Source organism: Tursiops truncatus, chromosome 7, assembly GCF_011762595.2.
Source record: "Tursiops truncatus isolate mTurTru1 chromosome 7, mTurTru1.mat.Y, whole genome shotgun sequence".
In the NCBI taxonomy this organism is placed as follows: Eukaryota; Metazoa; Chordata; class Mammalia; order Artiodactyla; family Delphinidae; genus Tursiops; species Tursiops truncatus.
The window spans coordinates 95,517,780-95,589,868 of NC_047040.1; the positions used below are offsets into that span (position 1 = coordinate 95,517,780).

A 72,089-nucleotide genomic window follows, 5' to 3' on the forward strand; every position below is an offset into this window, starting at 1 on the left:
GTGCCACAACTACTGAAGCCCACGCACCTAGAGTCTGTGCTCTTCAACAAGAGAAGTCATCCAATAAGAAGCCGGTGCACCACAACGAAGAGTAGCCCCTGCTTGCCGCAACTAGAGAAAGCCCAGGCGAAGCAACAAAGACCCAACGCAGTAAAAAAATAAATTAAAAAAATTCTTAAAAAATTTTTTGAAAGGATTTTAGTCATTCAATATATGTCTCTGAACACAATGGAAATAAATTAGAAATTAACAAATAGGGAAAAGCTCCAAATATTTGGAAACTAAACAATACACTTCTGAGTAACTTTGTGGTCAAAGAAGAAATGAAAATGGAAATCAGAAACTATTTTGAACTCACTGAAACTGAAAACATAATATGTCAACATGTGGGATATTGCTAACGCTGTACTCAGCTTCCTCAACTTCCACCTTAATTTGGAAAAACGAGAGCAAATTAATCACAGAGTAAGAGAAGAAAGAACACAATAAAGATCAAAGTAGAAATAAATAAAATGGAAAACAGAAAAATACTATAGATATGAAAAGGATAATAAGAGAATATATAGAATACTTTATACTAATAAATTCAAGATGAAATGGACAAATTCCTTGAAAGACAAGCACTACTAAAGTTTATTCAAGAATACAGATATTAAAGAAATTGGATGTGCAGTTTAAAACCTTCCAACAAAGAAAGCTTCAAGTCCAGGTGGCTTTACTGATAAATTCTACCAAACATTTAAGGAATAAAATAATGCCAATTCCACACAAACTCTACCAGAAAGTTGAAGAGAAGGGAATACTTCCCAACTTATTTATAAGGCCAACTTTCACCATATCAAGATTAGACAATGACATTACAAGAAAACTACAGACCAATATCTCTCATGAACACAGAGTGAAAAATTCTTAACAAAATTTTAGCATATCAAATTCAATAATATATAAAAAGATGACACATCATGACCAAGTGAGGTATATCTGAAGAATGAAGGTTGGTTTAATATTTGAAAATCAATGTACCCAAATTAGTACACTAAAAAAGAAAAATCAGGACATCTCTGGTGGGGCAGTGGTTAAGAATCCACCTGCCAGTGCAGGGGACATGGGTTTCAGCCCTGGTCCAGGAAGATCCCACATGCCACGGAGCAACTAAGCCCGTGCACCACAACAACTGAGCCTGCGCTCTAGAGCCTGTGAGCCACAACTACTGAACCCATGTGCCACAACTAGTGAAGCCTGTTCACCCAGAACCTGTGCTCTGCAACAAGAGAAGCCACGGTAATGAGAAGCCTGCATACTACAACGAAGTTTAGTCCCTGCTCGCCACAACTAGAGAAAGCCTGCATGCAGCAATGAAGACCCAATGCAGCCAAAAATAAATAAACAAATTAAGAAAAGAAAAGAAGGGAAATATCACATAATCATTGCAATAGATGCAAGAAAACAGTAAAAGAATCTAACATCCATTCCTGATTAAAGAAAAAACAGCCCTCAGTAGACTAGGAATGGAAGGAGACGTCCTCAACTTGATAAATGACTTCTACAAAACAACTAACATCATCTTTAATGGTGAAGGACAAAGTACTTTCTCTCCAGGATAAGGACAAAAGCAAGGATGTCTACTCTCATTACTTCTATTTGACATTGCACTGAAGGTTCTAGCCAGTGCAATAGAGCAATAGAAAGAAAAGAGATATTCAGAATGGAAAGGAAGAAGTAAAACTATCTTTGCAGATAACATGATTATGTAGAAAACCTGATAGAAACTACAAAAATTCTACTGGAACTAATAAATGAGTTTATCAAGTTTGCAGGATACAATATCAACATACAAAAAGATTAATTAATCTCAACGAACAATCAGAGATCAAAGTTTTAAAATACTAGTTATAATAGAATCAAACATATAAAATACTTAGAATAAATCTGACAAAAGATGTAGAAGACTTGCACACTGAAAACTGTAAAATATTGCTGGGGGAAATTAAGGAAGACCTAAATAAATGGAGAGATATAATGCATTCATGGATCAGAAGATTCAATATTGTTAAGACATCAATTCTCCCCAAATTGATTTATAGATCAAAATCCCAGTAGGCTTTTCTATAGAAATTGACAAGCTAATTCTAAAATTCATATGGAAATAAAATTTAGAATAACTAAAACAACGTTGAAAAAGAACAAATTTGAAGAACAGAAACTGATTTCAAGCGTTATGAAGCTACACTTTCAAGACATTGTGATAGTAGTGTAAAGATAGACAAAAACATCAAAGGAACAGAAGAGAAAGTTCAGAAGTAGAGAGATGTGGACAACTGACTTTCAGGTTCAAAGGCATTTAAGTGGAGAAACGATAGTTTTTTCATCAAATGATGCTGGAACAATTGAATATCCAGGTGCAAAAAAAAAAACAAAAGAACTTCCATCCAAACGATATACAGAAATGAATTCAAATTGGTTCAAAGATCTAAATGTAAAACATAAAACTATTAAACTTCTAAAAGAAAACAGGTGAAAAATTTTATGACCTTCAGTTCAGCAAGATCTCATAGATACAACACCAAAAGCATAATCCATAAAAGAAAAAAATAGATAAACTAGACACCATCAAAATTAAGAATTTCTGCCCTGCAAAAAACACACCTGAGAGAATGAAAAGATGAGTCCCACAATGGGAGAAATACTTAGCAACTTACATATTGGATAAAGGACTAATTTCCAGAATATATAAAGAACTCTCAAAACTCCAGAAAAATATAGATAAAAGATTCAAAGATATACAGATGGAAAATAAGCATATGAAAAGATTTTGACATGATTAATCATTAGGGATACTACAGTGAGATAAAATTACACACCTATTAAACTTTCTAAAATTAAAAATACTGGGCATAGCAAGTGTTGGATGCAACATAAAGAAGATGCAACTCTCATACACTGCTGGTAGAGATGTAAAATGATCAAACCACTATGGAAAATAGGTATTTTTTAAAAACTAAAACATACACTTACCAATGATCCAGCCACTCTACTTGCAGGTATTTACCCAAGAGAAATGGATGTATACATCCATACAAAGACTGGTACACAAATATTCATAGCAACTTTATCTGTAATAGACAAAGACTGAAACTACTCAAATGTCCATCAATGTGAATAGATAAATTGGGGTACATCCATATAATGGAATACTGTTCAGCAATAAACAGAAATGAATTACTGATATATACAACAATATGAAGATTAAAATAATCATGCTGAGTTAGAAGCCAGTTAGAAAAAAGTATACACTGTATGATTCCATCTACATACAATTCTAGAAAATGCAAACAGAAAGCAGAGCAATGTTTGCATGGCGATTGGGAAGGGCAAGGAACGATGGGAAGGAAAAATTATAAAGAGACATTAAGAAACGTTCTGAGGTGATGGACATTTTGATTTTGGTGATGTCTTCATGGTGTTTATGTACGTGTGTGTGTGAATACAGATTACTGTATGTCAATTATACCTCAAAAAGCTGTTAAAAGAAATGATATTATATGAGAGAGACAATTGGGGAAATTTGAATAGCAACTCTTTATTAGGTAATATTATTGTGTAGGAATTTAATTTCTTCAATACTGTGTGTTAACAGTATTGTAGTTACATAGGGAAATAATTTTTAATATCCAGAGAGGAGGGCATCTAGCTGACAAGAGAGGGATTGCAATTGGGGCAGATGCTTTTGGAGGCTGAGGAAGATGAGGTTAGAGAAGTGAGCCATGTGTGACAGCGTGGTGAAGACAGTCATTTGTCAGCTGACCTGACAAAGACGGTTGGAACAGAGTGCTAAATGCAGGACCCTTTCCGCATACTAATCTCATGTAATCCCTCAAGTAGCCTTGGCATAACAGAAAGTTTCTACTAGCTTGCCATATTGGAGGGGGGATGGCACAGTGTAAGGTGCAGTAAGTTTTGTAATAAACTGTCACAATACGGTCCTACAGAAATAGTTTTTTAAATGAAAAAATGAAACTTGACCCATCCCTCAAAACATATATGAAAATTAACTCAAAATGAACCACAGACCTATATGTAACTATACAACTTCCGGAAGAAAACATAGGAGAAAATCTTTGTGATTTTGGGTTAGACAATGGGGTCTCAGACAAAGATTTCTTAGATAAGACACAAAACAGCACAAACCACCTAAGAAAAATTGCTAAGGGACTTCCCTGGATGTTAACACTCCGCGTTCCCAATGTAGGGGACACAGGTTTGATCCCTGGTCAGGGAACTAGATCCCACATGCATGATGCAACTAAGAGTTTGCATGCCACAACTAAGAAGCCCATGAGCTGCAACTAAGGAGTCCACCTGCTGCAACTAAGACCCAGCACAAGCAAATAAATTAATTAAATAAATATGAAGAAAAATTGCTAAATTAGAGTTCATCAAAAATTTCAAATTTCTCATCTTCAGAGACACTTTAATACAATGAAGATAAGTCACAATCTGGAAGAAGATATTTACTAAATACATATCTTAGAGAAAGGACTTTTTCCATTGCTTTTTATATAAAGCACTCTTAAAACTCAATATAAATATCCAATTAAAAAATGGATTTGAACAGACACTTCATTTAAAAAGATATTTCCACATGAATAGACACTCAACATCATCAGCTATTACAGAAATGCAAAATGTGGCAAAAAACATGAGATGCAACTACACACCTACTAGAAAGGCTAAATTTTTTTAAAAAACAAATATAAGGATCAGCTGAAGAGGTGGAGCAACTGAAACTCCACTGCTAGTGGGAAAGCAAAAAGACACAGGCACTTTAGAAAACAGTTTAGCAGTTTCTTAAAAAGTTAAAAATGCACTTAGCATATGATGAAGCAATCCCACCCTTAGGTATTTTACCCGAAAGAAACGAAAACATATGCTCACATAAAATATATGTTCACACACACATGTGAGTGTTTTCAGAGGCTTTGTTCATAATAGCCAAAGAACTAGAAAAAACTCAAATGTTCATCACACGACAAATGTGTACACAAAATGTGTATCCACACAACTAGAATACTACTCAGCAATAAAGAAGAATGAACTACTGACAGGTGCAACAAAACAGATGAAGCTCCAAAGAGACTGGTAAGTGAAAGAAGCCAAAAACAAAAGGCTACATACCACATGATTTCAGACATTATGGAAAAGGCAACATTATACGGACAAAAATCAGATCGGTGGTTGCCAGGGGCTGGTAGTGGGAGGAGGATGGATTGACTACAAAGGGACATGAGGGGTCTTTAGGGAGGGCAAAAGTTTTCTTTACCTCAAATGTGGTGGTGGCTACAGAACTATACATTTGTCAAAACACATCACACTGTATATTTAAAAATAGTGAATCTTGTGAAATGAAAATTATACATAAATAAACCTGACTTAAGAAAATAATAAAACAAACCTAAAAAAACAACTGAGTGAAAATACATGTCAGAAAAATCAACTTACACTTTTTCCAATTCAAGGGTCATCATGAGGATGCTTTCAATTGTTGTAAGTGACACTTGTGTTGTTCCCATGTCTCTGAAGGAGAAGCCCAAACATGCATGATATAAAACCCAGACAAAAATTCTAAACTTAAAAAGATACTTAACATGTGATTACTTCAGTTCTGGCTTCTTACTTGCCATGGATGATAATTCTAAAGGGCTCATACTGAAGAAATTTAAATTTGCATCATCAAATTAATGACCTTGGTGCTGAACAGCACCATCATTTTTTATTATCCTAACTTCTCATTATCAATTGCATCTACCTCTTTGATCACTCATTAAAAAAAAATGTACCCCTTATTCCTTTTTGCTTTCTGAGTTAAATAACATTCCTACATGCATCTACATCTTCCATAACTATATGTGTTCTACAACACTGTTCTCATTCTCTGCTGGCTGTCTTACCCATATATATTCTTTCTTAATCCTTTTCTTTGCCAGTAACTCTTATTTTCAATAACCCAGTTAAAATCTAAATTATGACTTTTTAGCCAAAGTACTCAATCTTTGACGAAAGTAAAAAAGAGCAGAAATTATCTCATGAGCCATGAAACTGTTGCAATACTTACAAATATTTTAATGCTGGCAATTTATAAAGATAAGAATCTTCAACTGTTGTCAAAGGATTACGATTGAGAATTCTGAAAAATGGAATGGAATTAAAATGATCTGCATTTTCAATTACTTCCATGAAAGCTTATATTCATTTTTTTGGTATGGAACTTGAAGGTTAAAAAAAATCATTTTCTGTCTTTACCTAGAAATCACCCTTAGAATCTGTAAAACACTCTTTCATTGGGAAAGACCCAGGTCTCTAGATGATAAAGTGGAAAAGAGAAACAAACAAAACAAACAAAAAAATAGAAAAAAAGTGGCTAGCATAGAAAAAATATGCCAAAGAACTTTTCAGGTTAAAAACCCTCAAAGTGACTATACTGGTAGGAAGCCCTTGCTCTGTAAGAAAGTACTATTTCTAGTGTCCTCCATAATTCAAGGTGTTTTTCTTTCATCTCTGCAAATATTTTAAAATTTAATAATTTATACTACCCAGTTAAAGACAAAAATCGGGCTAATTCCTTGGTTCTGGAGCCAAAGTAGAAGACATAAATCCAAGAGGAATTGGTGAAAGCCATACTCCCATCACATAGTCCCATATGTATTCTTGTACCATAGCCTTTGTTACTGTGTATGTAATCACCTGTTTACTTGTCAGTCTCCTAGATTGTCAGCAACTTGAGAGCAGGAACCACACTTTATTATCATTACTATTTCTGTGCCTGACACAGTGCCTAATATTTACTAGGTATTTAATATATGTTTGCTAAATAAATAAATAACATTTTGTTTATATATCAACAAAATAAACAAATTAATTTTGGGGACAAAATTTTATTCCAAAATGCTGGAATAGGTTTTCTTCTTAGTTCTTTCTTTTTTTTTTTTTTATTAGTTGTTTAAAACAAATAAGGGGAAAAACAAAAACCAACAGAAACAGGAAGAAAGAAAAGAATATCTGACTTTAGGTAAACTCTACTCAAGAATTATTAGCATATTTTTGCAGAATAATATAAAGATAATTATCAAAACTAAGATCTTTTGTGTTGCCAGGCATCTGTGTTCAGCATTTAACAGTTAATCCTCACAGTAACCTTATGTGATAGATATATTACACCACTGTACAAATGAGGAAACTGAGGCACAGAGAAGTTACATAACTTGTCCTAAGTCATCAAGCTAGTAAGAAGCAGAGCTGGATTTTGATCTCAGCTCTGACGGTAAAGCCTGTGTTTAAACTGAATGAAAAAAAATGGGGGGGAGGGTTTAAAACATGTTACTTTAACCTTAATTTTGAGAACACTAAATATAGAAATACCTTTTCAAACTTCATCTACCCATCTGGGAAAGCCTCTATGAGAATTATATTTTCTCATTTATTTATTTATGTATTTCTCTTTTTATTTATTTTTTCCTTAATCATCTCCCATGATAAATATTTAATTAGTCTATGGTCATTGAGACTTTAGAGATTTTAAAAAATATTACAGGGGTCTTCACTGGTGGCGCAGTGGTTGAGAGTCTGCCTGCCGATGCACGGGATACAGGTTCGTGCCCCGGTCCGGGAAGATCCAACATGCCGCGGAGCGGCTGGGCCCGTGAGCCATGGCCACTGAGCCTGCGCACCCGAAGCCTGTGCTCCACAATGGGAGAGGCCACAACAGTGAGATGCCTGTGTACCGCAAAAAAAAAAAAAAAAATTTATTTATATATATATATATATATATATATATATATATATATATATATATATATAGCAGGAAAATCAGTAAAAATGATGGAGGAAGGACATCTGAAAGTGCATCCCCCCCACAGAAGCAACAATAACAAGAACAACAAAACTGGCAAAAATGGTCAGAATCAGCTTCTTCTGAACTCTGGAAATTTAACCAACAGGCTTGCAGCACATTGGGGAGCAATTTATTAAAGGAAAACAAATTCATTTCTGTAAGAACAATGAGATCTGTGTTGCTTGAACTTGTCCTTGATCCTTGCTCTCCATGCCAGTGGTAGCCTTGAAAAACAGCCCACATCCCTGGTACCAGAAGGAGCAGCATGGACTGGGAGGGCCTTCAAAGCCTCATTCCCAAAGAACTGTCATTGTTTTACATGTCTGGTGGTCCCTGGAATACCTCACTTGAAAGGCTTGCCTTTGACCTGACTGAGAGCTGTCTAGTGAGAAAAGCCGCTTCTCAGGTGGCATTACTGGAAAACATTTTCAAGCAAATATTTTAACATGGCGGTTGCATGAGGCAATGGATAACAGTTTGGGGCAAAAAACAGCCCAACCGAGAAGCTTAAAGAGAAAAGCTGAGAAATGAGATGTCCACAGAGACTTTGAAATGTTCCAATGTATTCCTGGGAAACTGGAAGACCACAAGACATATTCCTGGGAATCTAGGAAAATAACTGTTAGCATTAATAAATGAATTCAGCAAGGTTGTAGGATATATGTTCAATATTATTTCTACACACCAGCAATGAGTAATCCAAAAATGAAATTAAGAAAACAATTCCATGTGTAACAGCATCAAAACAAGTAAAATACTTAAGGAAAAATTTAACCAAGTAAGGGCAAGATTCACTCTGAAAAGTACAAAACTGTTGAAAGAAATTGAAGAAGATCTAAACAAATACAAAGACATGCTGGATTCATAGGATGGAAGATAATCATATTAAAATGTCACTACTTCCCAAACCGACCCATGGTTACCTTGCAAATCCTATCAAAATCCCAGTTGACCTCTTTCCAGAAATTGCCAAGCTAATTCTAAAATTCATATGGCAATTCAAGGAAACAGAATAACCAAAACAATGTTGGTAAAGAACAAAGCGGGAGGACTCACACATCCTGGTTTCAAAACTCCGTTCATACCTACTGCAATCACAGTGTGGTACTGGAATAAAAACAGACATGTAAATCAATGGAACAGAATTGACAGTATAAAAATAAACCCTCATATATATGGTCTATTGATTTTCAACAAGCATGCCAAAACAATCCCATGTGGAAAGAACAGTCTTTTCAAATGATGCTGGACCAACTGTACATCCACACACAAAATAATGAAGCTGGACTCCTACACTTCACACCATATATGAAAATTAACTCCAAATGGATCAAATATCCAAACGTAAGAGCTAAAGCTATAAAACTCTTAGAAGAATACACAGGAGTAAATCTTTATGACCTTGCATTAGACAACACTTTCCTAGACATTATACCAGAAGCACAAAGAACCAAAGGAAAAATATATGAATGGGATTTTATAAAATTTAAAAAGTTTGTGCTTCAAAGGACACTATCAAGAAAGTGAAAAAACATATAGAATGGGACAAAATACTACAGGTGGGAGAATAAGATGCAGTTGGAAGAAGAAAAGTATAGTAGTTGCTAGGTGTGACAATCTCAAAATTTTGAACTATTACAAATAAAACAGCCACCCTGAATCATCCCAAAGGGCAGACCCAAGTTTTTTTTGTTTTTAGCGTTTATGCCTTTCTAAATCTGAGAAGCTGCCAGGATTCTAGTACATAGCAAAAAGTGATGACGGCACCCTGAAGTGTGTAAGCTTTTGTGCGTACATAGCTATCTAAAGGAAACCACTAATAGTTGACTGGGGGAGCATTAGGGTTGCTCTGTGATGACAGCGCAATTTGCCTTCATAGTGTGGCCACACCTCCCTCATTGATATTCTCAACAATGGGGTAAATAATTCAATATGGATAAGGCTTTGATTTTCCTCTTATTCTCTCTTAGTCCTTATGTTCTTGGTACAATATTGATGTACCACAGACAAGGCAGCATGTGAATGTTCTCTGTCTCGTTAAGTTATGTAGCCTTTGTACATTGTAGAGTCCTTCAGTTTCTAAAATCTAGGAGCTTGTATTGTTAGAACCAATGAAGTGACTAAAAGAATTTTAAAAATAAGCCATCAGTCTGGACCTGCATAGGTGAATGAAGGACAAACACTTTAAGGTCAGAAAAAAAAGTATACTTAACATTTAGGATTATCAACCACTGCTGGTTTTCCATAATATATTTCACTCCTGATTTTATCTGAAAGAGATATGATTACTACCAACATTCAAAAAGTGGTACTTTATTAATTAATAAGCTCTTGGCTCATTTTTGAAGTAGATTTCGGATTTAAAATAGACTACCACACTTCTAACTACTTCACCTGATATTTGTCAATAACATAGAGGCTTCATTCAAGAAACCTGCTGACTTATAATTACCTGAAACCCAGTGATGACTCAAGGTTTTGTGGGACCTGAAGCTCATCTACTTTGGGAAATCCTATCTAATAAAAACATGCAACGTTATGAATACAAAAATCGCTAGGACCCTTCTCAAGACCTTGGAAGGGACCTATGCAAGTGAGGAGCCCTGAACCCTAAGCTTCACTGAATTCATGATAAATCCACCTAAGCTGGGGCCCTTTTCCAAACTTACTTAATGCAGGCAAATTATAAACACCCCAGTAATATGTCATTATAGGTAGTAAAATGACTTAACTTGAGGGTGGTGTCTTCCCTTGGTGGCTTGCCTTTGGAAAGAGATGCAATAAAGCTTATGTCTCACCATGGCCAATGTTTCCTGAAGCAAATTAGCTTTGTCTATTAGAAAGACTTAGCCCAAAACAAAGACTTACTATACTGTGACAATCTTTTGAAAGTAACTGTGAATGAGTTTTAGGAGTCCAGTACTGATTTATTTCCAACACCAGATAGTTCTGATTCTTTCAGTAACATTTTCTGTCATTTAAGAGGAACACAAATTCAAAAGGAACGAGTTGGTGCCTCTTCCATTACAAATCTTATCTAAATTACCACCCATTTTCTACTTCATCACCCCACTCCCTCACCTTGTTACCCTGCTGCATAGATGCTAGAATGGCTCTCATATATGTTTTCACATCAACATCCATCTTTCTCCTTCCAGTATGAAAGCTTCTTGGGGACAAAGTCCCTGCCCTATGCGTCTTTGTATCCCCAGCATTTAGTACAGTGCTGACACACAGTGGGCATGGCACTCAGTGAATGTTTTGGAATGAATTCATTAATTTTTACACTGCGATTTCTTTATCTATCTATTTCCACAATGTATTGTCCTGTGTTGCCTACATAACTATAGTGAAACTCTGATTCTTATAAGGAACTCTTGCCGTTTTAGGATGTTTAGGAAAGGTGGTGAGTTTAAGACGTTGTATTGACGGTACTAAAACCTGCTGGTGAAGGGACCTCATGAGCCTGCTCTCCGGTGTGCTGGCAAAAGAACAACTGACCCTTGGTGCTCTCTACCAAAGGTAGGCATCGGCAAACTAACAAGGGAAAGGAAGGAGGCCGCTAAAGATAGGCATCTGCAGGAATTGCTAATCCAGTTTCAGACACAGCCTCAACACTTTCATTAACCCAAAATGTGTGAACTGTGTGAAACTGGATTTCTGACCCACAAGACAGGTAAGAGTCTTTTCCAAAGCCAGGTGTAGGAGAGCTCTTTTCCTTGAGTCTGAAATCACCTTCAGGCCATTGAATGTACCATCTATCATTTCCTTGTGTCATGAGAAGTCACAGAATTTTTGAGCTGAAGGGGTGTAAAACCCACACTTCTTATTGAAGAGTAGTAGCAAAGGAAGTATATTGAATTAGGCTACAGCAATGTATTTTCTATATATTTTTCACACTACAGCTGAACACAAACAACGTCTTTTTCCATACCTCAAAGGTTCCTATTGGCCACAGATAATTCACTTCAGAGATATATGCTTTTTGAAAAATAATGTTCTGGGTGGATGGGGAGAGCCCTGTGGTGTATGTTCAGGAATTTTTTCTGCTTTACCATTTAAAAGAGCTAATAATGGTTGGGGAAGCATCTACACCTTTTGCTCCCTGAAGAATTCGGTGCTAAACTTAGTTCTTTGCAGCTCTGTGTTGCATACATTTTAAGCAGTTAGGAACTTTGCACATGAGCAGGAATCAAAGTAAAATTCAAAAGTGGAACTTCATGGACCATTTGCATATTGGAGAGGCATCAGTGGGTTTCCATGACACTGCTAATTTGAGTGTTTTTGCTTGGTGCCTTTTATTGCCCGTGCCAAAGATAAGTACTATGGAAAGCAGAGCGTTTCATATATATGAGTTAAACAAGTCTCATGGCCTCTTTGTTCCTTAGTTTCCTCATTTGAAAAAAAAATAAATGGCTCTCAAGACATACTTTCCAGAGTTCACACTGGGCTTACACCGAGCTAACCAATAACTGCATGATGTTTTTACACACAGTTTTTTACATTTATTCATCTTATGTTTCACTTACTACTTGTGTAAGAACTGCATTCCATGCTGGGCCTGAAACGTTCCAAAGATCAGTTCTGTGAGTAAATTACAACCAAGATTTCTATAAAAACAGACACAAGCAAAAGCAGAAGAAAAAAATATATTCTTTCAGAACATTTATCCTTTGGCAATAATTCTAATTTATATATGATGAAACATAACATCACTACTCCCTCCATACACTAAAGAAATCTCACTGTGGAAGATATTATGATTTATCCTTTCATGATTATATATGTGGTGCATTAGATACAAAATAGTAAATGCTTATTAAATACTTGTGTTAAGTGATTTTTATTTCTCTAGAAAGGCAGCACTATTGACATTTTAGGCTGGATAATTCTTTGCTGTGGGAGGCTCTCCTGTACAGTGTTGGATGTTTTGTAGCATCTCTGGCCTCTGTCCACTAGATGCCAGTAGCATATACAGTTCTGACAAACAAAAATATCTCCAGACACTACCAAATGTCACCTGTGTGCAAAAATCACCCTGGGTGAGAACCACTGCTCTACAATGATTCACTCTGATCTGTGTAATAATTCTCACACTAATCTTTGCTAGAGACAAAAAGGATTTGCTACATAATTTTAGTAGTAATTTTCATATTTCAAAATGAGCAACAAATTAATTTTATAAAAAATTAAGCTTTATAAAATTTGCAAACATAATGAATTATATTTGTAACTTACATAAACTGCAAAAAAGGTAGTGGTTCAAATGTACGTCTTTCGATAGACGGTATTTTATTGCAGGATAAATCTCTAGGAGAAGTAAAAGGAAAATATTTCCTCAATTAGCTATTAGATATCTAATTAGTAGGAATAACTAGTAGAGGTTAGAATGATAATAATAAATAAGAAGCTTTGGTCTAATCTCCAAACTTTAGAAATTACTATTTGAACCTTCCAGAGCCCCTAACCCTGCCTTCACCTCTCTTAAGAGTCTCACCTTCAGGATCTTCATAAATTAAATATACAACTATAGATCAATAGATTTTGGAGGTAACCTTTTCTGAGGGCAGAAGCATTGATTAGATTCTACCTTTTGTGGTCTCATCAAATTCTAGATTATGAGCTCAAAGTTTTTACCTCTATATATCATTACAATTTCTAATATTAAAAGGAATATTCTTATATTTACACACTCCCCAGTATAGATCTGTTTTTCTAGGCCAATTCATTACTAGAAGAAATAAAAGATAACCTTTCACACAACTTGAAAGGAAGTCACTCCTATCATTAATATGTAATGTTAATTCAGGATTACACTTTCTATCACATTGACTTTTATTCGAAAATACCTACTCTTGACTATAGCTGACTATATTATTTCCATTGATTCCAGCTTAGTCTCTCATTTCACCTGGATGGGTATAACTGTCTTCTGACTGGTGTTTCCATCTCCACCCTCTCCCTTTTTAAGCCATCCTCCACGCGATCACCAGATTAATTCTTTGGAAGCGGTTCTCAAATACCAGCATCACTTGTGAGCTTATTGAATATACAAATATTCAGCCTACTCCGGACCTCTTGAGTCAGTAACTATGGGGCTGGATCTTGTGTTTTCACAAACCCTCCAAGTGGTTGGTTCTGTTGCAGGCCAAAGCTTTTTCTCAAGCACTGCTGTGGTAACATGGTAGCTTCGCATGTTATCCTTGGCTTGGCCTCCAAAGCCCTAGATGATCTGGCTCTAAACTCCTACTCTTCCCACTTGTATTCTACAGGTACTCAGAGTATTTTTCCTGTGTTTTGCCTTTCTCCCACTTTCCTTTTGCAAGCTTATTCTTCCCAAGATGTCTGTCATTGATACCCAATGGCCCTTCGTGCTCCCATTTAAACAGCATTGCTCTAATAACATCTTCCCTGATCCAATTTGAAGTCTATTTTTCCCTCTTTTGTGTTCCAATACCAACTTATAGCTCTCCTTCCCCATATTCACTTCTTTCTTTAAATATAGCTATTTTTGCAACGCATTTCCTCTGAGCATAAACTCCTTCAAAGTATGGACTAGATCCTGCTTATGTGCATCGTCTATCATGTTTAAAGCCAACGCATGGACATGAAGCAAACTCAAATATTTATAAAATCAACAAATAACTGGGGAGTGAATAGGAGGAGGAAAGGACTGTTTTAAAAGAAATGTAGATTTATTACTTCATGGTGCCTCCACAGCACTTTGTCATTATGGTTTGAGCTCATTATATGTTTATTTTCCCTGTGAGATCATGAGTTGCTAAAAGGAGTCCTGTATTATCCATCTTCATATTTACAACACTAGGCATAGTGCGTATTAGCATATTCTTTTTTCGCTTTTTTACTGATTGGCATTTTTTTTAAAGAATGAGAATACTTATGCTAACATAAAATAATCAGATTATAAAGTATTTCATAGTAGAAGTAATGAAGGGCCTAGTCCACTGAGCAGTTATCTTATTTGTTTTTCTACAAACTGTGTTTGTAAGGTTTGGAGCCCAGATGGCAGAGAAGAGACTATTATAAAGGTGATTGCCCCTTAAGGCTCGGAAGGTTTGATAATTAAAAGAATTATTTTTCGGGTCATGTGAGGCTCTTTATACCCACTTCCCTTAAGCCTTTTATATTTGCAAGAAGAATCTATTTGCTAAAGAGGATCATTAATTGGCCTAATAAGGAATAATGACATACACAGCTTTGGATGCAATTGACAAAGGACAAAAACTGAGCTTTTACAGCAAAAAACACAGTTATCTCCTTATCCCTAAATAAAAAGAAATACTAGGCAAGCATTTCCTCTTTGATAAGGAAGCTGGAGAGGGAATTCCCTGGCGATACAGGGGTTAGGACTCGGCGCTTCCACTGCTGGGGACCTGGGTTCAATCCCTGGTCAGGGAACTAAGATCCCGCAAGTCGTGTGGTGCGGCCCTAAAAACAAAACAAACAAACAAAATAAAAAACAGAAAACAAAAGGCTGGAGAGATTTTTGTTAGGGGCATTTCTGATATGCTTATTTAGTGTGAACATTTCTAAATATACCACTTAACCATCATCTTAAACATTCTTAATATCAGTATCACAGTTCATGCATTGAAATCCTTAACAACAGTTTGTTCTTGTGGTAACTTAATGTGTTCTTGACCGTACTGATTTTTTTTTTAAGGATTTTTTTTTTGATGTGGACCATTTTTAAAGTCTTTATTGAAGTTGTTACAATATTACTTCTTCTTTTTCATGTTTTGGTTTTTTGGCCATGAGGCATGTGAGATCTTAGCTCCCTGGCCACGGATCGAACCTGCACCCCCTGCATTGGAAGGCAAAGTCTTAACCAGTAGGCCACCAGGGAAGTCCCTTTACAATACTGTTTACATAATTCATCTGCTTAAATATTTAATACTTAAATGTTAATTTAATTTAGATTAAATTATCAAAGCTATGAGTTAATGGCATTCATATTAATATAAGTGTTCTATATTTTCTTGCCTGTAGGTGACAATTTGAGGTTAACTTTAATTCCTCTCATTTCACTAAACCAACTTTTTCAATCCTTTTCTGTAAAGGCCAGAGAAGTAAATATTTTAGGCTTTGCAGGCCACATACAGTCTCTGTCACATATTTTTCTTTTCTTTTTTTTTTTCATTTACAGCCCTTTAAAAATCACTTTTAACTTATGGGCTGTATGAAAACGGACTGTGGGCCAGATTTGATCCATAGGTCATTAACAAAATGTAAATACAGATGGAGACTATATGAACAGTTATATAACAAGGTTCATATGGGAGTCTATAATTGCTGAGACCTCATTACCACTTTTCCTCTACAACTAAAGGGTATTTTTCTATCCTTACCTTGTCTATATAGTTAAAAAATTAAAAATGAATAGGAGATATTTAGTGCTAGTGATGGGCTGGGGCCCTACACAGACTTACAGAATTGTAGAATTTAATTGCTAGAAGAAATTGAAGACATTATCTCAATTGAACCCCTTAATTACTGTATAGATAATCTACTTTATAGATAAGAACTCAAATAAATATGATTAACTTACAAATATTAGAGGGATAGCAAACCTTCAAATGAGTTCTTATGTAATTCAGTCAAATAATTTTCACTGAGAATTCTGAAAAATGAAAAGGTTATTTCTGGATCAAAATGCAAAATAACTACAACTATATACTACATAGGACTAACTCCTATATGTGGAGGAAAGCTGGGTAATGGTGCCATCTAAGCAACCTAATTCTTATTTAATTTACGGATGGTGATTTCTGCTCTGTTTCCATTTAAACCTTCTTTTCACGTCCTCCTTTGTGTCCATCTCTCTCCATCATGCATGTGCTTATGCACGCGTGCGCGCACACACACACACACACACCACCCACTCTTCCCACCAAATCATATAGTTAATGCCTACTCTCTAGATCAGGAAGTCTCAGTTAGAACCCTGCTCTTGGTTGCACCAACGTTGCAGTGCTTCCCTTCCCTACTCTATTTCCCCAAACTTTATTGGGAAGTCCCACACAGAACTGTATCAGGGCAAATGAAGCCATCTGATTTTTCCCCCCATTACAAACTTTTTGAAAACTAAAATGTGCATAAAATATACATAACTGTTCAATAATTCAATTGAACAACTGTTCAACTATTTAATAATTACAAAACATATGCCCAAGTAACACAATTCATGTCAAGAAAGATTCCTGCCAGCAACCCAGAAGCCCCCCGTGTGCCCTTTTCCAATCACAACACTCTCTCTGACTTCCTAGAGGGAACAACTATCCTGACTTTAGTAATAATTTCCTTGCTTTTTAAATGTGGTCTTGCCTTTTCGCTATCAGCCATAAACAACACAGTTTAGTCTTGCTTCTTCTTGAACTTTATATAAGTGGAATCATATTACATGTATTATTTTCCACATGGCTCTTTTCATTCAACATTATTTTGTAAAATTATTTTATTTTTGCCTGTAATATGTAGTGCTGCATGTCCAACTACATGAGGCTTCTGAGTATTTGAAAGTGGCTAATGTGACTAAGGAGTTGAATTTTTAATTTAATTAATTTCAATTATTTTAAAATTAAAATTAAAACTGATACTCAATGTAATTATTGGAAAATGTTTATGTTAGCAAAATTTTCATATGTGATACTACATTTTCGACTGTAAATTTTATGAAATCTAAATACCAATCAAGTATTTGTAATAAAATTTAGCAACCAAATTGTGATTTCAAAGAGTTATTTAGTATGGAAAAAAATGTAGATCCTCCCATTAGTTTTTATGTTGATTACATGTAGATTTGATAATACCTTGGATATTTTTAAATACTTAGTATGAAAACAACATAGAATATCTTATTAATAATGTATATAATGATTACATGTTAAAATGATAATATTTTGGATATTAGGGTTAAGTAACAGATATTAACATATATTTCATCTGTTTCATTTTACTTTTATTTTTAAGTGGCTACCAGAAAACTTAAGATTACTTGTGTGGCTTGCATTATGTTTCTGATGAAGTGTATGACTTCTAAGTATGATTATACCACACTTTACTCATTCAACTGTTGGTGTATCCTGAGATTTTTCTAGTTTTTATTTATTAAAGACAATACTGCTTTGAAACTTCTTGTATTTGTATCCTGATACATATTTGCCTGAGTTTGTCTAGGATGTAATAGGGATACAAAATTGTTTCCTAAGAAGTTGTGCTATTTCAAGTTGGCAGATTGAAGCATGTCAAGTCTCCACCCCTTCAACTTCCATCAAAATCCTTAAGAATGATAGAAAAGATAAAACTTAAAAATCACAACCTTAGCTCAATGTGTGGGAGCAGCTCCCCTACCAGAAACGTCCCGGAGCTGCCTACAGGGTGATCAGTTGGAATAGTGCGGTAGGAGCAGCCTACAGCACACACCAACCCCACATCTTCCCTCCTTGATCAAGGCAGCAAAAGGTGTTTTCTTCTAGGCAGAGCAATTGGTGTGAGAAAGTGGGCAAGGTCCCAGAACCCTGGAAGAAAGGTATGCACTCCCTGACTAGCCACCAGAAGGCACCTTCCACCTCTGCCTTATTCTCAGGGGAACCCATTGGGAGTAATAAGCCTCAACAGCTCATTTCACTTCTCCCCTAAAGCTAGGAAAGAAACGCAGTAGAATCTCAACTACAAAGATGAATTACACTCAGGAATGACCAAACAATGTGAGAAAGCCAACTCCATTAAGGACAGAAAACAAAAACAAACATAAGAGCTTATAGCCAACGAATCAGAGTTAACAAAGCACAAGAGGACCTTAGGATAGCACAATTATTACCCTCAGACAGATGTAAGCAGATAATGCATCCATTAATCAACTCAAGAATATACGAATGAAAAGTGTTAGCAATAATAAAAAAAAAAAAACTCAGTATATGAGCAGCAGAAATGACAGTTAAAGAATAAATTAGGAAACTGACAGATGCAGCCAATGACTTCTCCAGAATGCAGAATGAAGGGAGCAGGAACGATTCACAGTCAAGCCTGACGCCTGGGTCTGCATGAAGAATGTTAAGCCCTTTGTTTCTGCTGGTCTCACAATAAAGTCTAGTAACATGCTGTGAGGAGGAGGGCGTGGTGTTTTGCACCTGTTTCTTATATCTGATAAGCAAGAAGGAACATAGCCAGTATCCCAAGAGTGGAGTGAGGGAGTGGTAGAGAGAGCCAGTACAGAAGAAAGTATATAAGGTGTCAAAGGTAGGTTTCTCTTGCCTGGAAGAATCCCCTTCCTTGCAGGTAATATTAACAGTGGTACATCCTTCAGGAGCCTTGGGGATCTGAGCACAGGCAATGTTGCCTTGTGAATCTATTTCCACTGAGTTCTGCATTTAAAACGTTCTGCTTTTCACTCACAGTGTCTCTTGGTCACATATTTATATTAATTCCATCTCATAGCTTAATTCCAGCTCATAAATTAATTCTTTACTCATAGCTTATGAGAATTAAAATATTACTACCTGGAAATTCTGCAACTCAGTTATTAAGGTGGTTCATATTATACAGAATACAGTCACACACATTTTTATAAGATCACTAAAACAAAAACACAAAAGACTTCAATTCCCACAAAGAACTCTTGGAGCCCTGAGCACGCTTCAAAGACCCTGACCTCAATTTTAAATTCACCATTTTAGAAGGAATCGCAGTGATTGTCAGAATACATGTTAGGGGGAATGGTCAACAGATGGTGCTAAGATTGATTGTTTTCTCACCTCTAAATAGTGGTTTCATATTTCCATGGAAATGATCCAAAAAGAAAAAAAAAACAAAGCAATATGTCCAACGACATTTATGGTAACCCTTTCCATACCTTCAAAGGTAGGAAAAAACTCTACCTCCCCATATCGCATAACAAAACTGTATGTATACACCATACATGATATACAAACATCACAGGAAGTGATGGTATATGAAAAAAAGCTACATAAAAGTAGCTTTTAATTATAACTTTGAACGTTGACAAGAACGTTGACAAGAATTCAGTAAGTACAGCAAAGAGATCATCCTCAACTCTTTACGGCACTGTCTTCTCTGACTGGCTGATGCCCATATCAGACTGGTTACAGTTTGAATATCATGGTAGGACAGGGGGTAACCAAACAGTATGTATTTCAAATTAATGGGGTTTCTTTCTCTGAAGTTGTTTGGATGACAGGATAGTAGAGATTTTTAAAATAACAACGGTAAATTCAGCCTAGAAGTAAAGTTTAGACTGAGAATGAGTTAGTCACCAAAAATTTACCCAAAAAGGAGCTTCAAATAAGCAATAACTGAATAACCGAAACAAAATACATTAATCTGTAAAATTCCAAATATTCATTTTGACTGAAGAAAAAAAATTTTAAACTATGGGGAATCAGAGTTAAAGCCAGATCTAAAACTTTCTCACACCATGAAAATATGAAAACCAGGCATGAAGTAACATTTAAGAAAGATCCATGTCTAACTTTTGACCAGGATTCTGGTCTAAGGCAATCTTCTGAATTTCACATTCATTCTTGATTCTGTATTACTGACAATTATCCTTCTTTCCACCTCTGTAACGTCTAGGAAATTGAGAGGTCTCAGGGTTTGTTTGTTTTATTGATTTAACTATATATATAATGCAAACAATAGGCCTTTCTGGAACTGATCTACTCTCCTTCCCCTGCTTTCTTTCTCCACAAAGTACTTAGCAATGCTTGAAATTATATCTATCTATTTATTATACTTATATACTTATTTCTATATATTTGTAAACCCCCTGAGAACCGAGATACTTGGTCTGTTTCATTCTTGGGCCTGTAACCCTAGCATGGAAAAGAGTTCCTGGCATATAGTAGATACTCGAAAAATATTTTTTGAATGAATTCAGAAAGTGACAAGTTATCAACTATCAGATACCTTTATTTAAAACAAATTATCCATTTATCGTCACTCATGAGGATAAGTACAGGAAAAGAAATGTCTTTCTTCTCCCCTACACTTGTGACTCAATCTTTTGAGACAAGAATCCTTTGAGAATTTCATAAAAGCAATGGTTCTTTTCCCTAAAAAACTGCACTTTCTTGAACACACGCAAAAGTGTGCATGCAATTTCGACTTGTGGATCATCCTTTTAGGGCAGAGGTCTGTGAATAGAGAGGACTGAATCCAGAGTGCCAAACTTGGATGGGAAATAAAAGTACATCTCAGTTTTCACAAATCTCTAACTAAAATCAGCACTTCCTTCCATTATAAATGTAGGCAACAAACCACAGTAGATCAGCAGTATAGTTAATTTGGGCCCAACAGAAATCACAGGTCATTTCATATCACGTATATGCTGCAGATACCTCGAAATATCATTTATTCTCATCACTACCCTGGAGTTATAATATTTATTAGACCTACCACTGTATCTTGTTTTTTAATGTGTTAAGAGAAGCATGTTTATTACTATTTCACTAATTTTAAAAATATTCTGAAAACTATTTCAATATAACTGATTTCCTTTGTTTTTCTATATAGTTGGGCTTATTATACATTTTAAAACATTATCCCAAGAACATAAGCTTCTGCAGCTTGCCAAAGAGGTATACACTGGGGAGCAGGAGGGAGGTTAAGGAATTCTGCTTTGGGGAACCACTGACCTCCAGTTAGGAACCTCTGCTTATAAGGTATAAACTTCAAGCTGACTTAGAAATCTTCAAACCTTACCAGACTCATGTTATTGTGTATCGCCTCCCAAACACATGCTTTTTAAAAATTAATTTTTTAATTTCAATTTATTTTTTAAAAATATGTAATATATATTCACATCTCAAAATTCCAAAAATATGTAGCACACAATTCAAACTTTTTCTCTTACCTCTGTCCCTCAGTCTACCACTCCCCTCCACTCCCAGAGGAAATTAAGTTATCTATTTCTTGTGCCAAACAATTTTCACTTTTTTTACAAGTTTGGGAAATAAAATCTCCAATTGTATGCCAATGTGGAATGTTCAACAAATCAATGGAATAATACTTGAGGTCCAAAATGCAGAAGGGAAAAAGCAACTTCTGTCAGATGGCTACTTTGCTTTCATTTCATTTTACTTCTAATATTTCCAGCTTTACTTGGGGAAACATCCAAAGCTTCTGACTGTGTGAAGGTAATGTGTACCATTGTGTAGCTGGGCTTCTCTTCCAAAAGGATTAAAAGTATTTTTCGTGAGAGTCAAAGGAGGAGGGAAGGGTCATGAGAAAGGAGGATCATGGGGTTGCAGAGAGCCCCAAACTGGGGAGAGGAGATCGGAGCACTAGGGTCATAGCACTTAACACCTCTGATCTTGTTTCTCCTCACCTGTAAAAGGAAATTAAAGATGCCTTTTCCGCCTACTTCTGGGGGAGAAGGGAGTAATACAACTAGCAAAAAAAATTGTTTGGGGGAGTTCCCTGGTGGTCTAGTGGTTAGGACCCGGCACTTTCCCTGCTGTGGCCCGGGTTCAGTCCCTGGTTGTGGAGTTAAGATCCCACAAGCTGTGTGTCGTGGACCAAAAAAAAAAAATTTTGTTGAAAAATCAGCAATATTGTCTTTATATAAGTAGCAAAGTGTTATTATTTATGATGTGCTCTAGATCAGTGATAGAGACCTGTATTCAAGCTACGTGGGCATGAAAGCACATTTTGGAAGTCATCAAGTTAGTGCCAATAAATCTAATATATAGAAAAATAGTTGAAAGCCCCTCGGTGTTTTGTGGATAACAAAGCTTGAGATTCAGAGCAAGTTCAGAGCTGGACAGTCTAAGAATAAACTAGCTCTCCCATCCATTAAAAGGGCTAGGTAGCAGCTTCTGCTTATGGAACCAGAAATTCTCAGGCTCCAAATAGGACAGCATCACTTGTACTCTTTATACAATTGCAGAAACAAACAAAATAAACAAAAATATATTTACACCTGCCGTATAAGACAAAGGGTACTTGAGACCTAATGTATATAAAATCAGTTTACAAACTGTGATGCACTATATCAATAAGTTCTCATTTGCAGAGAGCACAGCATAAGATATGTGGCCATTAATGTTAATTCCCTTCCCCCAACCATTCCTTTCTCTTGTCCCTTTATGTATGTGGATCAGTTACATTATTAAGCTAACAATGTAACTGAGCAACTATTAGCTTAATAATGTAAGCAAGACTATGATTCTTACCAAGGGGGTAGTTCTTAGAAACTTAGGGAGCTGGAACTCTGAATGAATTAATTAAAATAATGAAATTACATCATTAATTTTAATTTTAAATTAATTGTAAAAATCATCATCACTGATTAAAAATAAAATAAAATTAAATTAAAAATTTATTATCCCGCAATGGAGACTCACCACACCGTGTGACTTCTGTCAGGCATCCACTGTCAGAACACAGCTTGACTCTCTTACAGACAACCTCAATAGTATTTTTAAATTGGCAGAGGCAGCACGCCATACGGCTAGGTAAGATCCTATAAATGGAAACACAGGTAATTAAATTCGTGGTAAAAGAGTTACTTGAGTAGGTAGAAGAGGTAGGCCAAGGCCACCACAGACCAGTGCAAAAAGAAGTTCTTGGGGCATATGGACTGGAGAACTGGATAGGGGCCGGTTGGACAATTGCTGCTCTTGAATGTTGTAAATAAATATAGAGGAGGAGAGAGGTGCCCAACAGAAGGATTAGGATGGCAGTAGGTATGGTATGCCTAGAAAAAAGGGAATAGGGATTAGAATTGGGTGACACTGATCTGTGGTTTAATTCAGAAGTATCTCCTTCCAACCCGAAATCCTCACTTTGGGTTGAGAGTACACAGGAAGAAGGCAGACTTCTAAGAAGAGTCTGAATAAGACCGCACCTTCTGGAGTCCCTTTCTCAGGTCCTATTTGTGAGTAGTAATATATTAGAAATTATTCTAGTAATAAAAAAGCATTGTGTGGTTAAACAATAACAGAGATCACATTGGCCAAATCTAGACAAAAGGACCATTCCAAAGAATAACATTATCATTATAATAAGGTATAACATAGTTAATTTTTTAAAAAGCACATGAGTTCATAATGATACTCAAAATGAAAAGTGGGGGAGCTCTTCGTTATAGAATAATGTCAGCTAATAAATGCAAAATGTATGATAGAATAGGAAAGTGTCATTTTGCAACTATCAATGTAATAATCGACTCAGACAAAGATTATCATTGATGCACAGCTGGGTGAAGAGTTGTTTGGAAGTAGGATCTTCACTGATCCCAAAGTATCACCCCACAGATTATTTAGCAATTACCAAGGGGAAAAATGACTTTACAATGGAGAGATATGGAAGATACCACCTTAATCAAGTGATCAAACTTAACAGTGGGCCATCCTGCTGGGAAGCAGAAATTTCAGCTTCCTCAGGGGGCTTTGGAGGTTCATCTGGGCTCCCCAAAAAATCCCTAGGTAGGCTCTCCTCAGGGGAAATGGCATCCATACTGGCAACTAAATAGTCACCCTGCAACTGTCGTTCTAGACCCTGAGTGTTTTTTTTCAAATTGGCCTGTAGATCCAACAACAACTTCGGCAAGCCATCGATGCTGAACTAGATCTTTCTTCAGGTTTGGGGGTGAAACAATAAACTTCATTGGTTTTGAGCTCTTACTACCTAGAGGTGGAACAAGTATTTCAAATGATTGGTGACCTTCACCCTGATCTAGACCTATGTGTATAGTCTTACTTTTGTGTCGAGAAGGCACAACCAAGGGCTGATTCTGATCCCAGTCTGGCACTGGAACCGCCTCTGGGAGCTTTTGATGTTGGGTTTGCTTGTTATTCAGATCCTGATGTGGAACAGCAAACTGATCTGGCCCTGTAGGCAGCTCTCCAACCGAATGCGTGTCCGGGTATGGAACCTCAGTCTCAGTCAACTCCTGATGAGGCGGGGCCAACATCTGCACTGGAGACGAGGACGTTAAGTAGTTAAAGCCCACGGCTTCTGCCAGGGGTGTAAGAGCATGGGACAATTTGGGAGGGGTTCTGAGGCTTGTGAAGACCAAGCTTCTGTCAGCCGCGCGGGGTTGGGGGTCACCTGCACGGGGCCCAGGGCCCACTCCGGAGGCTGAACTGCCTGCACTAGAAGCCACAGTTGTTCCCACGTGAGGAAGAGCCGTGGCAACCAAAGGCGCAGCCGGGACATAACATGCGGCGGCTCCAGGGGCAGTGACCCAGGCCACTGAGGAGCCGGAGCCACATCCTGCTTCCGAGCTGAACTGCTATGCCAGCGCTGATGCGACAGCTCACGTTAGCAACCTCGCGCCCCGCCCCCGCCTAACGTTCCACCCGTTATGACGTCTTTAGTTACGCCACCGTTATTAGCTTTGTGCGTAGATCCAATCCGCGCCACCAGAGTGGGACTTTTTCCCAGATTCCCCAGGGCGCAAGCCATCCTTCCCCTTGCAAAGGTGACAATTACCTCCTGCCGGGCCCTCTTCCAAACCCCGCCCTGCGCTCCCTGGCCCCAAACAATGAGGCAGGATTGGGCTGCAGAACAGAGTGGCCCCAAACTCCAGCATCCCAGGGGTGCAGGCGGGGTGGGAAGGATTCAGACCTTCCCGAGGAAACCACAGGACCTGGCATTCTGGGAAATTAAAAAGTGCTAGTCCAGTCCTGGCAATCTGAACTCTTCCTCCTCAAAGCTGAAGTCTGAGAGACATTCTTCCTCCCTTTGGCCACACGGCTGACAAGAAAAGTAGCTGACCTGCAAAACGAGCACCAGTAAGGGTGGCGGGAGGGGAACACACCTTATAATTATTCGAAAATGTTGCCATTTCCTCCAAACTCTCAGGATTCACGTCTCATTATTCATTCCCCACTCTGTTTTTAGGGGTCACTACTGAATCAGGGATGACTCCAGAACTTCTGTAGGAGGGGTTTGGGGCAGGTGAGCAATTCATTCTGGGAAACAGAGTCTAAAACCAAGTGAATGGCCCTTTACATTAGCATGGGAAAACTTCCCCCATCCCACCTTGTCTCAACAGAGCCATTAATCTAGAAAAAACTACAGTGTCACTTTTCAGAGGTCTACCCTGTGTGCATATATGGAGAAGACACTTAGGATGTTAAAGTCAGCATGTTAAGCAATTTTCTTGAAATACTGGAACTAGCACCCAGTTTACTTTCTTCACAGTTCTTTTTAAAATCTATTTAATTTTAGTCCTTTTTAATTGTCTGCTATACCTTTAACACCTAAACTCCAAGAGAAGGAGCTTCATCCTATTTCCAGTGCCTAGCACTAAATGGAACTGATTCCAAGATTGGCCTCATTAAGAATGGATCTGTTGTTATAATCAGGTTTCCGAAATCTTTAGTATCAATACGGAATCCTTTCCTCTCACATTTCACAGGAAGCTAGACTTCTCAAAGCCCAAACGTGGATACGTTTGAAGTTTCCTTGACTGATTTAAATTGAATTAAAATAATTATTTTGTAAAGGAAAAACTTTCAAATATTTTTCATTTTTCAGAACAAAACCACCTTTTCTTTCTCTACTTTCTTCTCTTGAAAACAAACTTTGCAACATTGGGGTGAGTTAAATAATCAGAAATCTAGCCCCAAATTAAGCTCTCAATGACATAAAACACATTTTTTGCTCCTTTTTAATAAAAATCCTATATGCAGTACATTAATGTTTTCTTTTCAAAATAACGTTGACAACTTAATCCCTAATTCGAGGCATTCATATAATTGAGTTACAGAAAGGTTCTTCGGCAAAATATTTAACACAAGATATATATGTGATGCTCAGATCTGGGTAATATACCTCACTGGAAAGGCATGAATAGTTTTTAAACACTGTAGCATAATCACAATTAAGGCTATAGTTACTTTGTTCCCAAATCCCTGCAATTCTATTTGAGGGGAGTTGTAAAAGGCCTGTGTCTTCTCCTGTGTCCACAACTGTAGACGTACACTGGTGGCCCTCAATCCTGCTCTCCAAACTTCAAATAAGGGGCCAGAGACAAGGATCGGGACTTGGAAAAGTCCTAGAAATTCCCTGTCTCAAAAGCACTTTCAGAGTTTCACATTTCCCTAAGGACGACAGGGCTGAGTAGACATGCCAAAGTCTTCCAAATCCTGCTGGTTGTTTTGAATTATGGCTCCACTGGCTGTGTACCCCTTGAGCTTTTATCTCCACATACTTGAATTAAATCCTGTAGTTCCTCTTCGATTCTAGCATCTGTGACCTCTTCACAGGGTCTAGATGCCACAGCTGTTTTACCACTTTCTGAAATCAAGTTAACAACGATCAATTCAGAAGTTTTCTTGTTCTAAAACTTCCTTTATACAATGGTAGCACCCAATAATTAAACATTCTTTTGATTTCTAAAAGCAGAAAATAAGAGCATTTTCCTAAAAGTTCCCTCATCTGACACTTCAGTTTTTGTCATAATTATTTGTGAAAAAATATATAAGATGTAACAACTTCGGTTCAAAAACCTTTATGATCTTAGAAATAAGAACTAAGGAATAATGACAGAGGAATTAAAAGCTGTGGAAACAAAAATGTTCAATCACAATACAATTAAATAGGAAGGCATTAGGTGCAGGTCAAAGTGAGCTCAAACCTGGGATAGATACCACTGGGCTATAATAGATACTTCCTATTAGAAGCAAGGCAAGTGCCTACTCCTTGGGACCAAAATTCTACCAGATACAATGAACAAAACTTTGGAGGTAGAGACAGAGACAGAGGGCATTTGAACACTCTACTGGCAGAAACCGGCCCATGTACCTTTTGGACAATACAGCTTTCCTCAAGGCAAGCTAGAACCACCAGGCTTTTTGGTCTAAGGAGTTTTGGGTACATATAAGGAGTACCTTGGCATATTAGGCACAAACAACCCAGGCATTTAGTTTGGTTCTTAAATGTTGTTACCCAGAGTTGACAGCTGATGGAGCTTCTGCCTGATGACCAGGGAAGTCAAACTTCACTTGGAAGGACTGCCCAGGCTGGAAGGCCAAGATCAATCCAGGGTCAACTCTTACAAGCAAATAAGGTCTCTGACAACTTAGCTAGGATTTCTCAGTCTCTCAGCCTGCAGGGCTGTGAAGCAGGGGAGCAATTCTGTTCTGGGAATCTACTAATCATAAAGTTTCCTTTGGGCACAGCCTGTGACATTCTCACCGCTGTATAACCCAATAGGGAACACAATCAACGCTCTTCAGTAGCATGACCAGTTTCAAGGCTCACAAAAACGTAGCCGATTATTATATAAGAATCATACTCACCCAATATATCAGAAATGAAGACTGAAATTAAATTGATTCCAAAAACATAATCTAATAAACTTTTCAACAAGAAAATAACAATGATAATAATAATAGTCAATATATTTTGTCTGCTTACTATGTTTCAGGCATAGTTCTAAGCTTTTCACATTCATCATCTCATTTACTCTTACAATATCTCCCATTAGGTGGTAAGCTGAATTACTAACCCTATTTGCAGATAAAGAAATTGCAGCTTAGAGATATTAAATACTTTCAAATGTCTCTGGCTACAAAAACCTAAAATTGCAACAACAACAACAAAAAAAAACAAAATGTAAGAGACAAAGTTAGGCCCCAAACACAGGTGTCCAAGGCTTATAATGACTACACTATTCTGTATGATAAGCAAGCAATTGAGGAAGAAGTGGATCAAAAACTTTCTGTATGAATTGAGGCAAGTCATTCTACATCTAAACACTGGGGACAATAATATTTGCTGTCGTTTTTCTCATAAATGACACAAAGAACAAATTTAAGATGGCTGCTGTGAAAGCATCTGGTGATTGAAAGAATATGTAATGTTGTAGATAAACATTATTTTCATCCAATTAACTTTTCAAATAAGTTTATTTCCTCACTGAAACTGAAGTACTTCAAGGACAATCAAAAAGGTCTTACCGGGGCTTCCCTGGTGGCGCAGAGGTTGAGAGTCCGCCTGCCGATGCAGGGGATGCGTGTTCGTGCTCCGGTCCGGGAAGATCCCACATTCCGCGGAGCGGCTGGACCCGTGAGCCATGGCCGCTGAGCCTGCGCGTCCGGAGCCTGTGCTCCGCAACGGGAGAGGCCACAACAGGGAGAGGCTCACGTACCGCAAAAAAAAAAAAAAAAGGTCTTACCTAAAACCACAATCAGCAGTTTCTGGATGCATCTGTCATAGCTTTCTGAATAGCAAGCTTCTGAGTTACCTTCCTTTTCATAAGGAATGATAACGACCCTAAATACAACCAAAAGAGTTGAATTTAAAATGTCTATCTGAAAAACTGATTTCTAGGTAGTATGTTTAAAACTAAAAATGCATCTGTGATTCTTAGAACGTTATCTTAGTGATTAAGGGCAGGAACAACACTGGGGTACGGGTGAATGTCTCTGTTGCAGGTATACCCTGGCATGGCACATTTTTACTGCTCAGATCTATTCTGGAAGTTCCTAAAATACTCCATGGCAAATGCAAACCAAAACGTGGCACAAATCTCATATTACTCACAGATTTCAAATGGACAAGCTGAGGCTACACTGCTAAAGACACTGCTCTCCTGTGCGTAAAGGGCTGGGTTCATACAGTGAGATAGATTTGGTGGTAGTGCAGATGATCTGGCCTCTCCTCAACCATCACCCACTCAGGTGGATGGTGGAGCCTCCTCCACTCCATTCGCTAACAGCCCTGCCTCTGACTTAACACCCTAAGCCCAAGTGCCATGGATTCTAGGAATAAACTCAGTACCAATCGGAATCCCCTTTCTAGGGATCTACATTTACTCTTTATGCTCAGGCCCTTCTATAGGAGGCAAAGGACTGAACATTTACACATGAGTTTATTTCAATCTTCAGACAATGATTTTGTTGGGATAACTGAAGGCCAGAAGACATCTGTATATGAAGGACTATTTTAGCACAAAACAAATTATTAACCAAAAAAACCACTAATTTTCCCTCCTCCTAAGCTTCTTGGCAGGCAGTCAGTTCTAAAATTCTAAAGTTTAAGGTGCTGTCAGGTATTGCCTAAGATAAAAACCTATACTGTCGGGCAGAAAAATTCTGCCCAGGGCTATAGTTGCTTAGCAAAGGTGATGATGTATCTGAAAAGTTGAGTTTCAGAAAGAAAGGAAAAAAGAGAAATCCCACTGCCTCACCTCCCCACACACACACACATACTGGAAAACAGACCTTCCTCCAACTTATCCAAAGGTTCCTCAGCCATGACAACTCCAGGACTCCTGCACTCGTGGAAGGGAAACACCACCTCTAAAGCACAGAAGAACTTCAGGCTTTGCTTCTGAAGTGGTGGCACAGTATCTTCATTTTCCCTTTCTTCAAGGTTAGAAAGATCCTGAAGCTGTTAGGATTTTGAAGTAAAGGCTAGACTTCAACATATTCTGTTGTTAGAAATAAATACTAAACTCCAGCAATCCCAGGTAATAGTTTAGGTATGCTATAGCTTCAAAATCAACTGAGACTTGCAAATGAATGACTAGATATGGACAACTATTTTTTATTATATACCAAAAAAATACTGGAGAAAATTATGGACACCACCATCCAAGTCATTGAGATTATCACTAATTCTAGGTGGCAGGCCAATACTCAGATACTTCCATGTGGAAGTATCTCACATCTCCTCCCCAAAGCCCTGTTCTATTCTTCTATCTAAAGTCTAGGAGTTCAATGTTGGAAGGAGTCTGGTTAGTCAAAGAAAATCTACAGAGTTTACCTTGATGATTCTTTTTGACCACCCATGGAAACCAAAGTATTAATTTGCCAATTCTTGGCATCTGGAGCTGTTTAGGGCAAGCGTATTATGATGAACCGCCTTCTGTCTGGTGCCGAGATGAACCTAAAGACATAAAAGACCTAAAAATATCACTACCCTACATAGACATTTATTTTGGATACACCTGAGATTTATCAATACCAATTTCATAGAGTGTTTGTGAAGATTAAGTAGGACGTTTTAAGCAATGAGTTCACAGTGAACCCTAAATAAATGTTATTTATTATTTTTAAGTCAGTACTTTTCTGCATCATTTCCAGGGCCCCTGACTAACCGGAAAGTTCCCTGACCTCTGGTGGTGAAAGTGATGATGAAAGCAACCAAGGAAGCCCAGCAGAAGCCTATTATGGGGCTGGGGGTAAGGAAAGGAAGTGAACTCTTTTAGTCGTCTCATCCTGTAGTTCCTGCTTGAGAATATCACCGGAAGAGGAGGTAAGAAGGACCTGCCACTGAATTAGGACCTTAATCTGTAGCACCCCCTCCCCAAATTACTAATCCTGTTAGAAGAGGGAATACGAATACCTCTATAAATGTAAATAAAGCAACCAAATGAATTAGAGGTTCATCTGAATTAACAAGCTTCTTTGAGAGTGCAAATATTTCCAGTCTTAACTCTCTAAAGAACTTACATATTACTGTGGATTTTTTACATCACTAGTTCTTTCTTAAATGTCTATTTCCATTTTGAACAGGATGTAGTATATTAATATAGTCATAAAAATTCAAATAACACAAATAAAGTCAAAGCATTGTTAATTCTTTATTGATTTCTTTCTGCATCTTCCCCTGTCACTAATTTATGAGCTCCTTAAGTGCTTGAAGGAACCATATATTATTCTTTCCTTGTTACCAGAAAAAAGCATAGATCTTGGCATATAATAGAGTGATGGTCTGCTGACTGAGTGAATGAATGAGTACATAAGAAATTGAAATTACTTTCTACAACTGAAGCTGCATGCTGGGAAGGAGAAATGAAGATTAATTTTTAAATGTTGAGTGTCGCATGGGAGGCTAGGCCATGTACAGTGAGTCAAATGGAGCTGTCCTGAACAATTAGGCAGCTTCAAAAGGGCTCTGAGCCCCTGGGTAGTAGAGACAGTTGACATCCGGGATAACCTTGCCACAGTTCTTGTTGGCAAACATTTCCCTTCATGATACTGAGAAAAATTCAGATACTTTTGGCCTTTCCTTCATTTTATTTTAAGATGTTATTCTCTTTTCTCTATTTATAAGAAATACAGGGGAAAAAGATAAGAAGTATGTATAACTGCCAATAAATAAAAGAACACATAATTGGATCTTCACTGCTGGTGCAGTGGTTAAGACTCCATGCTCCCAATGCAGGGGGCCCTGGTTCAATCCCTGGTCAGGGGACTAGGTCTCACATGCATGCTGCAACCAAGAGTTCGCACACCACAGTTAAGGAGCCTGCAAGCCACAACTAAAGGAGCCTGCCTGCTGCAACTGGGGAGCCCACGTGCCCCAACTGGGAAGCCCTTGAGCCACAACTAAGGAGGCCGCCTGCTGCAACTGAGACCCGGTGCAACCAAATAAATAAATAAATAAAATTTTAAAAGAATGCATAATTAAAGTAGGTAACAATTTCAGGGTTGTGGGCATTAAACTAAGGCTCTGCATTAACACAGAAATCTAATACGAATGCCCTTTCCTCTGAACTCTATAGTGACTTGTAGAACATTCTATCAGTGACGGGCTTTATGCTGTGAAAATCTCAGAACCTAAGCTTATGGAATGGTCTTAATGTCCAATATAAGAAAAGAACTCATTACTCACAACTGATACCAAGTAACTGTTTCATAATCTTTCCAGGACCATCTGTAATATCTGAGTGGTTATGTGAAATGGTCGCAGGGTCTGCAAAAAAAAGAATGCCTGAAACAAAATCATTTCAATCCCAGGGAGTACAGCCAGGATTGAAGAGGGTGTTAAACAGGGTACAGAAGTGGGAGGCAGTGTACATGGAGTCCCATCTGAGGAGAGTTCTCAGATTCAATAAAGGTGAAATCAGTGAGTAAAGAAATATGGGTGAGAAGAGGCAGCAAGGTCAGTAGGAAGTAGCCAGAGCAAGAAGCCAATCAGAGAAGACACACAATTATAAAGGGAAAGGTCTGGGAAATCTAAGCCTCACTCACGTATTCAGAGGAACTGAAAAGGTCCTTAACATAATGAAATGTTAATTCTGGGAAAGTAAAATTGGATGGCATGTTGATATGGAATAAGGTTTCTACAATGCATTAAAGAATATTTTAACCATTTTCTGGAATCTGAAGGGAGTTCTGATTAGGCAGTTTGAGAGTGATGATGATGATGAATCCTCCTTTATCTTACATCTGACAAAAGTTCGTCAAGCTCCGTACATCCCTGGTGGCACAGTGGTTAAGAGTCCGCCTGCCAATGCAGGGCACACGGGTTCGATCCCTTGTCCGGGAAGATCCCACATGCCGCAGAGCAACTAAGCCCGTGTGCCACAACTACTGAAGCCCGCGTGCCTAGAACCCGTGCTCCGCAACAAGAGAAGCCATTGCGATGAGAAGCCCACGCACCACAAGGAAGAGGAACCCCCGCTCTCCACAACTAGAGAAAGCCAGCGCTCAGCAACAAGACCCAACGCAGCCAAAAATAAATTAATTAATTAATTAACCAAAAAAAATTTTGTCAACCTCACATATTTAAAATCCACATAAAAGTAAATATAAGGAAAACTCTTGTGAAGATTTCTTAAATTAAGGGGCAGCATAAAATGACATTCGGTTTAACATCAGTTAAGTTTGGGTTTGCCCTCTAGTTTCCACATTTACTGTCATGAACCTTACGTAAGTCACTTAACCATCCTGAGTTCAAGTTTCTTCATCTAAAAAAAAGAAAGAACTGGGGAACTGGGGGATCAGTGGAGCAGTGCATTTGAGAGCATTCTGTACACCACAGTGCTGTACAAACGCTGGCCTTCCCCCCCCTCGCCCCCCGGGATCTTAGTTCCCCGACCAGGGATTGAACCCAGGCCCTCAGCAGTGGAAGTGCAGAGTCCTAACCACTGGACCGCAAGGGAATTCCCGATGGCCTATTAGTTTTAAATTCAGCACTTCATCCCAGTAGAGCGAGGAATTCCACATTTGGACCCACCTTCACTGGAGATGTGTGAAAAAGCTGCTTCTGGTCGCACGCCTTTTGGGCGCTGTGGGCATCCCTTGCTGAATAAAACTTGATGATGGCATAGAACCCAGGACCAGCCACTGCTGTGTTTGGGAAGACTCGGACCGAATACAGAAGGCCAAACTGGGAGAACACTGTGAACAGAGAATGCTGTAGGGTGGTCCCACGCTAAATAAGTGCAGTAAATTTCAGGCCCAGGAAACCAAACCGCCCATTCCCTTATACTCCCCCAGCCTTTCGCCACAGGCAACTGTGGTGAGTTTGCAACTCCAAACACTTCTCATTTCATGAACAAGGTTCCCTCTGAAATCCTAAGCTTCGAGAAGCGTTAAGAGGCAATGCACCACCACTTCCCTGGTGGTGCAGTGGTTGAGAGTCCGCCTGCCGATACAGGGTATACGGGTTCGTGCCCCGGTCCGGGAAGATCCCACATGCCGCGGAGCGGTTAGGCCCGTGAGCCGTGGCCGCTGAGCCTGCGCTCCGCAATGGGAGAGGCCACAACAGTGAGAGGCCCGCGTACCGCAGAAAAAAAAAAAAAGAGGCAATGCCGTCTGTTGGGAACTGTCTCTCGAAAATCTATGGGGAAGAGCTGACTGCTCAGGTCGGCTCTAGAACTACGATTCCTCTCAGCGGAGACCACAGGCAAATTAGGTACTGAAGCAGTACCCCGGGGCGCCCAGTTACTGGGGCGCGGGGCAGTTTCCTCCACCCCTCCCTCCGCCCCGGCTCGGCTCACTTGCAAGGCCTCAGCCGTGGGTCCAGAGCGCAGCTCCCACACCAGCAAGGTTTTCTCACCCACTGTGAGAACCGGAAAAGGTACCAACTCCACCAGCCTACCGCCACTGCGCGTGCGCGGCTCGAGGCGCAAACGGACTGCGCCTGCGCACGCGCGTCGCGCGTTTTTAGAACCGGGAGCCTGAGGGGCGGATCCAGCTTGGTGGGAGTGGGACGAGGGCGGTGCTCGGACCTCTCCCTCGACCCTCCCACTCCGGGCTTGTCTCTTTCTCTAGGTCTGCTTCTGCAACCCAGGTGGCCAGAAGTCTTGGAGTTTAGCGCTTTTATTCAAGTGTATTTTTAGCGTAGACTCCAAAGTGTGAGTTTACGGGATCGAATGGTGCGGACATCTTTATAGCAGCTGGCTTCATCTTCAAACTCCCAGAGAAGACTAGAGTACCAAGTAGTTAGCGCTAACTATCCACTGAACTTTAAAAATTTAGATTTCCCGACTCTGTGTGAGAAATGACCACCAAAGATGCAATCCTTCAACTTGAGTGTTTTCATGAGTCTTGAATATGCAAATCAAGGTATAACATTAAAGCCATCAACAGTCTAGTATGAAATTCTTAAAAAGCTATTTTCTAGCTCATTTTCCTAAAGTACCCCCAAATCACCGAGCACATTTCTCCATCCCCACGACTTTCTCCACCTCAATATATCAGACCCTTATCCCCACCCATTACCCACTTCTGAGCTCTTTTACTTCAAAAATTGTTGACTTTGGAGGAATTACTTGGATCTTGATACTGTTTTAAACCAATAACTATAGATTTATTATCCATATCATCCATTGCATTCATTGTATGTATCCATTTATTCATTGTATCCATTATCTGTGTATGGAGATTATCTCCATAATCTTCTCCAGATAGATTATGAACACCTCATGAACAATATTTACAGATTTATCATCCTTTTTCTGGTACCTATTACACTCATACTCTATTAGGTACTCAAGTATACTTGGGATTAATCCGTTGCGGAGCATGGGCTCTAGGCAAGAGGGCTTCAGTAGTTGCAGCACGAGGGCTCAGTAGCTGTGGCTCACAGACTCTAGAGCACAGGCTCAGTATTTGTGGCACACAGGCTTAATTGCTCCGCGGCATGTGGGATCTTCCCGGGCCAGGGCTCGAACTCATGTCCCCTGCATTGGCAGGCGGATTCGTAACTACTGCTCCACGAGGGAAGTCTGGAAGGCGGATTCTTTACCACTGGACCATCAAGGAAGTCCCAGGATCAGCGTTTTAAAGAAGCATCCCAGAAATGTTTGAGTGTAGAGGGCCACAGACCATATTTTGAGAAATGATATTTCCCTATGGACACCTTTCCTCTGGCAGCCCTTTTAAATGGCAGCTATGTTCTCTCCGATGCTGCACTGCCTGCAGTCTACCCAGCTCTCAGCTTTCATTGCAGTGAGAACATTCCAGAGACCAACAAAGGATGAACTCCAGGTGTTTCTCCAGTCACCTCTGGGGCTGACTGCATGCAACCAGTACCTCACCTGCTGCCCAACTACAGTGACACCTTCCAGATTTGTGACTCAGCTAGCTCTCCACCATGTTATTCTATGTAGACACCACCCGCCTTTTACAAAGACTTGGACACCCATAAGCCTATAAAAACAAAGGAGTAGGGCTCCAGGAATTCTCCAAGTACAGGCGGTGCCTCCTCACCATACCTGTATATGGACGCATGTTGGATAGTGTTGGTTGGCTCTTGACACCCATTTCTACCCCCTTCTCTGCAGGTGCTGGAAGCCTGGGAACCATATTTCACAGATCCCCTCGACAGCAGGGTTCTGCCAATAAAATGTACTTGTGTGAAATTTGGAAGGTGGAAAGCAGATGGAAATCATTCTTTCCTCCTCTGCAGCAGACTCCATATTCCCCATCTAGTCACCACCCTTGGGGCTTTGGGGCTGCAATGACCTCATCAGTGGTTTCCCAAAGTTTCCTGACTTCTGAGAGGCAGCAGCAGTTTTGAGTCTATGGAAAGCAGCTGCGATGAAGTAACCTGAAGGCTAGTGCTACAATGCCCCCATCCCCAACTTTCACCACCATTAGCCCCTTCAATGCTAAGCACCAACTGTTTGGATATAATCTTTCTCTCTTTCTGGCTTTTTTTTTTTTTTGCTTGAAATATCTAGAGTGCTTTCTATTTTCTTGTCTATGGTAGTTTTAAAATATATCCGCAAATTCTTTGACTCTTCTTTCCTCAAAAGGTGGCGTCCAAATCCCCTCATCTTGAATGTGAGCTGGAACGAGTGACTGACTTCTAACCATGCTATGTGGCAGAAGTGGTGCTATGTGCCTTCTGAGGCCAGGCCATAAGAGGAATAATAACCTCTGTCTCTCTCTTGGACAGCTCCCTCTGGAGGAAGCCAGCCATCATGTAGTGAGGACAATCAATCAAGTAGCAGGTGGACAGACAGCCCCATGCAGGGAGGAAATGAGGCCTCCCTCTAACAACCAGCACCACCCTGGCAGCCAGGTAAGGGAGTGAACCATCTTGGAAGTGGGCCCTGCAGCCTCAGTCCAGCCGTCAGATGACTGCAGCCCTGGCCGATATCTTGAGGACCTCATGAGAGACCCAGAGCCAGAACTGCCCAAGATATTCCTAAAGGTTTGACACAGAAACTGTGAGCAATAAATGTTTATTGTTGTTTTGAGCCACTATTTTGGTGTGATCTGTTACATACCACCAGATAATCAATACACTGTCTGATTCAGGGGTTGAAACAGACAGACTTGAGACCCTCAATATACTGAACTGGCATATTAATGAATGATGCCCTCGTAACGATTGGGGACTTCGGTCCTTGGCTCCAAGTCTTATCCTCTACCACAATACTTGCCATGCCAACAACCCACAGATTTTCCTGGACACGAAATTCCTCAACCCCCTACTGTGCAAATATACAGTAGGGTTTTATTGTTCGTGGGGGAACTTATAAGCAGAAGAGTAACAGAGTGCACTCAATCCCCCAAGCTTTCAGAGAAGGGGATTAGACCAGACTTACCTGGATTGTGTATCCCATGACGTGTTGAGTTCCCATAGAGGAGTAGACAGCCAGGAGTGCATCACAGTTACAGGGATGGTGAGGCAGGGAATGTCTGTACTACTAACAATGGCAACTGCTTGGTGACAGAAATGGTCACAGTAGGAGGGGGAGCCTATTTCTCCATTGCTCTCGCTGGTACCTGCTGAGCTAGCTTTTTGCTGAGCTACTGAAAGGGGAAAGGAATGAGTGTCCAGGACTACCCGAATTATTTCTCATCACCTTCTGGATTCCCAACACCTCACTGATCTCCATTCCCAGGTTACATTTGGACCTTATCATCATCTGGAATTTGTCATAAAATATCTTAAAAGTACAATCTTTCATTCTCTGAACAGTTCTCACTCATGTGTATCCACCATACATGGTCTTCAGTTGCATCAAAACCTCTGGTCTGGTGCCCCATTTTCTCCCAGTTCCTACTTGGTCTAAACACCCAAGTTGACCTCTCGGCCTCTCTACTTTTAGGCCACCATCAAAGTACTCTTTATAAAACTCGAGCTTGGTCATGTCTCTTCTCTCTTTAAAACATTGTAGTTTGTGCTCTGTTCGCTCAAGGCCATGTGCCTTGACCAGGCCCTTTGGGATTTGTTCTCTGCTCGCCCGCACAGCCTCACCTACTGCCCTTTCCTCCTTGTGCTTCATGCTTGGGAACACCAGACTGCACACGCTTCAAGCCCACCCAAGATTTCATGCCTCTTGCCTCTATACTGTCCTCTGTCTAGAATGCCTTTCCTTCATTTCATCCTCCCAAGAAACTTCTGTTTGGCTTCCTTCTTCTTCCCCTCCTCTAAGACATCCCTCACATTTACTCCTTTCCAGCCAACCAAGAAGTGAACCACTTCTTGGTACACTGCCATTGTCATGTCAACACACTGTCTTCTATGTATAATATGTCTTCAGGTGTCTGTGCCTTCTCTCAGTCTTAGGGCCCCACAAGAGCAGGGACTTTGTCCTAACCAACTCTTTCCCCAGCACCAGGCACAGTGTCTGGCATATAATCCAGGCCCAGAACAAGTTCTACCTTTTTCATGGACCCTCCCCAGTTTCCTAACCTTCCCTCCTCTAAATCCTACAATTTTCTTCTCTGTATCACTTTTGGCCTAATCATATATGGTCTCATTTATTATCTTTTAAAAAGTGACTCATTTCTTCGACAGATTTCATCGGAATCAAAATTTTCATTCATTTAGTAGCTGTTGGCCTTGTATCTCCCTCTCCCCTTCTATCTCTCAGGTCTCAGTAAGGAGTTGGACTCTGAGCTGGTTTGTCCATCATAAGATGGTGACAGAGGCAGCCCCAGGAGGCCATGTTTTGTACCACCTGACCCTGGGCACCCCTCCTGCTTCTGGGCCACGGCCAGGGATGAGTCCCTGATGCAAGGAGAGACAGCTCACTCACAGGCTGCCCAGGTGAAGTCTCTGGCTCTGGCAAAAACACTGCCCAATCTAGGTCAAGCTGGGCAAAGCAGAATCTTACTCTTGGGAATTTCAATTTACAAATACGGTAGGGTAGCATTTGAGACTAATAAAAAATTGTACAAATCTGTGGTAGTATGATACGAAAAATATTATCTAAGCCTCATTTATGTACCGACTTTGAAATAATGGAAATCTCCCAAAATAGGAACCTGGAGGTACCCAGAATCCTGGTCGGCACGCTGGGAAGCCCAGCAGTACAAGGATCTCTACCCCTGGTTTCTCGTCAGCTCCCTGTCTTTGTGATCACCTCTCTTATTGAAATCGGACCCCCACTCATTACAGAGTTTGAGCGGGCATGGGGACCTTCCACTCTTGTGACCTAATAGTGTAACCAAAGTGCCTAGTACTGTACCTGGTCCATAGCAGGTGTTCAATACACAGCAGCTGCCTCCTTCTCCTCATTATTATCATTGTTATCAACTCTTTGGTGGCAAACACAGCTTATACTTCTCTGCATCCCTGTTGGAGGCTAACAGTTCTGGGCTCCAACCTTAACTCACACTTTTGGACATGGGGCCTTGGGCCCTTGAGCAGATTACCTACATTCTTTAAACCCTGTTTCCTATCTGTCAAACGAGGATAACAAGATATGCTTCCACGGATTGTTGGGCTAAATAAGACCATAAGATGCCTAACCCAGGTCTTGGCACCAAGCAAGCAAGTGGTAAATGTTAGCTGCTGCTGCTTCCTATTGTTAGTAGTATTAGTCATGCGCCTTAAACACAGTAAATACTTGTTGCCTCACTGAAGTCACCACCCAGAGAAAAACACTTGTTTTTCATTCTCAGTAAGAAACTTTGGGAGGTGACTTGGGCAGGCACTGAGAGAACAGATGTCTCTCATGAAGCATCAGCAAACTAATAAATCAGAAGAACTGATGGGCCGTTCACTTTTCTCGGAACCCCACCCAACCGGCAGAACCTTCTGGGCTGTCTCCCAGGCCCACTGATCCTCTGGGGGACCGTGTGCTATATCACCCCATGGCTTGCACCGTTCTTCACCTCACATTACTAAACCGCCAGCACTCTCTGTGGTCATTTAGGTACATTATCAAATCGTGTTCATCCAGAATTTCTTTTACTCATTAATGTATTTAACTCTCACTGACTTAATAAATGTGATTAATGACTTTCTTGGCAGGAGCGGAAGAGCCTTTGCACCTTCCTCAGGTGGCACTGTCTTTATATAATCACTTGGAATCATGCAGCCCGGGGCCTGTGCTGGGTGAGGCAGGAGGTGGGTAGGTTTGGTGCTGGGCTGGGCTGTAGGGAGCCGAGCAGCACACAGCTGACCCGCAGTGGGGTCAGGAGAGGCCAGGGCCTGAGGAGGGCCGTCTTGGGCAATGGCTGCTCTCACATGTTCTTCTTTACCCTGTCTTTCTGGCACCTCCCTGCTAGTTATCCAAGGGTTGGGATTTTTTTTAAAGAAAAAAAACAACCTAATGGGAATTTTCCACCAGCTTGAAATGGTGGAGAACCCCCTACCAAGACAGGGTACACATTTGTCATGAGTTTGAGAACCTGGAAGAAAAGTCAGGCCTTGGCTCCACAGTGGAGGGAGGCCCAGTGATCCAAATATTCTGGCAACCACAATGACCGTACGAGAGGGGCCAGAAGTAGATGATCCTCTATGGGCAGGAGGTCGAGCATGTTGTAAATAACTGGTACTTGATGAACCAGGAGACAGAGAACCAGAATAAATTGTTATTTGATTTAATGATCTACGCCCCTTGAGGATGGTATGTTTTCCAGTTCCCAGGGACAGATGATACTGGGGAAACAACGCAGGGAAGCCCCTCTTCATCCTTCTACTCATCCTCCTTTGCCCACATTTCCTCTTGTGGAAGTACTGGCTACCATGAAGGATTCTAGTTTCAGCTCTGCTTCTTCTTGCAGGCCCTTGTTATTGGTATATAAATATTCAACTATTTACATTTTAATTCCTTACCACATGGTTAGACTTGGTTATGAATTTATACATTTTAATATGAGAAAAATAAGTATTTTACAAGCAATGCTGAAAGCCAATATTAAAAAATAAAATCTGCAGGTGGCTTGAGGCAGAACAGCGCTCACTCTGTGGCCGTCTCATCTGCTGTCTCACTTTCCTTACCCGCCTCTTCATCAATCCAATATGCAGCCAGAAGCTTCTCTGCTGGGGCTTTGATGACTTCCCTGGGGTAAGACGAATAATGCCAAGGCTTTTACTTTTGAAAGGAACAATTATAGTTTTCATTATTTCCTCATTTTAGATGAGAATTTTATACTGTCCCCTATCATTTACCCTGCATCCTTATAGAATATCTCATCCTCATCAGAAGACTCCCTGTCGTGTAGCTTTTGTGCCATGTTTTCCTTGCATGTGGCGTTGAGAGGCCTATACGTATTCCTAAGTCAAAGTGGCCGCCTTCTCCCGAAAAAGCCCTCCTAGAACACAGAAAGGGAAATATTAATTCTGCATCTACCCTGCTTTCTCTGGCCACAGTACTTTATCCTCCTCAAATTTACCTGACTCTCACTTTCCCCTGAGCTTCTCTTACGCAGCAGAAATCGAAAAAAGCCCCTTGGAGGAAACACACACAGTTAGTGTTACATGTCATTTTTCATCTCTCTCACAACTCATTAGCACTGAGCTACTAGCTCTTTGGAAATATAAGGCAGTGAATGGTACGAGAGAATTAATGCACATCACAACTGTCTAATGTGTTACTAGCCTGAGAAGGTCCAGGGACAAAAACAGCTTATTCTATGACTACAATATGAGCTATATGTCATTAAGAGCCCTTGGAGAGGATTTATAAAGAAACACATTTTATGTACTTAGAAGCAAACCCACTTTTTTTATTCATTGTTGACTGTTTTTTTTTTTAACATTGAGGTAATTGATGCTTAGTCTAAAGAAGCTATAAATGTGTTCAAGGCACAGTAGAATAGGATCTGTGGTTCTTCTGGAAGGGTGATAAATCATAGTCACCATTAGCCTGGCTCTCCTTGATCAAAAGGTGTGACAAGTTGAGCTTAGGAAATGAACCACCATTGCCTACTGTGATTATGAATCTGAGGTTTAACAGGCTTTCCTGAATCATCTACAGCTTTAAGAGATATCTCAGTCTGAGGCTTGTGCTATCAAAAAATGTCAATAAAAAGAAACGAAATTGAGCTATTTGTAATGAGGTGGATAGACCTAGAGTCTGTCATACAGAGTGAAGTAAGTCAGAAAGAGAAAGACAAATACCGTATGCTAACACATATATATGGAATTTAAGGGAAAAAATGTCATGAAGAACCTAGGGGTAAGACAGGAATAAAGACACAGACCTACTAGAGAATGGACTTGAGGATATGGGGAGGGAGAAGGGTAAGATGTGACAAAGCGAGAGAGGCATGGACATATATATATACACTACCAAACGTAAAATAGACAGCTAGTGGGAAGCAGCCGCATAGCACAGGGAGATCAGCTCGGTGCTTTGTGTCCACCTAGAGGGGTGGGATAGGGAGGGTGGGAGGGAGGGAGACGCAGGAGGGAAGAGATATGGGAACACATGTATATGTATAACTGATTCACTTTGTTATAAAGCAGAAACTAACACACCATTGTAAAGCAATTATACTCCAATAAAGGTGTAAAAAAAATGTCAAAAAGTGAATTGCATAAAAATATCAGGAATATTAACTGTTTCTCCACTTTCTACTGGAGTTAATCTAGCAAAAGGAGGCAGCACACTCCTGTGAACAATTATTCATTTAAGACATATTTCATAAATATTTATTGTGTACCTTGTGTCTGTCAAGCACTTGGGTTAAATGGACACATGTGGTCCTTTTTCTCAAAAATCTTACTATCTGTATTGGAGTGGGTAAAATAATAAATAGTACAAGAAGACAGGCAGACATTAGATCGAATCCTCTCATCTGAAAATGTTAAAATTTATGCTCTTAGTTTCATTATCTTTAAATAGGTAAATATTACCTCTTATAGAAATAAAGTTAAAGAGACCATGTCTCTAGAGTGCCTATCATGTGACAAAAATTAGGATGTCAGGAGTTTTAGCACTTTTCCTGTGTTCTACCATTTTTTCTTGACAAATTACCCTTCTCTTCTTTCTCCCTCGTAACTGATCAAGAACTGAAGGCAAAACTTACTTTATTAGGGGACAGTCCACCCTGCCTAGATTCTCCTGTATTCTCCCCGTACTAGGTAGGACTCACTGACTGAGGCAGGATGCTGGGATGGAGCACAGACTAGTCTATCTTGGAGGAAATAAACATTTTTCCCTCAAAGGAAAAGAATCACCTTAAACCTAGGGAACATTGATGCATATGCTTTTTATTTATTTTTTTCCCATTATGGTTTATTATAGGATGTTGAATACAGTTCCCTGTGCTATACAATAGGACCTTGCTGTTTATGCATTCTATATATATTAGTTTCCATCTGCTAGACCCAAACTCCCAATCCAACCCCTCCCTGGCCCCCTCCTCCTTGGCAACCACAAGTCTGTTCTCTCTATGTCTGTGAGTCTTTTTCTCTTTCGTAGATAAGTTCATTTGTGTCATATTTTAGATTCCACATATAAGTGATGTCATATGGAATTTGTCTCTTTCTGGCTTAACGTCACTTGGTATGATAATCTCTAGGTCCATCCATGTAGCTGCAAATGGCATTATTTCAGTCTTCTTTATGGCAGAGTAATACTCCATTGTGTGTGTGTGTGTGTGTGTGTGTGTGTGTGTGTGTGTGTGTATCTTCTTTATCCATTCATCTGTTGATGTACATTTAGGTTGTCTCTGTGTCTTGGCTATTGTAAATAGTGCTGCTATGAACATAGGGGCGCATGTATCTTTACAAATTATAGTTTTGTCTGGATATAATGCATATGCTTTTTAAATCCAGGAGAAAATATTTACCATTATCTAGCCCAGGTGTGCATTAGAATCACCTTGAGGACCTGGTTAAAATATGTGTAAAAACTCTGATGTAGTAAATCTCAGTTGGGCTTTTCTGTTTAAAAAATTGTTCAAAGGTAAATAAGAGTATGTTAATAGGATATTTACAATTTCTAAGAAAGGCTAAAAGAAAATGGAGACCAAGATGTGGTAACATTCAGAGATAGTTGAAGAAATGGAGTCACCTTGTAGAGAAATTGTGGTCCTTGTGCACTGTTTGTGGAAATATAAAATGGTGCAGCTGCCATGGAAAACAGTATAACAGTTCACCCCAAATTAAGAATGTAATTACTATATGATTCAGCAATCCCACTTCTGCGTATATACCTAACAGGATTGAAAGCAGGGTCTCAAAGAGGTGTTTGCACAACATGTTCATAGCAGCGTTATACATAATTGCCAAAAAGTTGGCACAATCAAGGTGTCCGTTGATGGATGAATGAATAAACAAAATGTGGTGTGTACATACAATGGCGTATTATTCAGCCTTAAAAAAGAGGGGAATTCTAATGCACGCTACAACATGGATGAACCTTGAGGACATTCTGCTAAGTGAAATAAGACAGATGCAAAAAGACAAATGCTGTGTGATTCCATTTCTATGAAGTACCTAGAGTAAAAAAATTCATAGAGAAAGAAAGGAGGTTAGTTGCCAGTGACTCAGGGGAAGGGGAAATGAGTTGTTTAATGGGTGTAGCATTTCAGTTTTGCAAGATGAATAGAAATTTTGAGATTGCTTGTCCCAAAATGTGAGTGTACTTAACACTACTGAACTGTATTAACCTCAAAATGGTAAAGATGGTAAATTTTATCTTATGTATATTTCACCACACTTTAAAATAACTGATAAAGAGAAATCATCCTCATTATATATATCACAATTATGTCAGACTAATTCATCACAAAGGTATTTTAATATCTATAATTTTGGTTATAAATTTCGGGGTAGCGAGTTTATTTTTATTTTATTTTTAATTTTTTTTAACATCTTTATTGGAGTATAATTTCTTTACAATGGTGTGTTAGTTTCTGCTTTATAACCAAGTGAATCAGCTATACATATACATATATCCCCATATCTCCTCTCTCTTGCATCTCCCTCCCACCCTCCCTATCCCACCCCTCTAGGTGGACACAAAGCACAGAGCCGATCTCCCTGTGCTATGTGGCTGCTTCCCACTAGCTATCTATTTTACATTTGGTGGTGTATATATGTCCATGCCACTCTCTCACTTCATCCCAGCTTACCCTTCCCCCTCTCCATGTCCTCAAGTCCATTCTCTACGTCTGGGTCTTTATTCCTGTCCTGACCCTAAGTTCACCAGAACCTGTTTTTCTTTTTAGATTCCATATATATGTGTTAGCATATGGTATTGTTTTTTCTCTTTCTGACTTACTTCACTCTGTATGACAGACTCTAGGTCCATCCACCTCACTACAAAAAACTCAATTTCGTTTCTTTTTATGGCTGGATTATATTCCATTGTATATATGTGCCACATCTTCTTTATCCATTCATCTGTCGATGGACACTTAGGTTGCTTCCATGTTCTGGCTTTTGTAAGTAGTGCTGCAATGAATATCGTGGTACGTGACTCTTTTTTAAGTATGGTTTTCTCAGGGTATATGCCCAGTAGTGGGATTGCTGGGTCATATGGTAGCTCTGTTTTTAATTTTTTAAGGAACCTCCATACTGTTTTCCATAGCGGCTGTATCAATTTACATTCCCACTAACAGTGCAGGAGGGTTCCCTTTTCTCCACACCCTCTCCAGAATTTATTGTTTGTAGAGTTTTTGATGATGGCCAATCTGACTTGTGTGAGGTGATACCTCATTGTACTTTTGATTTGCATTTCACTAATGATTAGTGATGTTGAGCATCCTTTCATGTGTTTGTTGGCAATCTGTATATCTTCTTTGGAGAAATGTCTATTTATGTCTTCTGCCCATTTTTGGATTGAGTTTTTTGATATTGAGCTGCATGAGTTGCTTGTATATTTTGGAGATTAATCCTATGTCAGTTGCTTCATCTGCAAATATTTTCTCCCATTCTGATGGAGAATGTTTATGTTTTCGTCTTGTTTATGGTTTGCTTTGCTGTGTAAAAGCATTTAAGTTTCATGAAGTCCCATTTGTTTATTTTTGTTTTTATTTCCATTTCTCTAGGAGATGGGTCAAAAAGGATCTTGCAGTGATTTATGTCACAGAGTGTTCTCCCTATGTTTTCCTCTTAGAGTTTTATAGTGTCTGGCCTTACATTTAGGTCTTTAATCCATTTTGAGTTTATTTTTGTGTATGGTGTTAGGGAGTGTTATAATTTCATTCTTGTACATGTAGCTGTCCAGTTTTCCTAGCACCACTTATTGAAGAGGCTGTCTTTTCTCCATTGTGTATTCTTGCCTCCTTTATCAAAAATAAGGTGACCATATGTGTGTGGATTTATCTCTGAGATTTCTATCCTGTTCCTTTGATCTATATGTCTGTTTTTGTGCCGGTACCATACTATCTTGATTACTGTAGCTTTGTCGTATAGTCTGAAGTCAGAGAGTCTGATTCCTTGGCTCTGTTTTTCTTTCTCAAGATTGCTTTGGCTTTTCGGGGTCTGTTGTGTTTCCATACAAATTGTGAGTTTTTTTGTTCTAGTTCTGTGAAAAATGCCAGTGGTAGTTTGATAGGGCTTGCATTGAATCTGTAGATTGCTTTGGGTAGTATAGTCATTTTTACAATATTGATTCTTCCAATCCAAGAACATGGTATATCTCTCCATCTGTTTATATAATCTTTAATTCCTTCCATCAGTGTCTTATAGTTTTCTGCATACAAGTCTTGTGCCTCTTTAGGAGGTTTATTCTTAGGTATTTTATTCATTTTGTTGCAATGTTAAAGGGAGTGTTTCCTTAATTTCTCTTTCCAATTTTTCATCATTAGTGTATAGGAATGCAAGAGATTTCTGTGCATTAATTTTGTATCCTGCTACTTTACTGAATTCATTGATTAGCTCTAGTAGTTTTCTGGTAGCATCTTTAGGATTACCTATGTATAGTATCATGTCATCTGCCAACAGTGACAGTTTTACTTCTTCTTTTCCAATTTGGATTCCTTTTATTTCTTTTTCTTCTCTGATTGCAGTGGCTAGGACTTCCAAAACTGTTTTGAATAACAGTGGTGAGAGTGGGCAACCTTGTGTTGTTCCTGATCTGAGAGGGAATGTTTTCAGTTTTTCATCATTGAGAATGATGTTGGCTGTGGGTTTGTCATATATGGCCTGTATTATGTTGATGTAAGTTCCCTCTATGCCTATTTTCTGGAGGGTTTTTATCATAAATGGGTGTTAAATTTTGTCGAAAGTTTTTCCTGCATCTATTGAGATGATCATATGGTTTTTCTCCTTCAATGTTTTAATATGGTTTATCACATTGATTGATTTGCATATATTGAAGAATCCTTGCATTCCTGGGATAAACCCCACTTGATCATGGTGTATGATCCTTTTAATGTGCTGCTGGATTCTGTTTCCTAGTCTTTTGTTGAGGATTTTTGCATCTATGTTCATCGGTGATATTGGCCTGTAGTTTTCTTTTTTTGTGACATCTTTGTCTAGTTTTGGTATCAGGGTGATGATGGCCTTGTAGAATGAGTTTGGGAGTGTTCCTCCCTTTGTTATATTTTGGAAGTTTGATAAGGATAGGTGTTAGCTCTTCCCTAAATATTTGATAGAATACTTTTAATTTTTTAAGTATAGTTGATATACCATGTTGTGCTAATTTCTGCTGTACAGTGAAGTGACTCAGTTATACACATATATACATTCTCTTTTTATATTCTGTTCCATTAGCCTTTATCCCAGGCGATTAGATATAGTTTCCTGTGCTATACAGTAGGACCTTCTTTTTTATCCATTCTGAATGTAATAGTTTGCATCTACTAACCCAGAACTCCCAGTCCATCCCTCTCTCTCTCCCCCCACCCCCTTGGCAACCACAAGTGTGTTCCCTTTTACTGTGAGTCTGTTTTGTAGATAGGTTCATTTTTGCCATATTTTACATTCCACATATAAGTGATATCACATGTTATTTGTCTTTCTCTTTCTGACTTGCTTCACTTAGCATGATAATTTCTAGTTGCATCCATGTTGCTGCAAATGGTATTATTTCCTTATTTTTTTATGGCTGAGTCTTATTCCATTGTATATATGTACCACATCTTCTTTATCCATTTATCGGTCGATGGTCACGTAGGTTGCTTCCATGTTTTGGCTATTGTGAATAGTGCTGCTATAAACATAGGGGTGCATGTATCTTTTTGAATTATAGTTTTGTCTGGGTATATGCCCAGGAGTAGAATTGCTGGATCATATGGTAGTTTTACTTTTAGTTTTCTGAGGAACCTCCATACTGTTTTCCATAGTAGCTACACCAACATACATTCCCACCAACAGTGTAGGAGGGTTCTTGGGGCAGCTAGTTTAAATAGAGATTATCCTGTTGTTGCAGAGATATCCACATGCAAAAGAGAATTTACTGTTTTATAATTTTAATACCAATCCAATAAGATGAATTTATTGCATATTCACAGCGTTTCATAACCTTTAGTCATTGGGAGAAAGGATAAAAATGAATATCAAAAAGGTGACTACCTGACTGTATTCTAAGGGTTTTTATATAGTGAAGTCATAGCTCATAACACATTAAGGGAATTGACACAGTTGCTTTGTAAAGTCAGACATTCTGGAATTGTTCCAGAATAAATCTTAGCTGAAAATTAACTCAAGAAATTCAGAGCACTGACACCAGTAAGAAAGGAGAATGAGCTTTCCAGCAACATACTAGGTCAGTTGGATCTACTATAATTGTTCTTAAATGCTCACCTAGCAGTTGCTTTAGCAATATACTTTTCCAGGGGAAAAATGGCCAAGCAGGAAAACCTGAGTGTCCTCAGCTATTTCTCAGCAGTGATGTAAGTCTTTTAAATCAGATCTGTCGAGTTTCACGTTCCTACCTCTGAAGCTGTTGGGGATGGCCTAGAGAAAGGCAAGTTGAAAGGCAGCTATCGAAAGTGGGTTCAGGGGGGTGGCCACACATGTGCAACCTGAGCCGGGTGATTGGATGGTGCTGCCGTGGCAGGAGCAGTGCAGAGTGGGGTGGCCGCTGAAGGTGCCTGACCTGTTCTGTTCTGTTCTGAGGCCAGCGGTGTGATGGAGCAGGCCAGGGACCATATACACCTGAGATAGACTGTGGAACAGCACGTACCAGAGGTAGAAGTCCCAGTCAAACATAGAAGGATAGCCTCACTGAGCAACCAAGAGTGTCACCTGTACCCGAGGCGATCTCAGCAGCAGCAGCAAGTCCCTGTGGTGGATTTCCATGCAGAATTGAGACAGGCATTCTAAGCTGAGATACCAAGAGGTGGTTAAAGCAGTATTGGAACACCCAGGTAGCTGATTTCAAGAGAAAACAAACAAACAAAATAAAAACAGGCTCTATCTGCTGTTTGAAGCTTCTGCCCCAGCTTGCATTGTTTGGTGGAGAACCTTCGACTTACCTTAATCTGTAGCCTTCCCTTAGGTCTTAAGGATCCTGAAACTTTCCTGTGGACATTGGATTTGGTGGAGCAGCAATCATGACTGTGGGGAAGAGCAGCAAGATGCTGCAGCACATTGACTATAGGATGAGATGTGTCCTGCAAGATGATTGGATCTTCACTGGCACCTTTAAGGCTTTTGACAAGCATACGAACTTGATGCTCTGTGATTGTGATGAGTTCAGGAAGATCAAGCCAAAGAATTCCAAGCAGCCAGAGCGTGAAGAAAAGCGGGCTTTGGATCTGGTGTTGCTGTGCCAGGAGAACTTGGTTTCCATGACTGTGGAGGGACCACCCCCCAAAGATACTGGCATTGCTTGGATATCACTTGCTGGAGGTGGAGGAGGCCCTCAGGTCAGCAGAGCAGCTGGCAGAGGTGTTCCACCTGGTGCTCCAATTCCCCAGGCTCCTGCCCTGTCTGAGGGGTTGGGGGGGAGGCATCCCAACAGGTAATGACCCTACAGGGAAGAGGCACTGTAGCAGCTGCTGCAGGTGCTGCTACTGCCAGCACTGCTGGAGCCCCAGCTCAGTAACCACCAGGACAGGGGACTGTCCCCACACCTGTTGGTTGAGCAACCCTACCTCCAGGAATTATGGCTCCTGCACCTGGTACGGGACCACCCATGGGCCCACCAATTAGGCTTCCCCTACTTGAAGGACTCCAATAGGCATGCCCCCTCCAGGAATGAGACCCCCTTCTCCAGGAATAAGAGGTCCACCTCCACCATGGATGTGGCCACAAGACCCTAGGATACTATTGATCCTTCTTAGTCACATTTTTCCTGCAGTGCATCTTGTGGAATGTGTGTAGTGTTTGTGAGCTTTTGTCCCCTCTGCTGCATTAATATCAACTAATAAATGCATAGAGCAATAAAGAAAAGTGGGTTCAAAAGGAGGTAAATGAACTTCATCTAGAAATTTCAGAGATTGATTGGGGATTGAGACAACTATCAAGAGGAAAGGTGTGGACCCAAACAGAGAACCAATACTGGCAAAATTAAGGGGAAGTAGGTCAGAGGAGACAAATAATGCGAGATAACAATGCACAAATAACATTTATGAACCATAGACTACATCCCAGGCACTCTTCTAATCACTTTACTTGTATTAACTCAGTGAATCCTTTCAACAACTTTATGTGATAGGTACTTACATTATTCCCCAATGTCTTACCTCGTATCATCCCAAAAGGAGACCTGGGGACAAGGATTTGGATTTCAATCCCCGGGCAATGATATCAGGTGCTCTGTCTTCTATGAGAGAGTGGAGAAGTCAGTCAAGGAAGGGAGGAAAACCAAATAAGTTCTGTTAATTAGTGGTGTCTGCCATGGGCAACCAGGGCTCCAAATGCCAATGGAAATGCTGTATAGAATATGCCTCAGCATTGTTCCACTGAGGGACAGGGAAGCGTTAGATTTTATCCGCCAGCTCCTACCCTTCATTAGTTGAGGATTGCTTCTGAGGCATTAATTCCTAGGCACTGTCATGTTATCATATTCCAAGACATCATCAGGAAGAGAAGCAGTCTTTGATATATAAGGAGCTGCAGATGGTGTCAGAGCAATGACAGCATCTGCTTCACTGAGTTTGCATATGAGGAACATGGGACACAAAATTAACATCATTCAGTTTGGATTTATTCTAGAAATAATGACCATTGACTGAAGCTAGGTTTCTATATTCTGCCTGTGTTTACATGGGTAACTCAGTGCAGCTAAAGCTGATGAAACAGACAAGAATAGAAAGACATCTTACACATGAAATCCATAGCTAACAGTGAGACACAGTTCATTGGTTCATTCATTTATTCAATCATTTGTACTTTCATCCAAATATTTACTAAGTGCCAGTGTTGAGTTTAGTAGTGTTTTGTGCACTGGGGATGGGGTGGGGAGAGGGATATAAGGAGAACAATTATGACAAGATTTCTGTTGTCATGCAGTTGGCATGTTATTGGAGAGACAAAATAAATAATTTCAAATGATAATGAATACGTTGAATAAAATAGACATCTACGTGACTAATTACAATGCTAATAGTTACTCAGAGCACCAGCAACTTGCCATAATTGCCAAAGAAAAAGTAAACATCCACTTCTTACCAGAATTAAACTCCTAAATATGATACTGAGGACTGTGTAGTTAGCAGGTGGATGGCGGTACAGCAAAGGAGCGGTGGATAAAGAAATTGCCAACACATTGCCAGCAGGGCTTGGTGCATGCCTGCCCTGATTAGAATGATGAATTGTGATGTTTTGAAAGGAAGAAAATGGTTGTGTATACTATCCTATATTTAACTTTGCATAAAAGATTAAAAGCATGTCATCACATATTCTGTATCATTCATTTTAGTAGGCTGAGTGTGTGCTCAAATATGTGATAACTCTAGATCAGGGATTAAGAACTTCTTCAGGACATGCTTTTTTTTTTTTTTTTTTGCCACTGCTCGACTTGCCAGATCTTAGTTCCCCGACCTGCCCTCGGTAGTGAAAGTGTGGAGTCCTAACCACCGGACCGGCAGGGAATTCCCAGGGCATGCTTCTTTCTATGGAATGTACTTCGAGTTACATGCTGTAGGTCACCCTTGGAGACTAGTCTGTCGTGGGATGTCTGTAATCAAAGGCTGCTCATGCATTCTCTCATTCCTTTAGTTTTATCTTTATTCTCACATTTACTGAGTGCCTTATCGGGCAGGTGCGGTTTGGGGCACTGAATTGAGCAGGAGAGACGTGGTAACTGGAGCGCACATTCTAGTGGGGGAACCTGACAACAAGTAAACAAGAAACTGATCAACAAAAATGTTAACAACCCTTTCGATTCGGCCCCAGCAGGGTCCTCCAGCCCAGTGTCATTGGAGCCAAATAGAATGATATACTGAGTTCGGTTCAGAAGCAAAGGAAAGTTTTATTCTTTGATCAAAAAACGGAGAGGTGCGAGCTCGCACTCTCCCCATAGGCAGTGGGCAGGGCTGCTAGGGCTCTCCTAGCGGGGAGGGGCGCCGAGTTCTCGCGGGTCTGGCGCAGGCGTATTGCTCACACTCCAGGTCACGGTGTCACGCACAGCGTCTCCGCACACGGGCCCGCCGCCCCCGTCTTGAATCGCAGTGCAGTGCATCGAGCCTCTGCGTGGAGCTGTGGTGTCAGGCGCGGCTGTGTGGCTCTAGGAGCTCTGGTCCAAAGGGCTGGGTACAGGGCCTCTGCGTGTGGCAGCCTATGGGCAGGTGAAACTAGAATAAGCACAAAGGAGAAGAAAAAAAAAAGGTTAGACACTATTACCCAGCTTCTATTTTTATTTCCTGGGAATTGTTAATGGGCTTTACCGGTGGCAAATCCCTCCTCTGCCTTTTGTCCTGCTCTTCATTCTCGAGGGGCGCTGAAGGGCGCAAGTTCATTTTCTGTAACTACTGCCTCCTGATTTCGGGCGTCGTCATAACCCGGGGTAGAGGAGCAGAACGTCCCAGCTCCCTTTAGCTATGTATGTCACCAGGCTTTGGCTCTAACTGTTCGTATCCCTGAGTGAGACAATTTAACCTTTTGGCGACAGAGGATGTTACCGACTTAGACGTGAGGCCCCCCTCTTGGGGTCCTAGCTGAACCGAAGTCCCCCGGCTCGGTCAGGGTGTTCTTTACCCCTCAGGTTCGTGCTGCCAATAATGAAACTGAGTTTGGCTCAAGCAAGACCGGGTTTTATTCAATGGCCAGGGAATGGAGAAGGGTAGCTCATGCTCTAAAGGCACATTATTCCTGAAAGGAGGAAAGTGGGGGACTTTTAAGGGGTGAGAGGCAAGTGCGTCATCAGAAATTGGGGAAAAGGATAGAGATTTCCAGGAACAGCCCGGGTATGCGCAGTCCCTCAGGCCCTCTTGCACACGCAAGGCCCTCTTGCACATGCACAAACTGTGTCTAGCAGAGTACAAATGCCCCTTTCGGTGGAGATCGTAGTGTGGTAATGAAGTAAAGGTAACTTTCAGACACCTCCAGATTTCATCTGCGCAGGTGTGTTCCTGTGGTCAATTCAGAGCCGGTTTGGGGCAGTTGACCACTGTATATCTCTCAAAACATATACCTCTCAAAGCACAGCTGCAAAACATCTCTGCCAAACACCAGGTGCTTTTGAAACAAACACAGAAATGAATCTGGGCAAGTGTTGTTCAGCTCTCAGGAGTTGGTATGGAAACACAGAGATAAATGAGGGGAAGGAAAGTGGTGACCTTTATTTTGCCTGCTATCTTGGATCTAGCCAGTTTGGTCTGGTTTTGTTGTGGGCTTTTGTGGCATCCTGTTGATAGAACACAACTAGCTTCTATAGTTAAAAGCAGTTTCTGCACCCAGGGCCTGGGCCGCATGGCATAGGTGACAAGGACACCAGTCAAGTCAAGGTACATGGCCAACATATTAGCAAGAGCAGCATGTCTCAACTATCTGACTGATTATACTTTTCATGCCAGGAGTTACCATGACCTCAACTAACCAATTATATAGGGCTTCCCTCCCATAGCGAGTTTCTTGATGAGTCTCCCTGATAGCTTGACAAGCTGCAGTTGGGGAAAGAAGTATGGGTCTTGTTCATTAACTAGCTACCCATGGCCTCCTACATCTCTAATGAAGCCCCGTTTTTGCACTTTGTCTAATTCTTCCTTTATGCAGATTGGGAAATAATTGGATGGATCTAGCCTTCGAGGTATGAGGGGTAGTTGCCAAGTTACTGGTTCCCTGGCCACCCTTTTGGCAATCATATCTGCCTTGTTGTTTCCCTCTGCATCCCCCTTTTGCCGACCCCTACGATGAGTTACTACCACCTTTTTTGGAAGCTGTACTACTTCTTTCATTATTATTTTTTTAGTTTTGCATAACAAGTTTATTTCTAAAAGGCATATAGACAATAAACAAAGTAAACATCCCATCAAGATCTTAACTTCTGCCAAGTGTTATCTGTCCTAGAATTGCTCCATTAAGTCCCAGTGTCTAGACGTCTTAAATTCAATAATCGTCATCTTCATCAGAGTCCATTACTTTTCTTCTGTTGAATTTAACTGTTGTTTTCTTTTCTGTTTGTTGGTTTACTTTTTCGAGGATTTCTATTAAACCTTGTTCTGATACCTTCCCACTTAGTTGTCCATACCGTGCCATCTGTATAAGGTAATTCTCTACTGTTTTAGTTTTCTCAGGCTTTACAAGTGCTAAGTTACTTAATCGGGCCCGGGCTGACGGATCCAGAACTTGGGCTAAGATACTGTTTCTCATTTCTGCTTCCCTATGCTTTGCTTCCTGTTGTGCTACATCGCCAGGGTCCCCGTGCTTCGCCTGCAGCTCGGCCCGCCTGTGCTTCCTCAGCGCCTCAAGCTCCTCCTCTGCCACGGTGTGGCCGTCTGGAGCGAGCAGCCGCGGCCACGCTCCAGCCCACTCAGAGAGACCTCTGGGAAGCTGTACTACTTCTAAGAGCTTCAGTATGCTTAAGCCACGTTCCAGCTGTTTGTTCTCCTCAGTAAGCATACCTCTTTCCTTCCAAATAGCCCCATGTGCATGGAGGATGGCATATGCGTACTGGGAATCTGTGTAAACATTGAAGATCCTCCCAGTCCTGAACTCTAAGGCTTTTGGACAGAAGTCCCTGGAGGGTAGCCCTCTTGCTTCTGTGACTTGGGTCCAGGAGGTTACAGTGTATCCTGTCAGACTTTTCCCCCTCTCATAAAACTGCTCCTGTTTGTGAACCATTCCTTTTTGGCATTTGGAAGAGGCTCACTTCCTAGCTTGGGGCAACTGGAATAGATGGCGTCTGTGGTTTCTATACAGTCATGCTCCAGGGACCCCATTTCTGTGGGTATCAGGGTGGCAGGATTTAGTGCGTGGCAGGTTATTACGATAGCCACTGGATTGTCTAAAAGCATAGTCTGAACTTGAGTCGACCTTCCAGGAGATAGCCATTCTGTTCCCTTAGAACTTACTAAAATGTGAAGCTACTGTGGAGTCCATATAGTGAGTGGCTGACCAAACATTAACTTTTCAGCCTCCTTTATCAGGGCTGCAGTAGCTTCCTCAGCCCAAAGGCAAGGAGGCCATCCCTTTGTGGCTTGACCTAATTGTTTAGAGAAATAAGCAACCACCCGAGTAAGGGTCCCATGTTTTGACCTAATACCCCAAGGAGATCCTCCTTCTCTCATGAATGTAAAGGTCAAAGGGTTTAACTAAATCTGGTGGGGGGGCTAGGGCAGGGGCCTGAAGTAATTGCTTTTTCAATTCTTGAAAGGCCCCTTCACTTTCTGAATTCCATTCAAAACGATCATCATCCTTTCCTTTGAACTTTTCATATAGAGGCCTAGCTAATGGACCATAGTTAGGGATCCAGATGTGGCAAAACCTGGCCATCCCTGGGAAACCCTTAAGTTGTCTTCTAGTTTTAGGAGAAGGTGAGGCTGCAAATGGCTTCTTTCCTTTCCTGGGGTAGGCTTCTCTGACCTTCTGTGAGAATGAAGCCTGAGTGGGTCACCCTAGTTTGTGCTATTTGAGCCTTTTTCTTGGACACCTCATATCCTTTATTGGCTAGGTGTTTCAGGATGGTTCAGAGCCTTCCTTAATAAGCCTAGTGATCAGAATGTTGTCTACATAGTGGAGGAAGTTTCCCTCCTCCAGATGTCGATCTTTCAGGTCTTTAGCTAAAGTTTCTCCAAAGATGGTGGGGGAATTTTTGAACCTTTGGGGCAGGACTGTCCAGCAGTATTTTTTTTTTTACGTGTTTGGGTCCTGCCACTGAAAAGCAAAACTTTCTTGTGAGTCTGGGGCTAATGGAATACAGAAGAAGTCATCTTTTAAATCGAATACAGAATACCAGGACTTGGGGGAAATAGAGTGGCCTGCAGGGTGTAAGGGTTAGGGAGGACTGGATGTATATCCTTGGGGGCTTCATTGACTGCCCTGAGGTCCTACACCATCTGATACTCCCCATTGGGTTTCCTTACAGGGAGAATGGGTGGTATGACAGGCTTATTAGCATGGTCTAATTAGGTCCTGGTCATTTAGGCCCTGTATAACAGGGGCAATGTCCAGAAGGCCTCCTGATCGATAGGGTACTGTTTTCTGTTGGGTCATGTGTGTCCTGGTTTTTGATGAACTATCATGGGACTGGCTCCTACAGCTTGTCCTACCCATCCCTAGGCTCATACCTTGGGATTTACTCCATGGAGGTCAACTTGCTCTGTGTGGGGAGGTTTGTTCTCAGCTGTTAACATTAGCAGATTCTTGGGAGTGTACTAATTCTTAGAGATTCTTAATACTTCACTAAGTAATGAGATCTAACATAGAGGGGTTTTAAAAGAACTATTTCAATAAAAAAATTTCCTTTCATAAGATATTGAGAAAATTCTGATTAAAAAATGAACATATTTTTGACCTTACAAATATACTTCTGGGAATATTTTCTGAAGATATATGTGTAAAGATTCAGACACAAAAGTTTTTTGGGTTTTTTTTATGCTTCTCTCCTTTTTATTATATCAACATGCCAAGCATACTCCCTTTTCTACCTCTTGTTTTACTGAATCTGGAAGGCTTGTCGCCCAGATTTCCACTGGGCCAATGCCATACCGTCATTCAGATCCCTGTTCAAAGGTCTTCCTATCATAGAGACCATCTACTACTTCTTGTCACTCTTTGTCTTCTTAACCTGCTTTATTATGATTATTATAGTTTTATTGTAAGACTTAATCACCAGCTGTTATATTTATTTGTGTGCATTGTTTTTCTTGTCTGTCTTTATCCCTCAGTCCCAGAAATGTAAGCTCTGTGAGAACAGAGGCTTTGTATTCCCAATCTGGGACAAGGTAGATATAAGCAGTGAACACATATTCCGTAAATAATCCTTTAACAAATAAATAACATAAACAAAACAAGTTCAATGTCCATCAGTAGGTTATTCACCAGTGCATTAGGTAGCCATATACTGAAACTCTATGCAGCCTTTAAAATGGCATTTTTAGAAAAAAATATATGTATATGTATTTTTTAATGTGGTAAAATGTTCATAATAGAGTGTAAGAAAATGTATAGTTTGCAAAGCAGGCCTTTCACTGTCCAGTATTATTCTCTCTCTTCCTCTCTCTCTCTTTCTGCATATACGTAGCATCTTTGTGTGTTTTTATGTGCATATGAAAAAAGAAACAAAATGTTAATGTTAATTATTTCTGAGTGGAGAGAAATCAGTTTAATTTGTTCTTTGAATTTTCTATGCATTTTTAAAATTTGTTCTTTCTGTTTCTATTTTTTAACAAGTTTTTGGGTGTGTGTGTGTGTACAGAAAATCCAAAGTAATAAAGGCATTTTTAATCCTCAAATAGATGAAGCACTTGTGTTGAGCATTGCAGATTTTGGGGGATTTGCTAGTTTGTCTCTCCGGAGTGACCCATATTGACTAAATTTCAAAGTTGTCATTGGATTGTTACCTGTTGCCTCTAATATCTTTATATAAGCAGCCAGTGACTTAATGCTTAATTCAAGAATTTGGTAGAGTTTCTATGTGCAAAGGTATACAGTAATATATTGCAGTGATATTTTAGCATCCTAAATACACACTTTTAAAATCAACCCCTACTATACGTTTTTAAACAAATGATAGTTTAATGTAAATAGCAAACTTTGTCTTCTGTTTTTAATGTGGCTTTTGAGTTTTGGTTGCTTACTTTCCTCTTTTCTCTGGCAAATTTAATGTTACTACTGTTACAAAAAGAACCTATTTATCCCTTCAGTCTTTTGATAAGCCTGAGATCCTTAGAGACAGTATTTACAAGAAAGTTATGGTGCTACTGCTATGAGAGTCTAAAAGGGTAATTTTATGATAATAATGCTCCATATAAATGACAGTCCTTAGGCAATCTCTTAGTATTTCCCCCAATATAGATCAGCCCGTGAACTTCTGAGAAAGATTAAAAATACATTTTAAACTTCTTTAAACTTTTTAAATCTTAAATTCAATGCTTAACTCTTTTAAATGTGTGACACCATCCATCACAATTTATATTTAGACATATAATAATGTATAATCTCAGCTCGCTGTCCACTTGTAAAAATGGGACTAGACTTGGAGAAATAAGCAATTTCCCAACAGAAAATTGGAAATTCTGCCAGCCAGTTCAGGCAGGTGTTAAATTCTCTGGGGTTATTGTTGAAGGGTATTGCTATTAGTGAAGGGCTTCACTGGTGACTAATGATATATAACAAATAAATTGAGGAACTATAGAAACCCCCCGAATGTGTAATTGTCTGGCAACTTTCAGTGGAAACCTTTACTAGCAATTGAGAAAGTGAGATTTTTATAACCTCCTTGTAGTTATCTTATTAAAATATCTGCTTTTAGAGAAATAGGTGAAATGATTATGCCATGCAATTAAATTAAATTAACTGACAAAATATTTCTTTATGACTAAACTCTTTACAGTGTAGGCATATGGAATATGTGGTATCATTTAGAATATGTGCGAATGTGACAATTATTCTGATTCTGAAGTTAAATAAGAAGTCTCAGTTTGTAATAAAATCTCCTTGTTTGGTATTATTAAGCAATTATGATTAATGTCTGAAATGTAATGTTCCATGGTTATAATTTCCTTGTTTCCTTGAGTGAGTACATTAGGAATTCATTAAAAATGCAAGGCTTTTAGATACCTGCAAACTACAAATTCAGTGAGGACTTTCTGGAGGTAAGGAAGTATTTTTGAATAAGAAACCATGACTGGGGTGAACCAACAGCTGGCAGATAATCATGATGGATTTCTAGTCCTGCAGTGCAGAGATAGACAAATGAATTTGTTTGTGATGTCAAAAATCAAATCCATTCTGATGTAAAAATCTAATTGCAAGACATATCTTCCATTCCTCCAACTCTTAACTATAAAGGCTGAAGCAGGTAAGGCCTCAAACTTACAAAAGTGGCTAATGCTGATGGATGAGCCATAGATATATGAAGGCAGCTAAGAATCTGATGTTCTCAAAAAGCAGTTTGTCTTAAAGTGGTGAAAATTGTAAAATCAATTGATTACTTGATCAATCAATCCAGCGTTCCTGGAGTACCTGCCTCACCAGATGGTTGTGAAAAGTAGATGAAATGAAGTATGGAAAAAAACCGAATCTTGTGTTTGTTCTGTCTGGAAAGTATCATTTAAGGTGTTGACCCAGAGTTAGTTGTGTGGTAGTCAGTCAATTGACCTTTGTCTGCTTAGGATAAAGGCATCCAGTGAAGAACCTCTCTATCCTCTGGGGAGATTGTTGCCAATCAAAGAAGGCTGAGCTCTGGTGTCACTTCCTCTTTTTATAAGGACACAAATCCCATCATAAGGGCCCCATCCTCATGACTTCATCTAAATCTAATTATCTCTCAAAGGCCCTACCTTTTAAAATCATCATAATGGGAGTTAGGTCTTCAGCCTGTGAACAGTCAGTCTATAACAAGGGCTATGAGGGCATATCCTTAAAGCCTATAAATCATGACAAGTATACAAAGAGGAGCCAAGATGTCTCTTACTACCATTTTATAGCTTGTGAGAGTTACATGGCAATAAAAAGAAGTATCGATACAAAAATTGATGCAAATGGGACCTGTTATCACAGACAGCCGCCACACTGAAGAGAAAGGACAAGGAATCAGATTTGCCTTATAGCCTTAACTCATCATTTGTTCTTGGACACATCTATTCAGTGCTCTACAGCTCAGTTTCCTTATCTGAAAGATGGAAATCATAAAAGTAAATTGTGTAATGTATATAAAAGTGGTGTCAACCAATGGGCAAATGGAAGGAATTATTGTATTAGTTTCCTATTGTTGCCTCAAAAACAAATTACTACAAACTTATTGGCTTAAAACAATACAAATTTATTATCTTATATTCTGGAGGTCAGAAGTCCACAATGAGTCTTCAAGGCTAAAATTAAGATGTAGGCAGGGCTATGTATCTTTTGGAGGCTCTAGGAGAGAATCCGTTCCTTGCCCATTGTAACTTAGAGAGGCTGCCCGTATTCCCTGGCTTCTAACCCCACATCACTCCAACCTCTGCCTCTGTTGTCTCATTGCCTTCTCTTAACACTCGTGTCTCTCCACTCCCTTTTTTTTATTATGTAAAAAACACACAACATACAATTTACCGTCTTAACTATTTTTAAGTGTACAGTAGTGTTAACTATATGTACATTTGTTTTGCAACAGAACTCTAGAACTTTTTCATCTTGGAACACTGAAACTCTATACCCATTGAATAACAACTCTTCTTCTCCCCCTCCCTCCTACCTCAGTCTTATAATGATCCTGATGCTGAAAGTTTGGCCTCTGTGCACTGGTGCCGACTCAAATCTTGGAGACATTGGGTGAAGTAGAAAAGAATAGCTTTATTGCTTTGCCAGGCAAATGGGGACACAGTGGGCTCCAGCCCCAAAAAACTATGTGTCCCAACCCAGGAGGATTTGATGAGGGGTTTTATAGCAACGGTTCAAGGGTGGGGTTGCTGATAAGATTAGGGTGTGTGCAGGGCCTCCAATCCTCTAATCTGGTCTCAGGTAATCTTCTTGATGAGCTTCTCTGGTTCCTTTAATGTAGCCTCAGGTGATCTTTCTCTGGTATGAAGAATGCTGATATTGTAAAGAACTTAAAGACATTGTTACTGTATCCCTTGAGGTGGAGCCAGGACTGTGCCCCAAGGCTTCCCTATTGTTTCCTGGCTGCCCATCCCTTGTCTTTGCATCCCCTTCCCTTCCTGGATTAGCAACTGTTTGATTCTGCCCTTTGGAGCTCAGGAAAGGTCATAGAGGCTGGAGTCTAGTAACCGGGGACAGAAAGGCTTCCGTGTCCAGGAGCCCCACAGGGTCCTGCTTGGTTTAAGTCCTTGTGATTATATTGGGCCCACCTAGATAATCTAGGATGATATTCTCACCTCAAGATCCTTAATTATGTCTACAAAGTTCTTTTACGTTTGCAGGTTTCAGAGATTAGGATGTGGACATCTTTGAGGAGCCATTATTCTCTCTACCACATTATCTGATGAGCTAGTTCAGGTAGTTAATATAAAGAATTTAGAAAAAAGAATCAGAAATACTGTTATCAGAAATGCTCAGCAGGGCTTCCCTGGTGGCGCAGTGGTTGAGAGTCTGCCTGCTGATGCAGGGGACACGGGTTCGTGCCCCGGTCCGGGAGGATCCCTCATGCTGCGCAGTGGCTGGGCCCGTGAGCCATGGCCGCTGGGCCTGCGTGTCTGGAGCCTGTGCTCCACAACGGGAGAGGCCACAGCGGTGAGAGGCCCGCGTACCGCAAAAAAAAAAGAAAGAAATGCTCAGCAGAGTGAGACATCAACTAATTTTGTATAACTTTATTTTCTTTTCTGCAATTAACCTGCATTTTGGGAAAATGCAATTAGGTACATTAATGGATGATAGAGTCATGTGGGTTAATTAAGAATATGATTTAGGGTTTCTTTTGAAAGAAACCCATTTGAAACAGATGGCTTGTCTTGTTTTTTTAAAAGTTCTCTAAAAGTACTGCCTGAAGGCGAACTATTGTATGTATATTCTGTAGGCTAGGACACATCATATTGATGTGAGATGCGGGTATAAACCAAGAAATAACAAGGCTAGTCCTCTTTCCAATGCTAGTTATAACTTTATTTTCCCCTTCTTTTTAATATTAACAAACCATATGCTCAGGTTTATGACTAAGAGACCAGCCTTATACAAGTCTTCAGGAGAGAGGGCTTCTGTGAATTTGTTTGTAAAGATTAGGGAAATGAGGTCCATCTTGGTTCCTTGAATTTTAAAGCTAGAAGGGGCAACTGTGCAATTTGAGGTGCTTCTTGTTTTGTTTTCCTGAATGCCTGAGGGACAAGACAGCCTACCAGATACACAATATAATCTGAGAATCTAAGAGAAATGTTGCAGGATCCCCCTCAATGAGAACAGAGACTCTGAAGCAGTTGCCTCTTTCAGGGTGTAGTCATAACCACACGGAGTACATGTTCCTTGAGGGCATAGACCTCTTGGCTCAACTAGATACTCCTGAGTTTATCACGAGGCACAGTTTCATGACTTATAAGAAGAGAGGATGAGTGATCTACACTGAGACTTCACAATGTCCCTCAAAGCGAGCCCAGCATGAAAAGGAGAAAGAAAACCAGAGAATGGGGCTTCCCAGTATTTTGGTTCTGCTTCATATTTGGACTGAGTGGAGAGGAGACAGCCTTATATTCTGGACCCTCCAAAATAAAAAAGGAGAGAATTAAGTATGGTGGGAGCTAGAATGATCCCGCATTGCTGGATTCTCCAGAATTTTGCCAATTGATTGGTCTTCATATGGGTACCACATGAAGCTCTTCAGTTGCTGGACCCACATCTGAGCCCAGCAGACGAGAAGACTACCACCAACATGGGAAACATTAGTTCTCTGTTCTGAACTGCCCCTCGCATGCCGCCTGTGAGTGCTATACTCAGGCTAAGCCTTCTGAGCACAACCCTAAGAACCCCTTTGATCACCACTCATCCGCTAAATAGGTCTCCAACCAGGGCCACCTAGAATACACTTTCTCCTTTCATTATCTTATAAATTCATAATTACCCTTGAAAGTTTGGTGCATGTGTGATTTCCTTCAGGAAGGTTTTCCCAAAGCCTACTGTGATGTAAGTCATGACCTCCGTCTTCACTTCTAAAATGCTTCTTTTGGCATTTTGTGCTTTTTTTGTATCATAACCAATTTAATAGAAGTGTTTGTTTACTGTTTTTTAAACCTGTAAGACTGTGAGGATAAGAAGTGTGACTTATACCTTTCCATATTATGCCCAGTACATGACATAGGGTCCTGCACATGATAATAAATATGTGAATGAAGGAATGAGTAAATGAACACACAAGAGCTATTCCAGCCCAAGGCTGTTCTGCTGAAAGATAACTGCATGACTTTTTTTTTTTAAACATCTTTATTGGAGTATAATTTCTTTACAATGGTGTGTTAGTTTCTGCTGTATAACAAAGTGAATCAGCTATACATATACATACATCCCCATATCTCCTCTCTCTTGTGTGTCCCTCCCACCCTCCCTATCCCACCCCTCTAGGTGGACACAAAGCACAGAGCTGATCTCTCTGTGCTATGTGGCTGCTTCCCACTAGCTATCTGTTTTACATTTGGTAGTGTATATATGTCCATGCCACTCTCTCACTTTGTCCAAGCTTACCCTTCCCCCTCCCCGTGTCCTCAAGTCCATTCTCTATGTCTGTGTGTTTATTCCTGTCCTGCCCCTAGGTTCATCAGTACCATTTTTTTTTTTTTAGATTCCATATATATGTGTTAGCATATGGTATTTGCTTTTCTCATTCTGACTTACTTCACTCTGTATGACAGACTCTAGGTCCATCCACTTCGCTACAAATAACTCAATTTCATTTCTTTTTATGGCTGAGTAATATTCCATTGTATATGTGTGCCACATCTTCTTTATCCATCCATCTGTCGATGGACACTTAGGTTGCTTCCATGTCCTGGCTATTGTAAATAGAGCTGCAGTGAACATTGTGGTACATGACTCTTTTTGAATTATGGTTTTCTCAGGGTATATGCCCAGTAGTGGGATGGCTGGGTCGTATGGTAGTTCTATTTTTAGTTTTTTGAGGGACATCCATACTGTTCTCCATAGTGGCTGTATCAATTACATTCCCACCAACAGTGCAAGAGGGTTCCCCTTTCTCCACACCATCTCCAGCATTTATTGTTTGTAGATATTTTGATGATGGCCATTCTGACTGGTGTGAGGTGATACTTCATTGTAGTTTTGATTTGCATTTCTCTAATGATCAGTGATATTGAACATCCTTTCATGTGTTTGTTGACAATCTGTATATCTTCTTTTTTTTTTTTAATTTTTATTTACTATACTCCGTTTAAAGTTGCTCCGGACGCACAGGCTCAGCGGCCATGGCTCACAGGCCCAGCCGCTCCGCGGCATGTGGGATCCTCCCGGACCAGGGCACAAACCCGTGTCCCCTGCATTGGCAGGCGGACTCTCAACCACTGCGCCACCAGGGAAGCCCCTGTATATCTTCTTTGGAGAAATGTCTATTTAGGTCTTCTGCCCATTTTTGGATTGGATTGTTTGCTTTTTGATATTGAGCTGCATGAGTTGCTTCTATATTTTGGAAATTAATCCTTTGTCAGTTGCTTCATTTGCAAATATTTTCTCCCATTCCGAGGATTGTCTTTTCATCTTGCTTATGGTTTCCTTTGCTGTGCAAAAGCTTTTAAGTTTCATTAGGTCCCATTTGTTTATTTTTGTTTTTATTTCCATTTCTCTAGGAGGTGGATCAAAAAGGATCTTGCAGTGATTTATGTCACAGAGTGTTCTGCCTATGTTTTCCTCTAAGAGTTTTTATAGTGTCATTTAGGTCTTTAATCCATTTTGAGTTTATTTTTGTGTATGGTGTTAGGGAGTGTTCTAATTTCATTCTTTTACTTGTAGCTGTCCAGTTTTCCCAGCACCACTTATTGAAGAGACTGTCTTTTCTCCATTGTATATTCTTGCTTCCTTTATCAAAAATAAGGTGACCTTAGGTGCGTGGGTTTATCTCTGGGTTTCTATCCTGTGCTATTGTACAATGTTTCTGTTTTTATGTCAGTACCATACTGTCTTGATTACTGAGGTTTTTTAGTATGGTCTGAAGTCAGGAAGCCAGATTCCTCCAGCTCTGTTTTTCTTTCTCAAGATTGCTTTTGCTATTCAGGGTCTTTTGTGTTTCCTTATAAATTGCGAAATTTTTTGTTCTAGTTCTGTGAAAAATGCCAGTGGTAGTTTGATAGGGACTGCATTGAATCTGTAGATTGCTTTGGGTAGTATAGTCATTTTCACAATGTTGATTCTTCCAATCCAAGAACATGGTATATCTCTCCATCTGTTTGTATCATCTTTAACTTCTTTCATCAGTGTCTTATAGTTTTCTGCATACAGGTCTTTTGTCTCTTTAGGTAGGTTTTTTCCTAGGTATTTTATTCTTTTTGTTGCAATACTAAATGGGAGTGTTTCCTTAATTTCTGTTTCAGATTTTTCCTCATTAGTGTATAGGAATGCAAGAGATTTCTGTGCATTAATTTTTTATCCTGCTACTTTACGAAATTCATTGATTAGCTCTAGTAGTTTTCTGGTACCATCTTTAGGATTCTCTATGTATAGTATCATGTCATCTGCAAACAGTGACAGTTTTACGTTTCCTTTTCCAATTTGGATTCCTTTTATTTCTTTTTCTTCTCTGATTGCTGTGGCTAAAACTTCCAAAACTCTGTTGAATAATAGTGGTGAGAGTGGGCAACCTTGTCTTGTTCCCAATCTGAGAGGAAATGGTTTCAGTTTTTCACCATTGAGAACGATGTTGGCTGTGGATTTGTCATATATGGCCTTTATTATGTTGAGGTAAGTTCCCTCTATGCGTACTTTCTGGAGGGTTTTTTATCATAATTGGGTGTTGAATTTTGTCAAAAGCTTTTTCTGCATCTATTGAGATAATTATATGGTTTTTGTCCTTCAATTTTTTGATATGGTTTATCACATTGATAGATTTACATATACTGAAGAATCCTTGCATTCCTGGGATAAACCCCACTTGTTCATGGTGTATGATCCTTTAATGTGCTGTTGGATTCTGTTTGCTAGTATTTTGCTGTGGATTTTTGCATCTATGTTCATCAGTGCTATTGGCCTGTAGTTTTCTTTCTTTGTGACATCTTTGTCTGGCTTTGGTATCAGGATGATGGTGGCCTTGTAGAATGAGTTGGGAGTGTTCCTCCCTCTGCTATATTTTGGAAGAGTTTGAGAAGGGTAGGTTTTAGCTCTTCTCTAAATGTTTGATAGAATTCATCTGTGAAGCCATCTGGTCCTGGGCTTTGTTTGTTGGAAGATTTTTAGTCACAGTCTCAATTTCAGTGCTTGTGATTGGTCTGGTTATATTTTCTATTTCTTCCTGGTTCAGTCTCAGAAGGTTGTGCTCTTTTTTTTTTTTTGAATGTTATTTATTTTTTATAGAGCAGGTTCTTATTAGCCATCCACTTTATATACATCAGTGTATACATGTCAATCCCAATCTCCCAATTCATCCACCACCACCACCCCTCCCGCTGCTTTCCCCCCTTGGTGTCCATACGTTTGTTCTCTACATCTGTGTTTCAGTTTCTGCCATGCAAACCAGTTCATCTGCACCATTTTTCTAGGTTCCACGTGTATGCGTTAATATTCGATATTTGTTTTTCTCTTACTGACTTACTTCACTCTGTATGACCGTCTCTAGGTTCATCCACATCTCTACAAATGACCCAATTTCGTTCCTTTTTATGGCTGAGTGATATTCCATTGTATATATGTACCACATCTTCTTTATCCATTCGTCTGTCGGTAAGCATTTAGGTTACTTCCTTGACCTGGCTATTGTAAATAGTGCTGCAGTGAACATTGGGGTTCACGTGTCTTTTTGAATTATGGTTTTCTCTGGGTATATGCCCAGTAGTGGATTGCTGGGTCATATGGTAATTCTATTTTTAGTTTTTTAAGAAACCTCCATACTGTTCTCCATAGTGGCTGTATCAATGTACATTCCCACCAACAGTGCAGGAGAGTTCCTTTTTCTGCACACCCTCTCCAGCATTTGTTTTTTGTAGATTTTCTGATGATGCCCATTCTAACTGGTGTGAGGTGATACCCCATTGTAGTTTTGATTTGCATTTCTCTAATAATTAGTGATGTTGAGCAGCTTTTCATGTGCTTCTTGGCCATCTGTATGTCTTCTTAGAGAAATGTCTGTTTAGGTCTTCTGCCCATTTCTTGATTGGGTTGTTTGTTGTTAGCTCCTCTCTAAATGTTTGATAGAATTCTCCTGTGAATCTATCTGGTCCTGGGCTTTTGTTTGTTGGAAGATTTTTAATCACAGTTTCAATTTCAGTGCTTGTGATTGATCTGTTCATATTTTCTATTTTTTCCTGGTTCAGACTTGGAAGGTTGTGCTTTTCTAAGAATTTGTCCATTTCTTCCAAGTTGTCCATTTTATTGGCATATAGTTGCTTGTAGTAAGCTCTCATGATCCTTTGTATTTCTGCAGTGTCAGTTTGTTACTTCTCCTTTTTCATTTCTAATTCTATTGATTTGAGTCTTCTCCCTTTTTTTTTCTTGATGAGTCTGGCTAATGGTTTTATCAATTTTGTTTATCTTCTCAAAGAACCAGCTTTTAGTTTTATTGGTCTTTGCTATTGTTTCCTTCATTTCTTTTTCATTTATTTCTGATCTGATGGTTACGATTTCTTTCCTTCTGCTAACTCTGGGTTTTTTTTGTTCTTCTTTCTCTGAATGCTTTAGGTGTAAGGTTAGGTTGTTTATTTGAGATGTTTCTTATTTCTTGAGGTAAGATTGTATTGCTATAAACTTCCCTCTTAGATGTGCTTTTGCTGCATCCCATAGGTTTTGGGTTGTTGTGTTTTCATTGATGTTTGTTTCTAGGTATTTTTTGATTTCTTCTTTGATTTCTTCAATGATCTCTTGGTTATTTAGTAGTGTATTGTTTAGCCTCCTTGTGTTTGTATTTTTTACAGTTTTTTTCCTGTAATTGATATCTAGTCTCATAGCAACTCTAAAGCCCGAGCCTCAGCTCCCAGCCCCCACTTGCCCCGGCGGGTGAGCAGACAAGCCTCTCTGGCTGGTTAGTGCTGGTCGGCACCAATCCTCTGTGTGGGAATCTCTCTGCTTTTCCCTCTGCACCCCTGTTGCTGTGCTGTCCTCCGTGGCTCCAATGCTCCCCCCACAACCTGTCTCCACCAGTGAAGGGGCTTCTTAGTGTGTGGAAACTTTTCTTCCTTCACAGGTCCCTCCCCGAGCTGCAGGTCGCATCCCTATTCTTTTGTCTCTGTTTTTTCTTTTTTCTTTTGCCCTACCCAGGTACGTGAGGAGTTTCTTGCCTTTTGGGAGGTCTGAGGTCTTCTGCCAGTCTTCAGTAGGTGCTCTGTAAGAGTTGTTCCACATGTAGATGTAGTTTTGATGTATTTTGGGGGAGGAAGGTGATATCCACGTCTTACTCCTCCACCATCTTCTGCATGACTTTCTTTAGAATCATGCCTGTTACTGTAAGATGAGTCTTTATGAAGACAGAAACTCTTCATTCATTAAATTTGATTAAGTCATTATTTTACCTAATTTAGAGAAGGCACAGGTAAACATGTTGGCAGTTACAAACTAAACTTAATAAAACAGTCTGTTCTTTACCTTCTGGTTTTGGAGAGAAAGAGTCAAGTGATATGTTAATTTGAAATGTGATACTACATGTTAATAATATCAGTGTCTTGTGTTAGGCCCTTATGTGTTAGGTGCTGTGCTAGGTGCACTGGAGCAGAATTTAATTCTTAGAACCATCTGCTTCCATTATAGAAGGGGAGACAGGGTTAGAAAGGTGAAGGGGCTTGCTGTCTGCCCCAGAGCCAGTACATGCCTCAGCTGGGGATCTAAACTTGGCTGCTGCTATTCTGAAAGCTATGCTTCTAACCATTCTGCAACCCTGCCAGATTTGGTCATCTGAAAAGTCTAAAATGCTTTAGTCATACATTTTGTTTATGATACGCACTTAAGTCAGAATCTCTGTAGCAACAGTAGGAAAAAAAAAGCAAATAACCTCTGTAACAAGTAGCCAATAGATGCAGGATCATCTGGAAGTAAAGCAAGATTCATATCATGTAGTTCTGTAAAAAGTAAAGTCGTGTTAATTTAAGAAAATGACAAGTTGAGTGTGAGTGAAGGGACTGTATTAGATTTCCCATAGCCTAGGATTTGCCTGGCTTCAGTGCCATTTCTTACCACTCCCCAGGTTCACCATACTGCAATTGTGTTAATTTGATTCCTGATCTTTGAATTTATCAAATATTTCCCTCTCTGGGTCCTCCTACCTATCTCTGCCCCTACTTTCTGGAACTTTCTTCTTTAAATGTTTGGATTACTGTCATCCTTTGTACCTGGAGTATAGTAGACAACCAATAAATACTTTCTGAATAAAGGAAAGAAACAGAGGCACATGAGTTACTGGCCTATTTAGCATAATTTTTATACTGATTTGCATAGACGTCTCCCTCCCCTACTGTTCTTCGAGATATTATTGATGTTAAGCATGTGCCTTTTTTTCCATTACATCTCCAGAAGATGGAGAGGGAAAATGAACACATCATAATTATTTGGTTTATAACATTATATAAGCTTCATGTGTACAGCATTATATTTTGACTTCTGTATACCCTATAGCATGCTCACCACCAAAAATTTAGCTTCCATTTCTGATGTACCAGGTTCTTACATATAATTGCCCCTTAAATCCTCAAAACATCTCTTCATAGCAGTTTACAGACATGAACTTTGAGGTCAGAGAAGTTAATGGTGTAGTCAAAAGTATTAAAACATAGAACCAGCATTGCAACCCAGGTCTATCTGATTCCAGAGGCTGTCTTCTTTCTATTGTACCAGAGTGACCTGTATTGATGAAATAATCAGAAACATTTCTTATGGAAGGGAAGAGGTGAAGGAATAGGGACTGACTTTAGAAGTGGTTAAGAAGGATGTTTGCACAAGGTGGAGGTCATGAGTTTCTTTCCTTTAGTGCATCCCATTGCTAGTCCTACGATAATTGTATTAGCTCTGGCTATTGTGGACAAAATCTATTTTGATAGACTCTTGAGAGAACAAGAGGTTGAATGGTATTTTAGTAGTAAATAAGTTACCCTAGACAAAGCAAAAGTATACTTTTCTCTTCCAGTAAAATAAGAGAAACAGGAATTAGGATATAGAAATAGGAACATACTACTTCTAGTAAATGAAAAAGGAAAATAAGAAACTGATTGTAGAGGACACTGAATGCAAAATTGTTCTGCTCTCAAATGCCATTTTGGGCTAGCACATGTAGAGAAACACCTCTATCATTGTATTGAGCAGTGAACCCTATTATATCAAGTGTGTTATCTTTGACCCTTATAGCTGGTGGTAGTGTGGGAGGGACCAGAATCATGGGCTTTGGAGACAGGCAGACACAAATTGATTGCCTAGGCAGGTCTTCTAGTTACTAGCTGATTGATGCTTTGGCCTTTAAACTCTCTTAGCCTCAGTTTTGATGCCGAAAACTCAGCCTCTGTGTACCAGTGCCAAATCAAATGTCAGAGTTTTGGGTGAAGTAGAAAAGAATAGCTTTATTGCTTTGCCAGGCAAAAGGGGACACAGTGGGCTCGTGCCTCTCAAAACTGTGTGTCCCAACCCAGGGGGATTTGATGAAGAGTTTTATAACAATAGTTCAAGGGTGGGGTTGCTGATAAGGATCAAGGTGTGTGTAGGGCCAGCACTCCTTTAATCTGGCCTCAGGTGGCCTGATGAGTTTCTGTGGTTCCTTTAATTTGGCCTCAGGTGGTCTCTTGAAGAGCTTCTCTGGATCCTTTAATTTGGAATGAAGAATGCTAACATCCTCCATTTTTGGGGTTTTAGTTTTGTAAAGAGCTCAAAGATATTGTTATGTGTATCCCTTGAGGTGGAACCAGGACCTGCCGCCCCCCCCGCCCCCCCCCCCCCCCCCCCCCCCCCCCCCCCCCCGCCAAAGCTGCACTATTGTTTCTTGACTGCTCCTCCCTTGTCTCTGCATCCCCTCCCTTCCCTGATTAGGAACTGTTCAAATCTGCCCTTTGGGACTCAGGGTCCTGCTTGGTTTCAGTTTCTTCAATAAGAAATGAAGAATATCTAACTCTAGTGTTTTGTGGACTAACTTCAGTAATGCTGCAAAACGCTTTACACAGAAAAAGGTGCTTTATAAAATGAGCTATAGTTATAGTTAATAATAATATTATTAATGTTAACAATAATAATTTGTAATGATTAAAAATATTTCTAATATCTTTGTAATGATAAAGATATTAGAAGTAGTAATGGTGCATTATTTTATACATAACATGTAATCATTAAATAGAATTACTTGTAATTTGCTTTTTATGAAGTGGTAAAGTGCATAACAAAGATGCTTTACTTGGGGCTTCCCTGGTGGCGCAGTGGTTGAGAGTCTGCCTGCCGATGCAGGGGACACGGGTTTGTGCCCCGGTCCGGGAAGATACCGCATGCCGTGGAGCGGCTAGGCCCGTGAGCCATGGCTGCTGAGCCTGCGCGTCCGGAGCCCGTGCTCCGCAACGGGGGAGGCCACAACAGTGAGAGGCAGGCGTACCACAAAAAAAAAAAAAAAAAAAAAAAGCTTTACTTGAATTGTATATCACTTATATACTTTATCTTAAAATGAGACGTTATTAATTTAATAGATATTTAGTACAGTGATGGATTATGCTGTCTTCATTTGTTTGAATAATTACTTTCT

General features: G+C 39.8%; 4 pseudogenes; 2 read left to right on the forward strand and 2 right to left on the reverse strand.

Annotated features, from left to right (window-relative positions):
* Window positions 1–25,335: 25,335 nt before the first annotated feature.
* On the reverse strand, window positions 25,336–37,694 carry LOC117313010 (RAD52 motif-containing protein 1-like; annotated as a pseudogene).
* An 11,645-nt stretch (window positions 37,695–49,339) lies between these two features.
* LOC101334919 (SNRPN upstream reading frame protein-like) lies at window positions 49,340–49,558 on the forward strand (annotated as a pseudogene).
* A 159-nt stretch (window positions 49,559–49,717) lies between these two features.
* On the forward strand, window positions 49,718–50,536 carry LOC117313011 (small nuclear ribonucleoprotein-associated protein N pseudogene; annotated as a pseudogene).
* Window positions 50,537–54,654: 4,118 nt separating this feature from the next.
* On the reverse strand, window positions 54,655–55,438 carry LOC101339941 (programmed cell death protein 5 pseudogene; annotated as a pseudogene).
* Window positions 55,439–72,089: the final 16,651 nt, after the last annotated feature.